Source organism: Amia ocellicauda, chromosome 14 (genome assembly GCF_036373705.1).
Source record: "Amia ocellicauda isolate fAmiCal2 chromosome 14, fAmiCal2.hap1, whole genome shotgun sequence".
NCBI classification, from domain to species: domain Eukaryota; kingdom Metazoa; phylum Chordata; class Actinopteri; order Amiiformes; family Amiidae; genus Amia; species Amia ocellicauda.
The window spans coordinates 13317924-13372830 of NC_089863.1; the positions used below are offsets into that span (position 1 = coordinate 13317924).

A 54907-nucleotide genomic window follows, 5' to 3' on the forward strand; every position below is an offset into this window, starting at 1 on the left:
ACAGTTTGTCAGGGTTGGGCATGTTTTTTGTTTATAGCAATCAGGTCAGACATTTGTGAAAAACATATAGGATCACAGAAATCTATAATGGTTAAAAATGTGTTTAATTACAATAAATACATAAACATGTTTTTATTCTTATTTAGAAAAATGTCTATTACTAAATGTCTATTTAATTCCATTATGAACAGCTCTGTAGGAAGCACTTTGCAGTTAATTGTCGTGTTGCTAGTTCCTTGCTGCTAATCTGAAAAAAGGGGATTGTTGGGAATGGATTTTTTATTTCCGAATTATAAACAATATTTATTGACCAGAAGAGGGAAGCAGAGTACTCTGCATTTTTACTGCCTTTCTTAAATGGCTTATCTGGGGCAAATTGAAAATCCCCAAACCTTATATGTATATTGTATTGAAAACAATATCAAACTAATGTTTGTCATGAATTACAAGGCATGTGTCAGTTGTGGTGTGTGGGTTTTTGTCAGATCTCAAGCTTCAATTGTCTCACTGTGTGTGTCTGGCACAGTAATACACAGCGCTGTCTTCATTCTTCAGTTTGTTCATTTGTAAATACAGTGTGCTTTTGACATTATCTCTGGAGATGGTGAATCTTCTCTAGGACAGCTGGTGCATAGTTTATAGTTGTTCCTGCCCAGTAGCTGATGCGAGCGACCCATTCCAGACCCTTTCCGGGAGCCTGACGAACCCAGCTCATGTAGTAGTCACCAAATGTAAAACCTGAGGCTTTGCAAGAAACTGTGCGAGATTCTCCTGGCTTCTTAACTGCTGGCTCAGACCCGGTCAATACGATGGCCGCCCTAACGCCTGTAAATAGAAAACACAAAGCCACTAATTTAAATGTTAAACACACAGCCAAACAATCTAATTGTGATCTCGTTAAATATTGCAACCAAGAAAGATAAACCATTCTACATTTTTTTAATACCACCTGAAATAAAAGACTCACCTGAAAAACAAGCTGTTGCTGTTATCAAAACCAAAATCAAAAACATGCTTTAAATGTCTTATTCATAACCAGAAATTATGATGATAATATTAATACAAATTAGTATTATTATCAATTACACATGAGAAACCGGACAATAAGAGCACCATTTCCAAATAGTTCAATGCCTCTTTTCTTGTGAATAAATGCCATCCTGTGCAGAAAATGGTCAGGATATTATTATTCTTCAGTTACCAGCGCCGTTTCAGTACTATTAATGCGAATAGGACAAGTTTCATAGAATAAACTTTTTATATATATATATATATATATATATATATATATATATTTTGTTTTGTTACATTGAACCAACATGAAAACAAAACACAGATCAGATCCTGGACCAAATCATTTTTAGACTGAGAGAAAGGGGGGTGATTGTTAAATTGAATGAACATCAATTTCTTTCAATATGAATACATTTGTGTCTACTACTAACATGTGATAGGTCTGGTCTTGAGAAAGGTCTCTGCCATGGTTCCCTAGCCCTGACCCTCGATCCCCACTAGAGGCCGCCATTGTTCCCCTGCCTTTCCTTTCTCTTCTCACTGCTTTCATCTGTCACTTAACATTCCTAGACACCCATGTGCACGCTTGTTCTTTCCCTCTGCTCCCATTGGCCCTGCACCTCCCATCCTGGTTTCTGATCCCCTTCTTAAACCCCTCACTGCCCTCACTCGGGGTGAAGTGTTGTCAGTCCCTCCTGACTCTCTAAGCCTTGTTCGCCCGCGAGCACTGCACCTGGGTCCCCTAGTTCCCATGCCCTGCAGTCCTTGTGAGACCGTGACAGTCTCATTGTATACAGTAAGAGACACCGCATCACACGACCTCTGATTGAATAATATATGGAAAAATGAAAATTAAGAAACCAACATAAAAACAATAATGTGTAGTTCATTATTTGAAAAGCAGGGGGTCTCCAGCCTTTGTCCCAACCCTAACCCTATCTCTGGAACACCAGGTTAACTCATTTTAATTTCAATTTACCTCTCGATTACTGTCACTGAACCAGTTATTGGCTTAAAGCAATACTGTGCCACTGATTACAAAACACTGACAACACCTGAAAGACAGAGGCTCCCAAAAGAGGATAAGAGACAGGGTATCACAATGTTTCTGGACGCTGACCACGTAAAGGGTAAATAGATCATTTATGTACTTCCTAATGGATACATCACATATCTAGAGCTGCAACCTACGCATTTTAAACACCTCTAACATACATTTGAAAGGGATACATCTCAAATGTATACAATACACACATAACCCACCCCCTGCAAATCAGGTGAGACTGTGCTTTTCAATTTTAAAATAATACATTCTCACATAAAACAAAAGACCTGAGGTTTCTGCGCTGCACTAGAACTAATGTGTTAAATTTAACACATTCTGAGTTTGTTTAAGGACAACACAACTTTCTGTTAAAATTGACCAAATTACAACACAATAATGTGTATTTTTAACACATTTATGTGTGGGAAAAACACGTTAATGTGTTAAGAATTCCCAGTATTATGTTACAAAATATATTTTATGTGATCTGAGTATGAAGACATATTTGTCCATAAGAGTTGAAACTTTTCAAGACAACATCTAACGAACGGAATACATATTGTCTGCTTTTGTGAGGGACAGACCAGAAAACTGCAACACCTTTCCCACTCCCCAGCGATGTGGTTGAAGCAACAATTTGGGAACATTCAGAATAGACTGGATAGGATCCTTGGATGACTCAGTTATTAATGGACACCAAACGAGCATGATGGGTTGAATGGCCTCCTCTCGTTTGTAAACTGTCTTATGTTCTAATACATAAACCTCCTTCTTATTTCAACTCACCGATGCACATCAACTAATTACAGCACGGATGTCCGGATATCCATTGACATTTAGTCACTGGTTGAATGGTTTCAGACTAGATTGACCACCTCATTATTTTCATTGTCATGATTTATACAATCTCCTTTGCTGCTTGCATTTTGAAGATTTGGATGGGCATGCCAATAGAAAGGATGTTTGCTAGTCCCCACTGTAAATCCTTATTAGAACCAGCTGTATTATTTAACATGGTTTGTTTCAGAAATTGCGTATGCACCTCTGGGCCGTATGATTTAAAACAGTGAATGTACACTTACATAATTTAGAGGAACTGCTTCCAGACTTTAACTTCTAATGGATTGTCATTCTTGTAGTGAAGTAACATGTGACAGAAGCGTTAACACATTCAAATGGTTTTGTGTACTGCTACAAATCACTGTGATCCCGCTAGCACGGTGATGGAGTGTTATACAAAAACTAAATTCAACGGATAAGACCACCAATGCACGTTGACTACATATGAATTTCATAAATAGTTATATCAGTATTATTCTTTTTAATGCCAAAATACCAATCATGTATTAGTGACACATAATATAAAGTGTTTCCAAATTAAGATTAGTGATCATATAAGAGCTAGAGGATAGAGTTAGGGTTAGGATTAGCTGTCCCAGTGAAGTTAGACCTCCATTGAGGTTAAAGCTCAGTTTCGTCTGCATTAACTAACTAAATTTTCGGGGCCAGATTGGGCACAATGTCTAATTGTACAATTGGCTTGGCTTTTGGTTCTGGTTGTTGGGACAAATAATGGGATTGATATCTTATTGGTGTAGCACAATTTCTGTCCCTTTGTTACTGCAAAATTAATATTTACCAAAATATAATGTACACTTAATTGACATGATGTGTTAAGGCTAGAGAATGGCTGTTGCTTTGCATGACATCTTGTATCCTACAGCAGCTTATAGGGACTTGAGATGATTTGTTTGTTAGTTTACATTCATGTAATCTGGAGCTTTTTCATTGTAATTCAGACTGCACTTCAGCCCCAATAGCACGTTTCCAGTGTTAAGACCAGATGCATCCTGTCATGTGAGAGACGGGCTCAGAGTTGAGAAGAGGTTTTTGTAAGGCTGTAAGGTTCAGGCTGTGAGGTGATGCTGGACTGCACTGGAACAACTGTGGAATGAAGATAATAGACAAACACTCAGAACGGTACCTTAGCTATGAAATGAGCGTTTCAGTTGTGTTACAGTGGACTGAGGGCATTTTACCTGCAAGTCCCAGCAGAAGAAGAAGCACAACATCAAGATGATTCATGTTGTCACACTTCATGTTGCGAGGCCTCAGCTTTACTGATGGAGAGTGAAGTCGCTCTCAGTTATATACAGGAAGCATTTCATTCCTATTTACATACAATGCAAACTAAGACACATTTAATATGAACCCTAACTGATGGTTACAGCTGGTCAGAGTATAGCAGAGGGTTGCCAACTCTATAGGATAGTTGATGAGTCTCCAGGAACAGAGCTCTTGATGTCGGCTGTCCTGTTATGAACTTCTAATTTTATTACAAAGAAAGCCTACTATTAAATGCTTCAAATAAGGTTTTAAGTTGAAGATCCATGTTTGTATAATTTGCTTCAAGACATCAAATAGGCCCTTCTATCTGCAGCAATAGCTTGAATTTGTAAACCTGTATATCTTGAACAAGATGTATATTGGAAAGACACAGCCATTTAAAAAAACATATATATATATATATATATATATATATATATATATATATATATATATATATATATATATATACATACACACACACACACACACAAACATTTAGACCACTTAAATTATTGATTGCTATCAGGATGTGAAGAGACTTTCAACCAGTTTAACAAAAAATGTTTTTGGAAAAGATTGCATACCCTTTCATAAAATTAGCAGGTTCCACATCCTTCTCAAGGCTCGTCCTGCGTCACACATGAATATACAGTGTGTCGGTGGTTCAGCGCAAATCATAGCCCTGATGAAAACACAGTAGTGTCAAATGGCGTTGTTATATAATACAATTAAACTTTTGTAATACAAGAGGCCTTTTTCGTTATATATATTTGACTTATTTCTCCCAGCACCTCAATGGAGTGAAGACGCTGCAGTGCATGGATGCTTTCAAGTTGTATTAAGATACAGGGCCGTATCGAGCCGCTACCCCTTTACATCCCCCTTTGTCCCGATCGCCCTCCCCGATCCACGCCACGATCCGCAGCTGGGAAGTTGGGCTGCACTTCGCCAGCAACCCCCCGGGCCAAATGTATTAATAATGCTCTGGTGTACACTGGTGAAATTGACACCAGAGCTAACAAAATCTATAATTAAAATAAGAACCAGTGTACAAATTGTCAGTTGAAAGGTTTTATTAAATGCTATGAAATAACAACTTATTGAATGCTCCGTTTGGAAGCAGAACAACAAACTCAATCCTTAGTACCGGACTAAAGCTGGGGATCAGCTAGTCTCCAGCTCTGCTCCGCCGTTTTTATCATTGCAATGGGTACTAACTTCAGTCTGCAGCTGGGGATGATCCCGAGATAGTACCGTACTAGTACTCAACGTAGTACAGAGCTCTGCACTAAATGTAGACATTTGCACACACTGAGCTATAGACTGCTGCACCAACTGTCCACTAGAGAACATTGTGAGAGCGTGTAAGTGCTTATGCCATGGAGAAACTATTCACATGTAGGCTTTCCCCACTTCACTTACCAAGTCTGTGACTAATTCTATAGATGTATGAATCGATACGCCAGAGCATTTATAGTTTCTACAGTACCACATTAATGTTATGATTATAATATTTAATTATATGTAATACTTTCTGCATTCCAAGCTATTTCCAATTACACTTTAGGTCATCATTAGATAGGAATGCATTATACAGACTATATAAATAAATACAGACATTTAAAGAAAAAGGGACCTTGAACAATGGTGATGAGAAATAGAAGCAGAACAGCAGAACCAGACTTATTTATAGTTCCCAGCTTGAAACACCGATCAGCCATAACATTATGACCACTGACAGGTGAAGTAAATAAATCTGATAATCTCATTATCATGGCACCTATCAGCAGAGGTTTAAAAAGTATTCAGAAGTAATACTTGAGTAAAAGTAAAAATATCCTCTCAAACTTACTCCGGTAAAGCACCGGTGTGCTCTCTGGAGTCTATGACGTGACGATTCATCATCTCGGAGATGACTCCGACAGCAGCAGTGCACTGAACCTACAAACGTACAGCCTGCAGACTGAAGACGCAGCTGTCACGGTTTCTGCCCGCACTACCCCAGTTCGCCACCTGAGGTCATCATCCCCCACAATCTAACCCTGACTCTCACATTCCTCGGCAGCATGTGCACTTCCTCAATTGACATTCCTTCACATCATGTGCACTTGCTTCTTCCACCCTCTCCTCCCATTGGTCCAGCACCCCAAACACTTTGCGAAACATTGTATTCTCTCTGAGCTGCATGTCCAAGCATCGTTTACTTACCGCTGAGTCCTGCATTACTGACTCATGCATTCCTTTTGACCTGTCTCCCAGACTTCCTGCATTGCTACTTTCGTCTGTGTACCGACCTTCCTGCTTGTTAACCCACCACGTCTCCTGGATTTCCCTCTGGACTCTGTTTGCTGTTGTCGACCCTTTACCTGGCTCCGACTCTGCCTTTTGCCTCTCTGTACTTGGGTCCGAACCACCTGTGCACTGCCCAGCAATCTGTTGCGATCTGATTATGTATCTTTCTGTTCACAGGCTGATCCCTGATGCCTTTGGTGCAATAAACTTATTTTTCAAAGGAAAATATCCCCCTGACAACACTCGATTCCCACAACAGCACTCATCAAAGTACTTATAAAGACATGTTTCTCTGGTAAATAGCTAGAGTTTTAAACTCCATTCAGAGAACGGCAAGTCCCGGGTTTATGCAAGTTATCCTGACTCTTAGCCGGCTAACCTACTCATCCACGTACGAAGAACGGACCCCTGGATGTATACTGCATGCTTTGGAGAATGTAGCAAGCCATCTTGGTACTTACAGGGGTTGCCAATCCGGTCCTGGAGGCCCCCCTGCCTGCTGGTTTTTGTTCCAACCCAGTACATAATTATATAATTGAGTTTTATATTGCATTGTTAGTTCAATTAAGGAATCAATTATATTGGTTGGAACAAAAACCAACAGGACTGGGGGTCATCCAGGGAAGGTTTGGGAACCCCTGTTCTCCCATATTACAAATTAATATACTACGTCCAATATGCATACTGCATACTACTGAAATGTTGCTATAGTAGTATGAGGTTTCCAATACAGTCGATGAGTTCTTGTTGATGATGGTGCTGGTGTGCATTGAAATGAACAGTACATGCATGACCATACTTTTTTATTTATTGATTTATAACATGATTTATGAAACAGCAAAATAAACCTGTTATTGGTTGTATATTTTTCAACGCATCTTCTTAACAGTAGATGGCAAGCTCTGGACAGAAATCGTTTAATTTGACAATAAATGCAACACAGCGTCACTCGAGCCAACAGGTGGCAGCATGTTCACTCATTATGGAAAACTGGACTTATTTCCATTAAAGCAGGTTACTGTGCAATACATGCACGTGTCTGGTGCTTTATTATTTTCTCATTTCAGGCTGGTTGAATCAAACATATTGGTTGCAAAAAACTAATATGGATTACATAATCATAACATTACATTTAAATGTTTGTCCCGTATTACACGTGATTTGACGTACAAGACGTCTTATTCTACACAGTGTATAGAGTCATCTGTTAAAGACGGAATCGAGGCAATCATTTGATTTAATATGCATCTACAGAGAACTCTACAGTCACCACTTCATTAAGACACAAGAGAAAAGAGAAAAGAAGCACTTGAAGTGAAGTGAAAGTCAACTGGAGATTCAGAAACAAACCAAAACCAAACAATATACCATGGAAAATGTATCATATCAATGACTTCATTTTGTAAGAATTATAACATATTTCATGATTTGTTTAATATAATTGTCATTCTTTCTCGGGAAATTATCACATTTGACATCTTCGGGGTTTTGTTTATATTATAGTGATCCTACCTGGGACCTGCAGAGATAAATAGTGTGTGTGTACCAGTAGGGCAGTCTAAGGGATGGGGGGGTTGTACAAGTGTGTATGGAGGGTGGGGACCCTGTCTGTCTGTATGAGTGTGTGTATGTGGGGTGTTTGTTGTGTTGGGATAGGGAGGGATGGTTGTGTGTTTTGAGGTTATGTGGCTCCCCCATGTCTCCGGGGTGGTTCAGCCGGGGAGCGGTGATTGGGGGGTGGGGGTCACAGGACCGGGGGTATATTATGGCGAGGTGACGCGAGTGGGAGTTTTCTGACGAACAGAGCTGGAACAGAAGAACAAGAAAGTTTCGAAACGAGAGGAAGCCATTCGACCCGTCGTGCTGAGTGTTTTTGCAGGCAAGAATGTACCTCGCAGAACTGTGTTATTTTCACAATTACCCTGAACCCTGGGGTCCTTACATTATGTTTGTAATAGGAGTATATTATATGTGCCAGGGGATACATCATACACGGTCTCTTGACATTTTTTTTTTGTATCCACTGATGGATTGTTATAAATGTATTCATTATATTATGATTTAGGTCACGGCAGTTTTTGTGGTCTTTTCTCTGTGTAAAAGTACTGTCTTTTGATTCGTTTTGATTCTACAGAAGAGTAAATTTGATCCCGATGCTTTTTTGCTTGGTCATTAGTTACTAACAACATATTAACTCATATTAAATCTACTTACTCCATCACAGTAGATTATTTCACTATGATTGGTTGAAGCAGTAAAAGCAAAATACATTGAAACTTTGTTCACATGTATATGTTCATGTTCATGAAAATAGCGTCTCGCATCATTTTATAGATATTTTGACAAATAAATAGTACGTGGAGTTTCTCTACTGATGGTAGCGAATAATTATTTACTCTGGGGTATATTATAACAATCATTGAGATGAACATTTATTTATGTTCAATCATCGATTATTTAAATAGTAGTGTTGCTTTAATTAATACAGCTTGTTGCTTTGTTAATTATTTCCAAAGCACTATTCATGAATGCAAAGTTCTTAATGTATTAAGAGTTCAATGTAACCGGGTATTCACACTTGTCCGCTGCCACACATTATTTGGCTATTATTTACATATTAATGACGTTATGATGACTTAATTAGTCATCCACGGTTTCCACGGTATGATTGGTTCAGTTGTAAAAGGACCCTCCTCCCCCCACGCCCCCCAACCACCCATACACACACAAACCAAATCTACAATAATATTAATAATAAAAACATATCAATATGCATTTAATAAGACACTCAATTCCTAGCACTTGTCTGCTGTATAAAGTGAGGCGTTAGACAATCTTCAAAATAATATTTAGAATTGTATAGGGATGCTACTGCAATTCTGTTTGTTGCATGAAAAATAAAACCCTTGTGTCCCTTAAGAACATATAGGCTAGTCGCCCAATACATACACAAATATACAAACTATAAAATCATAAGAGTTAGACGCCAATATTATCCATTCGAATGTAAAACACGTTACTGTTAAAGTATCTTGAATTATTAACTGTCACGTATTTTCTGTAATTGTGCATTTTCTTTGAATGGTACAATGTAATTTTCTGAGCGTTTGTTACGGTCAGGTTGTTAAAGACAAACAAAATAAGAAGCACATCTAGAAATCCAGAATATGATTGTTTGCGTGTACATAACCTGGTCGTACACTAGGTGCAATATCTTCCTTCTGTATTTTGAACTCATTTTGTACACATTGTGCACATTTTTAATGTGTATTATTATTATTATTATTAATTATATTTGTATTATTTGTTTGTTTATTTCTTAGCAGACGCCCTTGTCCAGAACAAATTACAAAATATAAGCGCAATACAAAGTTCAATAATACAGTGCACTTCAAGACATAATACATTGTACAAATTCAAAATGTTCTACACAATGTATAGAACTGTAGCCTACTGCGGGGGTTTTAATGTAAAGCAAAACAGACAAACAAACCGTCATGAAAGCAAGTTCGTTTTAATCATTTTGGGATTTTAAGTTTAACAGGCGAAGACCTTTTATGATCGCCGCTAATCTTGTTCCAGATCCTCCTTTATTTCATGTGTTAACTGTTAACTGGTTTTAATACGTGGCGTCTAACTCACAGCAGCCCGACCCTGGTTTAGAGGCAGCAGCGCAGTCTTGCCTTTCTTTCCAGGAAACCTTTTTTTAGATCCAAATGTTAAATGTTGTACCCCATAAAAGGGTACTTATATAGTACCTTGAAAGCAGTAACTAGCATTTCTACTTTCTTTGGTACAGATGTGTACTTATTTTTCTAACTGTGGTTTACAGAGGCAGCAGCGCAGTCTTGCCTTTCTTTCCAGGAAACCAGCCGCCCAGGGCAGCAGTCGGGTCTATTTCTGACAGCAGCCTCGCCCATGCAAGACCGACATCTGGCCAAACCCGCCTGAAAGGGCCGCTGCGGGCAGCCTGCGGTCTCTGTGCCCCGCAGACAACTGCAGATAAGCGGCATGCAAACCCCGGCCAGGAAGCAGCTGCGCACACGGCGCAGGAGGGACAGTGTGGTCTGACGAGCGGGACCGAAACAGCTCCTGAAACCGTAAACAAACCCTCTCTAGTCCGTTTTTTTTTTTTTTTCGGTTTCATTGAACTAGTCTTTCGTTGCCGTTTTATTCTCTAGAGATTCGTCCGAATTGTTCAACATTTCATCAATTCTTTTACTTGCTTATTTTTCATATAGCCTGCAATAAATTGTACTTTTCATCTTTGCATTGTATGATATTCTTACTGTTGCTTAACACAATCTCGTGTTGTGTGTAGCAATGTGTTTGTGAACTTCCAAATAGGAATAAATAAAATAATTTACACTGTATTGTATATAGTTCTATCTATATCCAACAGCATTGTTATATTGTTCTTTATAATTCTTTGGTTATTTTATTTTATTTGGTTAAATTTTATTTCTTTCTTTACACGCAGTGCATTTTATATAGGCTATCTAATCCATTACATAGTTACCTTCTATTTTTAAATATTGAAATGTACCATTTCGTTTTTATTATTGACTCCAAGAACTATGAACTTTGGAAAAAAATACATAAGTTCTCTCCTAGATCCTATTTCTGTATGATCTAATAGTATGGGCTCAAATTAGCAACATAAGTAACGAACTCAAAATAAAAAATATTGTAAAAAAAGTTGACAAGAAAATGATGTTGACATAAAAAAATAAAACAACCGAGAGCAAAAATTATAGAATTGAATTGTAAACAAATATAATTATATAAAATGCAACGAAACAAATAAAGGGAATAATGTTAAAGCAGAGCACTGCAGTCCCTGTGTTTGATTGCGATGCTTTGCTTTCGCCGCCAGTTTCTTTGATTTCGTTTTTTTTTTTTTTTTTCCGTAACGAGTTTTGTCGGGGTTTTGTCGTGGGGGCGGGGCTTAGAGGGAGGCGTAGGTCATGGCTCTCCATTGGTCCACTACGTTTGAGTGACTGTTTGTCCTAACCCAATCATTGAGCAGGGTGGGCTGGGCTGGGTGATGTCTGTGGGATGGGAGTCGTACGATCGTATGAAATGAAATATGAATTCTTCATATTTTTAATTTTTAATTGTTTACTTATGGCGCTAATTTGAGCATATACTATTACACCACACTGGAAATATTGTCAGAAAATTCCTTTGAAATGTTTGAAAACCTTGTTAGCGATGTGTTGAAGTTGACCCAGGACAAAAAAATCTGTTGAATACAAACCATATACCGAGGCAATGACTGAAGTTTTGGGTGACAGTAATTTAAAAAACATTTGAAGAAAGCAAGAAATTCTCGAAGATGTACATTTCCTGTTCACATTTTTCAAAGAGAATTATGATGCATTCATTGTGTATCATCTCCAACAGAGTGGTTTCAATATTTCCGAATGTCCTCAACTTGAACAGTTAGTTTGGACACCTAATTTATTTTCTGAGGCTGCAAATGTAATTCGTTCTCAGTACATGTTAAAAGAATACTGCAAATTATTACTAGGTATGACAGAACCTGTACAGTATGTTCTCCGAAATGAAAATGGTAGTAAAGTAGGAACATACTCATACATTCCCATTGCAGATGTGCTGAGAAAGTATTGTAGTCATGAGGACGTGTGGGATCATATTCAAGCCACACAGAAAGGAATGGAGAAAAGCTAACTGACTATTGTGATGGGTTTAATTTTAGGGAACATCCAGTCTTTTCAGCAGACCCAAATGTTTTACGTTTGCATTTCTATGAAGATTAATTTGAAGTAGTGAACCCTCTGGGGTCTAAAAAACCCAAACATAAATTGTGTGCCATGTACTAGACTGTAGGGAATATACACAGTAGGTACAGGTCACAATTGACACATTGTCATCTAGGACTATTACTTCCATACAAATTTGTGCAGCAGTGCCGTTTAAATAGCATTTTACAACCAATGCTTAAATGCTTTATGATCTACAAGAGCTGGCATTTAATGGCGTCACTGTAACTGTAAATGAAATTGACTAAAATTCATGCTGCAATAGCAACAATATCTGCAGACAACCTGTCAGCACACTAAATTGGTGGGTTTACTATGTCATTTAACACAGGTTGTGTCTGTAGGTACTGCATAGTGAGTTATAGAGACATACAATAAAGTTTTCGGCGGATCAGTTCCAATTAAGAACTTCAAAAGTTCATAAATACAGCTTGCAATCCATCAGAGAAAATCCAGAGATTTCAGCAGTTTATGGTATACAAACCTGTTGTCCTTTTGAAGAATTACATTATTTTGCTACTCCAACAGCTTTCCCCCTCGATTTGATGGATGACTTTTTAGATGGTATAGTGACATTAGTTCTTAAACTTGTATTAAAAATGCAGAGAGAGAGGCACATACCACTGCATGAAGTAAGTAAAGAACTTAAAAGAATAGCTACCGGTCAAAATGGCAAAGCAAACAAACCTGTATGTATATCTGAGAAACTTCTTCAGAATGGAGGGATTGTTGGATCTGCATCACAGAAATGGTGCTTATTAAGGCTCCTTCCCTTTATTGTTGGCCACTACATTCAGGGTCGGCCAGATGTACAGGCAAACTAGACAGTTGCCTAGGGCCCCAGAACATCAAGGGGCCCCTAAAATATGACATACATAATATATATAAAATAATAATAATAATTCAACCCAGCGTTTTTCCCAGCTACGAGTGGAGTGACTCTGATGTAGCCCGAGCTGCCATGTGAAGTAGTGTGCGAGGGGCAGGTGCTGATGTGAGGTGGAGAGAGGCATATTTTAAAAGAGAGTGCAGAAAAGAGGACGAGGACAAGAACGTGCAAGGTAGAGGCATTTCTCAGACGTTATTCATTATTTCACCTCACCTGTTGTGTTGAGTGTTGCTTGTGTGTGACCTCAATGCATTCAACAAGCTAGCGATTATTGAACTAGTTTTCAATCGGAATCAGTAGCTTTGAAATCAACACAACATACCATGTAATCAGATGTTAAGGAGCAATGACAACCTGAATGACCTTCTGAGTAGTTAAAAGAAAATATGTGACGCTCCACCACAAAAAAAGTCAGAAACACATCAATTTCCACATGTAAGCACACAGTTTATGTCCAAACGCTGCTGTCTGAAATAATATATCCTGAAATGGTCATATTTTAAAATGAATTGAGATATGTATTTAATTTGTTTAATGGGATACATTTTAGATCCAAATGTTAAATGTTGTACCCCATAAAAGGGTACTTATATAGTACCTTGAAAGCAGTAACTAGCATTTCTACTTTCTTTGGTACAGATGTGTACTTATTTTTCTAACTGTGGTTTACAGAGGCAGCAGAGCAGTGTTGCCTTTCTTTCCAGGAAACCCAGCTGCAGTGTGTGCTGCGGTCAGCCGCCCAGGGCAGCAGTCGGGTCTATTTCTGACTGCAGCCTCGCCCATGCAAGACCGACATCTGGCCAAACCCGCCTGAAAGGGCCGCTGCAGGCAGCCTGCGGTCTCTGTGCCCCGCAGACAACTGCAGATAAGCGGCATGCAAACCCCGGCCAGGAAGCAGCTCTCTAGTCCGTTCATTGTAGTTTTGTATTGCAGTTCATTAGTTTATTTTGTTTTCACCCCGTTGATTATGTGTAAAATCCTATCAATTATATAATATAATTCATTTAAATGAATGTAGAATAACTTTAATTTTTCTTTTCTTTTAATAATAATAATAATAATAATAATAATATTAATAATAATAATAACCACACTGTAACCTACAATTTTATATTAGCAATGCTAGATCAAGTTAATTATTGTATAATTAATTATGTTAACAGGGGGTAATATAAGGAGTTACATATAAGAAGTTATGTTCAATAAATGTTTTAAAAAGGTAATGCTTTACACTGTGTATTTTATTATGAATATCAAATTCAGATAGCAAGTAATATTTTAAAGTATATATTTATGTATTAAATATATAGTATTTATTTATATATTTAAGATGTGTACAGTTAACATTAACATCTTGGGATGGGGAAACAAGAATAAATGACTTTGGATATTATATGATTCCATTTAGTAACACATAAGCACAGACACATAATTTTCCATTTGAATTTATTTTCATCAAACACATATTAATATCATTATAGTATTCACATATTTGATTTGTCATTAGTTACTCGAATAATGCAGCAAATTAATAATTAAAACTGTAGAAAATGCATATATGTTCAGAAACAGAATTATATATATATATATATAAAAATTAGTACAAATCAACTTTTTAGTACAATTAAGCTTTTACTTAACAAGTACAGCAGTAATTTGGAATTTGTGATTTGGTGCTCATTGATTGATGATTGATTGATTGATTTCTAAACAATTCAAATAATGTTTATTTTAGCATTATAAAAACAATATATTTTCAAATCTCCTTGAAGGCGCTCCCCTTCCTTCCTCCTGAGTTTATCCTCGTAGTTGATTGCAGTTTCACTAAAGTCTACTTTACCTGCAAGGAGAAAGAGATGTGTGTTCAGAGAAGATGGTGCGTTCAATCTATTTAATGTATTAGTGAAGGAGGCTGGCAGTTGGGGATCATGGGCCAGATTAATTAAAACTTTGACCTAAGCACTAATAGAAAACGACAAAACTGTATACAGTTGCGGTTCATTTTTAATAAGATGCCACTTTCTTTTAATCGTAAATGTAACCACAACTACGTACATATGTGTAGTTTTCTATTAGCAGGTGGGTCAAAGTTATGATTTAATCTGGCCCCATAACCCAATTACAATTACAATTGTATTGACTGTAATTCAGGTAAATGATCAATCACTCGTCAGTTACACTCCAATTACACCATTGTCATGTTTAAGATTAACATTATTTGATACAACATATGAGCTAATTCTGCTTATCAACACTTGCACTATGTCTGTTTATACTGTTTTTTATTTTACCATGTGTGTATAGGTGTTTGTGATACGAAACGCAGTTTTCTAGTGCTGTAGTACCTTTACCACACTGACGAGGGCGCTGTACATCAGGGTGAATAAAAACAGGATGATGAAGCAGGAGGCTGTGGACCACAGGCTGGCCACATCTTCCTCGTCCTCAATCCCATTACAGCTAAAGTACTCTGACATCCCTGCAAATAATAACATACTGGATCAACAACAATGGCCATTGTGTTACCAAATGTCAGGACAGTATACATAATAGGTTTTGGGCAAAAATAAAAAGTAACTTTCCACTACATGTCGCCCAGTGGTTCAGTTTAACAAGGCTGTTAATACTAGAATGTTCACTGAAAATTTCAAATGATAAAGAAAAGTGAGAAATGTTTAACCTCAGAGCCATTATAGGATCATTTTTTTTTCCTTTATGGGTGCTTCTGTCCACAGAGAAGCCATCATCAAGCCAGTTCTAACTCTATGAGTAATTTTGAGATTTGGGTTTGAAAATCATCTGTTGCTAGAATGCACACAAGTATTTTGTGAAATATGTGGTATATTGATTTATATGGCATTTAGTCTTTTCATAGGCAACATTCATACCTATTATAATTGTTTTTATGAATAGTATTAGTAGTTTACACTTTATAGCTTCACTGTGTGAAACTTAGTAAGCATTATTTTTTCTTGCTCTGTTTATAGTTGAAATATCTTGGATGTAAATATCATAGGGATACATGTACAGCTTAAACAGCTGTTATATAATATATGGCAGGACCACATTTCTATTGTGGCAATACATGAATCTGGGTTGTCTTTCAAATCTGATCCCATATATCATTGGAGACGGACTAGGTTTGCTCATATTCTGTTTGCAATGTTATGAAAGTATTCCAGTACACAAGCTGTAATGGTCACCTGACCATTCAGATCAACTGTGAATTCTAGCACACTCCGAGATTTGCTAATTAAATAGTTAAACTTTGTTCCCTCTAACCAGACCCAATTCCCATGATCCAGTAATTTTAGAGAGATTGGGATCAGACTAAACTGAGTACCAGTACATTAAACAAAGTAGTAAAGTAATCTTAACTAGGTAAAGTAAAATGGGCTGTGCCTGTGAATAAATCCCAGGTGAATGTTTTATTGACATTGTTGTCGTTCAGCTGTGCAGTGTGATATCCTAGAGCTTAAAAAATATTTTTAGACTGAAGTATGATATGCTTGTCTTTATTTTTGCAAATGTTTTTGAAAAGTTCAATCAGCTGTGTCTTGTAATCTCCAAACTGTCAAACAGGGTGGTTGCACAGACATTTCACACAGAAACAGTGTTACAAAAAACAAAACCGTACAAGACAATACTTAACAAAATAATTACACAAATCACAGATTAACAAAACGTACACAGACTTTAAATGCAACATTGTTTTACACACTGAACAGAAAAGTATTCTAAAATGATAATTATATTGTGATAGACTTTGAATGTTTTTTGTTTCTCTATTCAAACATGTCTGTTTAAATCCTCTGTCCTAACTGAGGAAAAGCATTAACTGATATTAAGAGACCACAGGAATGGTATCAATTATGCTATCTCTGTAAATTAATTTCTTACTTGTTCATTATTACATTTTTTGATATACATACCACACAATTTGTTTCACTGCATTCCAATTGTCTGTGATTGTTTTTTATTCTCATTATAATAATAAGTTGTATTGCATTTTTAATTTAAGTTACTTTCCATAATTGTGCTTTGCTTATTCAAAGCTGGACAATACAAGCAGGGATTCAGAGCATAACAAAGCACACAATCAATGCAACACCACTGACAGCATGAGGAGACACAAGGACAGAGGTGCTCGTCAGACATTAGGTTATTCGGAACAGACACAAGTGTCATTACCATTTTTCTTAACGTGGCTGGTTAAAGGTATATGAATATTGTTTCCCATTGAGGAGTGTTTGACTGCACACAGGTATGAATTAGTTTCCCAGTCGGCCTTTGACACTGTCAGGTGACTGATGACAGAGTAGCTGTTTCCCTTCATGACGGGTTCTCCAGTGATGGCGGGGAGGTCACTTCCGTCTAATATGTGATGTTTCCAAAAGACATATATATCTCTGGGTTTGAATCCATAAACATAGCACATCATGGTGGCGGTTTTATTTATGTTAATCTCCTCTTCAGATGGAGGCAGAGTATATACAGTAGGCCTCTGTTGGACGACTGAAAACAAAAGAAGCAAACAAAGAAAAACTATTGTGAAAAGCCACACACACACACACACACACACACACACACACACATCACATCTTATATGTTACAAATATCAAATTAAGAGGGTAAGAAAATAGGCTTTAATCCATTTCTGGTTATATCTGTTTGTTGGTTTTCTAATTAAACACATAATGACATAACTCAAGATGAACACAATCTTAAACTATAAGCTCCTGATCGAAGCCAAAGACCTTCTCAAAGCTGACTATATTTGGCAGCTGTGATGGTGTCTTTCTAGTAAGAAATGTGAAGACCTTCTTCAGTATTACTCTGAAACAGGCCACAAAAATCTCTTACCATCCGAAACCCGAGTGGATTTTACAACTGAACCGGAGTTGTGTTGCACAGTGCACTCAAACCGTTTGTTGTTGAACCAGTCCACGTGAGAAGCATTCAGGGTGCTCTTCATGCTGACTTTGTTATTGGTAGTATGCGGGCCTGTCTTTTTGCTGTCTTTTGTCACGTTTATTCCATCTATGGTCCAGAATATCTTTACATCTGAGTTTGCAGCAACAACCTCGCAATCCAACATCGCTCTGTTATAAGTGAACAGCTCCCGAATTCCTGGCTCACGGAGGACCACCTCAAGACAGGGCATTTCTGGATCTTCCTCTGCAATTGAAGAATATGTGATATAAGTGATTAAACTGATAACTGAAAATGGCAATGTTTACAGAGTTACTATACCAGCAGGTTATATTCTGTCAAAAATTATTCTGGATTCTTATGTGTTATTTGTTTGTATAGTGATTTAACTTCCAAATCTGGTTAACATTTCTTAGTCTATGATCTGTTGCTTCTTAATGGAGAGTCAGAGTTCTTTAACAGAAATTATGTGCTCTAGTTAAAAAACATGATAAGAGCATTGAATTCAAAATTAAATTGATATTGACATATTATTTGCATTATTCCACTCTGCTTCCTTTGGATTAGAGAATAAGAAATGGGCAGGTCAAACTGTTACATCTTAATTTTCACAGCTTTATTTCTGGTCCTTTTCCTCTGCTATATTATTCAGCCAAATATTCTTTATGACTACCTTCTCAATTAATGCTTCAACACAGACTGAGACTAACCCTCACATTAATCTCAGTTACACACACACACACACACACACACAGATGTTTATGTTTTGTACATGTCCATTTCATTATGATAATGACCCTAAACACAGTGCCAAATTACATCAAATGTTTGAAATCATGAAGAACAGATTATTTTAAAACTGATACCCTGAAAGTCTGAAAACATGAAAAGGTCGGGTTCAACTGAAGTAAATGTATACATTTTAATATTTACCTTGGGCTTTACTGGTTTGCTTTCTGGTTGTGCTTGCTTTGTGTTCTACTATACAGCTGAACACATTGTTTTTATTCCAGGAATCAGTGGTGACTGAGAGATGGCTCATTGTCCAGAATAAACTGTTTGATGGATTTTGAACAGGAGCCATTGTGCTGAAACCTGTTGTCACAGAAGTGTCATCACGAGTCCATGATATATTCACTGTTTTGGGATAGTACTCAGAGACAACACAAACTAGGATTAAGGTATCTGTTTGTTGCTTTGACAGAGGGAGAATGGAAACTTGTGGAGGAATTCCTGGAAAACAAAAGAAATACTTTAGATATTGATCACTAACATACATGATACACCACATACAGAAATAAAAATAATTGTGTCTGTACAAATACTGTATACTTCATTATTTTAAAGCCCATTGAAGAATTGAGTACTTTCCCCAGTGGGTTATAAGCCAATTAAAATCTAACCAAAAACCCAGAGGATAATGCTTTTTTAAACAATACAATAAAAAATGCAATAATAATAATAATAATAATACATATACATAGTTATGAAATTGGACTCACAAGAATGTAAAATAACAAGATGGCACATAAATACAAAACCAAACAATCTGTAAGTGAACATTTAATGGCATTAATATGCAACTTACCTTTGGGGAATTTTTGAGGACTTGATGTTGCCATTGACTGTGCACTCGTGCTGGCCTTGCAGGTATAACTGGTGTCCTCTTGCCTTTCACTCTCTGACACAGTGATCGTGCTCACCTGGTTGTATCTTGAGTTTAGTTCCGCAGAGGGGTACATCACTATGTCAGCAGTGATTTCTGAGACATTTTTGTACCAAGTCATGGTGGCAAATGAAGGACTGAATTCTTTAGCAAGGCAACCAATGGTGACTTTACCAGCTGTCTCCAGATCTTCTTCACAAGGTAGCAGGACATAGACATGTGGTGCCACTTCTGGAGCTATACCACAAGAAATAAGCAACACAACATTGACATGTATTGTTATCTGTTTTCTTTAAAAAGCAAACAAAAAAAGACCAATTTAGTTGAAAAGAAAGCTTGGTTTCTAAAATGTTTAATACTCTGATCAAAAACCTTGTTGTTGTTTTGGAAGATAAAAAATAAATAAAAATTAACACATATTGTTTACCCTAAAATTATGCTTTTTATAAGAAAGGAAAGATTATTCCAAATAACTTCCAAACTGTTTTAAACTTACATGCAAGCAAGCACCCCGTAATTGCCCAAAACAGGTACTTTTACATAAAATTAAAAATAAAACAAAATGCAACTTTTGGTATTTTAGGTATTTTTTTGCTGTGCCGAAGAAAAATAAAATATTACACTGAGCTGTTATTCCGAGAATTGTATTTGAGTGTCATCTTTTTCTTTTCCAAACTTGCAAACATCGACATGTTACTCAAAAGTATTATATCTTCAGGTAATAAGTTTATCACAAATACATGTTATGTTATAAAATGTTCTGTAGATTAGTAATTTCTAACTAATGATTATGTAAAATATAATGCAAAAAAGGCATATATTTATTGGTAAAACTAATTTTTTCAGGTAATAACTAAATTGAAAATACTTTTTTGTTAAAGATGTTGTTTTAAAAAAAGTCCATAAAAGAAACATGTATAAAACCATCTATGAAGGAAAGCAACATAAATACATTAATTAATCAATCAATTCCTTAATTAAAATCAACATTAAAAATATATAACAGTCAACACATTTTGATGTGAGTGAATACACTAATCAGAATACTGCTCTCATAATTACTCTATGGTTCATGAACAAAAAAACTATAAACTTTGAAACATTTGCAAATTACAATTAAAAAAAATATTTGTGTTTAATAAACAATTTTTCCTACTACCTAATGCAAACCCACCATACTATGTTTTTAAATTGAGCGTACCCGAAGCATTGATTTGGTCTACACCTATAACTTCAAATACATTTTCCCCAGATATGTTTATTAAAGTATTACTTACATGTAAGTTTAGTTACATCTTTAGTTACATAACTAAATGGAAAATATCAAGGAGCTTACACTAATCATAACTTACAAGTATCATTGTATGTGTTTGATACATGTTATATGTAAGTCAATTACACTGATTACATTTAGAAAAGATCAAAGCCATTAATGTCATGCATTAGTTCGTACAATCTAAGTACATTAAAAAAAAAAGTATTTTTTAAACCAATTGTATCGATTCAACAGCAAATTATTTCTCCAATCGGAAGATTTTTCTTAATCACTTATCCTATATATATATATATAGTTATTATTAGACAAGTATTTATTCATCTGTAAAATAGTTTGTCACGGTTAAGGCACATTTCCTACATAAAAGAAATGTGAATTTCAAGCAAGCAAGAAAGAAGTATATGTAGTGATTGGCTATATGCAAGATTATATACAGAATTTAGCATTTTGATAAAAAGGCTGCAAACTGCTTTAGAAGATTGAACCATTTTAAATGGCAGATTTTAAACATTGCATTAATATCATTGTCAGCATGCATTTTGTATATAAAACATTTGAGTTAACATTAACCTTTAGACTTTTGCTAAAAGGTAATGATGTCACTTTACTGGTGACCATCAGAACTCTTCAGAAAAGAGTTAAAGTAAATTAAAAAGGGTAACAAAAGACAAATATCCCTTACCATGTGTGACTGTGACTTGTGTTCCTTTCCCCCAGTAGTCAAACCAACCACAGAGATACAACTGCTGTACTGGACTGTACAAAAACTACTCCACAGGACAGTACAACATGATTATAGTAAAGTCATGTGAAAAGAATATAACCTGTGCTGATGATTAATTTGTACAGTTCCTCTGAATCATAGTTCTTGTTCATTTTACTGTCAGTCTGATGACAGATGGAGGAAAGCCACAATCGCAGAAAAATACTAATGTGCTGATGGGAAGGTTTTTGTTCTGGCAGCAATCACTATGCTGAACCCCCCACAATGAAAAATCCTCATACAGATACTATGTTCCATTCTGTGAATGTATTTTTACATTATATTCTTACAAAACTGTAATTCATTCAATGTCACAACACATTTATGCTCATACAATGCACTTACTCAAAGTGGATTTAGGAACAGGTATGCTTGCAATTACAACTTCAGTTTACATGAACCAGTCAAAGCCCACTTTTCCAATTTAACCTTTTTTAAACAGTAGTGTTGTGAAGATAAAGCAGAAATAGAATTCTTACCAGTTGTCACAGTAACTTGGGTTCCTTTCCCCCAGTAGTCAAAAGCAGCATCACAATGACACAGTTACTGCATCCGCTGTACACAAACACACCTTAGAAAGCCACATGATAAATACAACAACTTTATAAAGGTGTTTGTCTCAGAGGCACATAACCCTGTTTCTTGCCTGGTTAAGTTTAATTTTGTTACTTTTTATGCCAGTAAAATCCAGACCGAATATTAACACAGCTGTGTGATGACAAAGGTTATTGTGTGCCCATAAATCATTGTGTCACCCCAGTTATAGCACTGTGGTTCACACTCAAACAAAAACTCTGCACTCCTATCAGCCCTGAACAGGCTCAGTGTGAATGTATGGCTGTTTGTGGCACCACAAAGTAGTTTATTCCAAAATAATTTACATTTTAACGATTATAATTCAAATAATAAACAAATAAGATGAACAACTAAAATGTATGTGAAGAACAATTTTAGCTCATTTCTGTTTTGTTGATATTTCTTGGGAATGTAAAGCCATACAGATATGAACTCACTTTTTACTTGTTTATATGTAAATATGTAACTAGTTAACAAACCCTCAGCTCAAATAGACCCAGAGATACATTTTTATATGCATATATTTTGTATATATTGGCTTCTAAAAAACAAAATAAATCATTTTCACTTTAATTTCTTCTCTGATCTATACCCTCAATTTGTATTAACAGGGTTTGCTGAAATGTAAGGCAAATTCATTAATGCTAATTATGAATAAATACGAAGAAAGAAGAAAGAAAGAAAGAAAGTACACATGATTTTTGTTCAAGTTCTTACCAGTTGTCACAGTCACTTGGGTTCTTTTCCCCCAGTTGTCAAAAGCATCATCACAGTGATACAGTTACTGCAACAACTGAACCAAAACCTCAAATAGTCATATAAAAGGACTTTAAAGCTTACTTTATATTGGCACATAGCACTGTTCCTTTACAATTGAATGGAAAGCAATTTTTAGTTGGCTACTTTATGGTCACAAAAGACATCCAGTGTAGGGATGTGGAGCTTGAAGGTAAACATGGATATATATTAGAGGAGGTTTTTGTACAATTATGTATCACTGTGCCACCCCAGCCCATATCACTATGAAATGCACTCACACAAAAACACTGCACATCTCATAACTGGAATATGAGTAGTCTTCATGTTAAGTGTCCCCTTTGCTTCTGTCAAAAAGGATTACGTCTAAAGCACAAGATTCAAAATGCGATAAAATTCCTTTAGGAGGCTTGAAAGTGAACAGTACTCTTCAGTGTCGACCACAGATATAAATTGTTTACAGTGTAGTTTCACTTCAAACTTTTATATTTTTAGTCCTGGAGATCAAAAGCCTAAGTTTTACAGATGGAGAATTGTTTTTCTTTTTAATAGATAAGGAACACTTTTTCACTCTTAAATTAAAGTTTATTTGAATAAAATCTACCATGAAAGTTTAGAAAGTAAATAAGTGTGTACTCGTACCATTTGTTACAGTGACTTGTGTTCCCTTTCCTCAGTACTCAAACCCACACTGTAATTTACAAGATTTACTATTTGCAATTGCAAGAACCTCTAACTTTTGCTTGTGTACATCTTTTGTCTCTCCAATTATAAACAGCTCATGTGAAAATAATCCTTTTTGAGTTGGAGTAATCATATTTAGATTCACTTTGTCCTTTTGAAATCCATCAAATAAAAAATAATCATAAAAAAGCCTTCCACACCGTTTATTATAATATCTGTATCATTCCCCAATACCTGTCCCAATGCAGAGTAAAACATTTTTTTTCTCCTGTATTACATATAACCCTTGGAGCAAGAAAAATCATGTATTACATCAGCAAACAAGTGAAACTGATATAGAAGACTCAGTGCCCTGCAGTGTATTAAAGCATGCCGTGATGTTTTTACTGGACCTCTTTTAGCTCCCTACTCAAATTTAATTACACACGTGAACAAAAAGTACAGTTTTAAATTAACAAAATGTATAACTTCATAGGTATAGTTGTGTGTTTGGGGTTATAAAACATGATCAGTTCTCACTCCAGCTATTAGTACATAATACATTATATTTTATTAATTGTAATTATGACACCTTCACTTTCTCACTCTGTTCAAGAAGTGATTATATAATCTCAGGGCACATCTCTCATAAACCAAAATGGCAAAATGGCAAAATGTCAACCGAGAGGGGGTGCTGGCAAATTGTACACTGATAATATTTTCAATTACATATCCAATGATTACAGTACTTAAACTAACCGGACAGCTTCCAGGAATCCTGGGCAAGGGGTCAAAGTACATACACTCTATGGCCAAAAGGTTGTGGACACCTGCTCGTCGAACATCTCATTCCAAAATGATTAACATTAAAGTGGAGTTGGTCCCCCCTTTGATGCAATAACAGCCTCCACTCTTTCCACTAGAAGTTGGATCAATGTTGAGGGGATTTGCTTCCATTCAACTACAAGATCATTATTGAGGTCGGGCACTGATGTTGGGCAATCAGGCCTGGCTCACAGTCGGCGTTCCAATTCATCCCAAAGGTGTTCGATGGGGTTGAGAGCTGGGCTCTGTGCAGGCCAGTGGAGTTCTTCCTCACCAATCTTGAAAAAACATTTTGGGAGGACCTCGCTTTTTGCAGAGGGGCATTGCAAAGGAACAGGAAAAGGTCTCCCCAAACTGCTGCCTAAAAGTTGGAAGTGCAATATCGTCTAGGATGTCATTATATGCTGTAGCATAAAGATTTCCCTTCAGTGGAACTAAGGGGCCCTGTCACAATCTCTCAGGGGTGGACTGCAGGGCAAGGGAGTTAGGACCCAGGTGCAGTCTTTGTAGAGTTGGCAGACCGGACACAAGGACTAATCAAGGACGTGGTCGGGGACACAGGCTATGGTCTAGATCATGGAGGTCGAAAGAGAGACAGGACTAGGACTGGGAGCGAGAGAGAGAGACAGAGACAGGACTGGGAACAAACGAGAGAGGACTGGGAGGGAGCGAGCGAGACTGGAGACAAAGAGCTAGGAAGAACAAAGGCGCAAGGCGCAGGTTGAACTGACAACACTTCACCCTGAGTGAGGGCAGTGAGGGGTTTATAAAGGGAAGCATAATCTAGAAAGGCAGGAGTAGGACCAATGAGAGCAGAGGAAAGGAACAGGAGTGCACAAGAGTGTGGAGGAATGTTAATTGAAAGAGTGACAAAGGAAAACAGTGAAGGGAGAAGGAAGGTTTTACACCACTCCAGCCAACACTTGCTATTGTGCATTGTGATCTTAGTCTTGTGCTGACGTTGCTTCCAGGCAGTTTGGCCAAATATTCACTGAAGGGGGTGATTACTTACGCATTCAATTATTGTCTGTTTTGTATTTGCAATTCATTTAGATAATTCTCAGATTATATTTTTCACTTTGATATTATGGACATTTTCTGTTTTGATCAGTGGCAAAAACTCCTGATTAAATCAATGCTGATTTCATGTTGTAACACAATGAAATGTGGAAAAGTCTAAGGGGGGTGAATACTTTTGAGAGCCACTGTATACAACTGTCAGCAATGGGTGTGGCTGAAATAGCCAAATCCACTAAGTAGAAGGGGTGTCCACATACTGTTGGTCATGTAGTATAAAATTACCGGACAGTCCACTAAAATAGTGGCCGGCTGGCAACCCTAATTGCCACAGACATCTTTACAATGTCCTACTTTTTCATGTTTGAATGGTTAAACAGATGTTTGTTACGCATGTTTTGGTTTTGTTAAACAGTAAGTTGCATAAAATAAGTAAAAAAGGAAACGATATAAAGAATGATCGCATCCTAGTGTAAGGCCGTGGGTTAGCTCTCGTTCTTTGTGTCAGTAGTCTGGGCGATAAAGCAGGCAGGAACACAGGGTTGTACAGACGCTTTGGCACTCAGGAATGAAATGCATTAGCGACAGCTGATATTATCACACAAAACTGAATAAGAAAATAAGAAAGATGTCGGACTCGCTCCGTCTAATGCCGGGGTCACACTACACGATTTTGAGCCTGACTCACCACGGATCGGCACTCAGAGCTGATGAAGAAGAGAAAAGAAACAGAAGAATAAACATGACAGGACAATACGATTTTCATACGTATTTATTAAAATACTTCAAATGCCAAGGGTTGTTTCGGCGCAGGTAATTTAAAATCCCGGTGCGGATCACTGTGTTTCTGCGAGATTTGGGATGTCAGATCAGTCAGTGCGTGTCTGTACTGTAGTGCCCAGTTGTGCGCGCTGCTTCACGACGCAAAACACATCAATTCAGTGCAAAATAGTGGTTAAGTGTGAGCTGCGCACTGTGCACACAATCGGCTCGGACTGTAGACATCGTGTAGCGAGACCCCGCATGTGAAGCAGCAACTTTAAGCAACAATAAGAGTTCTACTTCCGGTAAGCAAAACAGCTAGAAGGCTCTTGTTGTTTCAGAATAAAAGACCTGCCATTCCTGCCTATGGGGTATATACACTCACCTAAAGGATTATTAGGAACACCATACTAATACTGTGTTTGACCCCCTTTCGCCTTCAGAACTGCCTTAATTCTACGTGGCATTGATTCAACAAGGTGCTGAAAGCATTCTTTAGAAATGTTGGCCCATATTGATAGGATAGCATCTTGCAGTTGATGGAGATTTGTGGGATGCACATCCAGGGCACGAAGCTCCCGTTCCACCATATTCCAAAGATGCTCTATTGGGTTGAGATCTGGTGACTGTGGGGGCCAGTTTAGTACAGTGAACTGATTGTCATGTTCAAGAAACCAATTTGAAATGATTCGACCTTTGTGACATGGTGCATTATCCTGCTGGAAGTAGCCATGAGAGGATGGGTACATGGTGGTCATAAAGGGATGGACATGGTCAGAAACAATGCTCAGGTAGGCCGTGGCATTTAAACGATGCCCAATTGGCACTAAGGGGCCTAAAGTGTGCCAAGAAAACATCCCCCACACCATTACACCACCACCACCAGCCTGCACAGTGGTAACAAGGCATGATGGATCCATGTTCTCATTCTGTTTACGCCAAATTCTGACTCTACCATCTGAATGTCTCAACAGAAATCGAGACTCATCAGACCAGGCAACATTTTTCCAGTCTTCAACTGTCCAATTTTGGTGAGCTTGTGCAAATTGTAGCCTCTTTTTCCTATTTGTAGTGGAGATGAGTGGTACCCGGTGGGGTCTTCTGCTGCTGTAGCCCATCCGCCTCAAGGTTGTACGTGCTGTGGCTTCACAAATGCTTTGCTGCATACCTCGGTTGTAACGAGTGGTTATTTCAGTCAAAGTTGCTCTTCTATCAGCTTGAATCAGTCGGCCCATTCTCCTCTGACCTCTAGCATCAACAAGGCATTTTTGCCCACAGGACTGCTGCATCCTGGATGTTTTTCCCTTTTCACACCATTCTTTGTAAACCCTAGAAATGGTTGTGCGTGAAAATCCCAGTAACTGAGCAGATTGTGAAATACTCAGACCGGCCCGTCTGGCACCAACAACCATGCCACGCTCAAAATTGCTTAAATCACCTTTCTTTGCCATTCAGACATTCAGTTTGGAGTTCAGGAGATTGTCTTGACCAGGACCACACCCCTAAATGCATTGAAGCAACTGCCATGTGATTGGTTGATTAGATAATTGCATTCATGAGAAATTGAACAGGTGTTCCTAATAATCCTTTAGGTGAGTGTACATATGTCATTCCCAACCTCAACAATAATGTATAATGAAACACAAACCACTTCATATTTTTAATTGCTTTATAAGTTTTTTAAACTGCATAGCACAAGGGGGAGTCTTCAAACCAACTTTCACAAGAAGAGGACCAATTGTGAATTCTTTCCCAACCTTTGTTTTACAATTATTTGTGAAAATCTATATCATACAGACCACCTGATAAATGGGTAAGATGATTTTAAATGCACTTTGCAACCGAACGTCAGTTTATATAAACAAGGTTGGGTGTTTTCACTATCTTAATATTGTTAATGGTTTTAAACAACATGACTGACGGGAGTTTTGCACAACCTTCACACTTAATTATCTAACAATTTGCCTAAATATCTTGCATATTCTAAAATGCAGGCACGCGCGGAATATCGATAGGAATATAGATATTTACAATACATTTACACTCGTTATGTATCTATATCTGCACTTTTTTAAGTTCCGAAAGTTGCAGGCTATAACACGTTACATCAATACAAATATATGTCTTTATTTTACACATTCCACCGTTATTTTATCAACAGCAACATACAATTATCAATAATATTTATAATCATCATCATACATCATTGCCACAATCTTAACATGTCATATTTAAATATTTACCTGATAGAAAGTGCAATTACCCAATAGAAAAACAATGTTAATCTATATAAATAGAAAAAATAGAAAGTCAATGTAAACATATGTTAAATTATTATAATCGTAATAATAATCATCAACAAAAAGCTTCTAGAAGTCGCTTCTCTGCTCGAAGTCGTGTCTCTCCTGGTCTGAAAGGACTCTTTAAGAGTGTGAAGGAAAACTGTGCAGCTCTTCTATTACTGTAAAAGCAGATTGATGGTAAGATAACGGACTCACTTTTATTTTATAAAAATATTAACTTCACCGGAAGTTTATGTTACCACCGGAAGCCACTAATGTTGCTCGCTTCACACTCCTTCCTCCTTCTCTCTGCTCTACCCTCTTCCCAGCATTCCCTTCTCCTCTCTCACTACGGAGGCCATTCAGGTACTAAAATAATACAATTGTACTTCCATTGAAAAAGCAAACTTAAAATGATAAACTCACTATCATATTTGTTATTGCGTCTAACACTAGTTTGCACTGTTTTTTGTGGCTCTGGAGCTGGTTAAAGCAGCCAGAGCTGGAGCAGCAGTGTGGAGCCACACCGGAGCCGCTCTGGAGCTGGAGCTGGGGCTGGGGCTGAACCTCTGGAGCCACTCCGGAGCCAGAGCCAGAGCCAGAGCCAGCAAACACAGAGCTTTGCCAACCCTAGATCAAACGAGCATGATGGGGCGAATGGTTCCCTGTCTTTTGCAAACTAATATCTAAAATCTGCTATGCACAACACAAACTCCCTGTGCAGACTTCTGGGACAAAACATTTGCAAGCATATGTGTCACATGGTGTATGGCAGTGGTATGGGGGATGTGTGAACACTGATCCACAGATTGACAATGCCACCCCAGATTAGTTTACAATGCGGGGAACCTCAATATCACACCTTTCCTCCTGCAGGTTCGGCAAGATCTCAGATGATGCATCATGGACACTATATAGGCAAATGGGTTTATTTGATAAACAGGGAGCAAAAAGGTGTGCAGCAGGACCTGAAGTCTGCTGCGCACAACAGATTAATTGTAAATATTAAAATCACTTAATTAACCTACAGTTCTATAAAATACAAACACAGCAACAAGACAGAATATCAAAATTAGTAGCAAAAAACAAGAAAATGATAATTGAAAACACTTCATAGTCCTGAGTTCCTTCACTCAAAAATGAACAGTGTCCAAGTCCTATTCGTTAACTGTGATGTATTAACTAAACATACACATGAGACGCATGTCTGAACTTCAGTGTCACGTTTTTACTAAATCCACTTCCTGATTACATCCCGGCATGCAAAAAACACACTTCAACTATGGAATCTCTAATGTTCCAATAAACCTATAAGCACCAGCATTGTGATACATTACATTAACTATCAATCCTGGTCCCTCTTCACAGCTCTCTCCTCTTTCCTCCTTGGGCTCTTACCCATAGCACAGCCAATGACCACAACAGGAGACAAAAGAGAGCTCAGGACAAAATCTGCATGACGACAGATACACGGTACACGTCCTTTTTCTCACCCTCCTTTACAGCGTGCCTCTCTCCCCAGGCTGGACCAATCCAGACTCCAAGACATCGCTTCCAAAGAGGGACCTTGTCTCTGGAAAGGTAAGTAACAGCAAATGATCAATAGGAACCTTTTGGGTATCTGATTCTCTCTCTTTGGCATGTGCTTTTGACTGGAGAGTGAAGCGCAGCAGGGAATAGGGGGAAGCAATACAATACTTAGATTACGGTCTCCTATGTCTTTGGATGTGCTTTCAGACCAGTCGTTATAAATCAGGGAATATTGTAGTCATTGAGTGGAAACAGGTGGAAGGGCGCTGCGGTTGGAGGAAGGAAACCCTGTTAACAAATAATGTTGTCACAACGTTGTGTGTTGGCTGGGAAAGACACTGTTTAAATCAGGAGTGATTGAGAAATGATGAGAAACTCGTGAAAATGTAGTGAAAAGCACATGTGAAAATTCAAACAATTAGTGAAAAAAGCCAAACAAGATAATTAAACAAAGTAATAAAATAAGAAATCAAGTACAAAACCCACACATAATAATTAAAATAATAAATAGCGAAAACCAAACAATAATTGGGAATAATTGAGCTCATCAGACACCTCTCATGACAGGTGTGACCCAGTTCTGCCCTCTTTAATATAGCCAATTCAAGTTCTTGTGTTTCACCGGAGGAGCAGAATTTGAAGCTCTTGAATACATGCTGTGTGGTCAGTGGGATTTCTCTGTACTGTCTGTGCCTCTGGCAAGGGGTTTTTGTACAGGGGTTTATCACTGTGGAGATAATAACCACCACTAGTATCGTAATCACAGTGATAAACCGCCTGACAAAAACCTCCTGCATGGTGACCTATGGGAGCTGTTTAAAATGAGCATCCAGATGCTTTCATATCTGAAACACTGTAACCTCTGTAATCAGGACAAATATTTTTTTAATTCTGTACTGTATTGATCTCAATGTACACATGTGCATTGTAGTCTTGGGCTGGGATTATATCAAAGCTTTAACCCACCTGTTAATAGGGAATCACAAACCTGTCCTCAGTGGCAACTTTGCTTCTACTAAACTTGAAAATATATCCGCTATCATGTGCAGGTTTTCCAGCCCTTAGTGTATGAATGAATGGACATTTAAAGCACACAGTATTGACATAATAAACAGCATACTAGTACTAATACTACTATTCATATTAATGTGTATATTTAATCTGTAAGTCGCTCTTGGTAAGGTCATCTGCTGAGGAAAAATATATAATAATAATAATAATAATAATAATAATAATAATAATAATAATTTCAGTCCTAGTGGATCCAAATCAAATCTCAAAATCAGAATTATTAATTTTGTTTGTAAATGTAACAAGGGGTTCAAAATAAAAGGAAAGGATGTTTAAAGATGTCAGTACAAATAGCAGAAACACAAAACATATTTTACACTCTTAAAACGCAACAAAGAAAGGTAAATCAACGTGAGAAAAATAATTATATTTAAAGTTTCCTTATACACTACTGATGGATGTACATGTTGAAACACTAACAGATAATTAGATAACACAGGGGTCATTAACCTATTCATTTCGGTATTTCGTGAAAGTATTTTTTATATAATATTGTTTTATTGTTGTTGTGAGTTAACTAATTATATGTACAAATTGTGTATTTGAATACTGTTTCATAAAATGATATTAGAAGTAACACATTCAGGTCAAACTCAGGACTCCATAACGACATGTAAACGTATTGGTATTAATCCTATTACAGATTAAAAACTCAATGATATAGATACAATGTTTTGTGTAATATGTCTCGTATAAAATAAGCCTTAAGTTGAATTAACTTTGTCCTCTGCTCACACAAACTGCATCAGAGGACTTATCTTGTACTTTACAATAGGGAACACCCCAAATACAAAATATGAATTTAGGTAATTTCAATAAAGATATGTCAGTGCATATTGTGAAATCGTCTGGCAGTGTAACATTGTGCCATCTTGTTTCACAGATGTGCTTAAAAGTCAACAATGACAATTATCATGCATGCCACTTATTTAAAATGAATATTATTAACTCTGGAGTAACAGGTTTGTTCTTTGCTTTAGAGAAGACGAGGAAGGCTCTTCAGATTCTGCCAGATCTCTCTTCTGCAGGAGCATTTACTCCAACTGGCTTGAACAATAGTGTGATGCTGCTCCAGTTTGTACATTATCTAACGTGTATTTTGATAGATCAATAAATGAAATCTGCAATGTAATACAACATCCCATTGATGTTTTTGTGTGTTTGTTTTGCATCCTTAATTTTGTTCATTTGATTTGTCTTTTGCACTTAGTTAAGAAAGTATTTCTAAAATAACGTTTTAAGAAAGCACTGTTTTTCAGGAAGAAAAGTCATTTGAATTATTTCTGAACACAAGAAATGTATTGTTGCAAGAACGTTCTCTCTTGATAGAAGAAACCAATCTTTTGTTCAAGAAATCAGGTAACTGGTTTCATTGGAATAATTTTTAGGCACAATAAATAATTTCTTGTTGCAAGTAAATTCTGACTTGACGTAACCATGGGATGAGTGTCACAGTTCAAAACACATCCCCAGTTCTCAACTAGATGTCGCCATCACCCTTTTCCAGTCACCTTTCCCAGCTCCCGTTCATTCAGTCTACATTTCTGAAACCGGTATCTGACCCACGCCTGTCTGACCACCTCTACCACACACCGCAACTGGGTCCCCTGTTCCCGTGCCCCATGGTATGTTACAATGAGAATACATTTCTGGAGCCAAGAATTCACCAAGAAAAAAATTCTTGGCCCACGAATCTTCAGGGAAGAAATTGTTTCTTCAGAGAAGAAAAAATAATCCTGTAGTAAGAAATGACTTTTGGCAGTGTACTAATAGTAATAATGTTGAGGTGATGTGGTTTGTATAGAATGTACTGTAGTGTGAGAATAAAAAATGTTTTTTTGTAATGGGTTGTATCACTGTGAGCCATATTCAGCATAGTCACAGTGAAACCATACAGAAACCACAGCCCCATTCAGCACCACTTATTTGTTGTTCTTAAATGAACACACAAAAAGATGCATTTGAGGTCATGTTCAAGTGACATTTAAATAAAATGCAGTATATGTAGATTACTCTGCTGCTTTCAGAGCTGGATGTTGGTTTAGGGAACATTTTTAGGAAGATCTGATTCTGTTTGAGAGGGGGATTGTGCAGGATTCAGATTCTGGGAAGGGGTCAGATTCATCAGTGTTTTACTTATTATTTTGATTGCGTGCATGAGTTATTTGAATGTGTCATTTTTGGTTAAAATTATTTTTCCTGTTTTTGTGTTGCTATTGGTTTTTAGATTGTTAATTGATGTATTTGTGTAAGTAAATAACAGAATGAAGTAACAATAACTTGAAAATAAATTTTAAATGTAATGTTGTTGTGCTCTTTAAATCCTCAGTAGATTATTTATATGGAGTTATTAAATTACCCAAAACGTGCAATTCAAGTAGGGTCCAAAAACATGAAACCAATTGATATCATTACATACTGTAAATCAGCAATACACGATTCTTCCAGCAGGATAATGCACCATGTCACAAAGGTCGAATCATTTCAAATTGGTTTCTTGAACATGACAATGAGTTCACTGTACTAAACTGGCCCCCACAGTCGCCAGATCTCAACCCAATAGAGCATCTTTGGGATGTAGTGGAACGGGAGCTTCGTGCCCTGGATGTGCATCCCACGAATCTCCATCAACTGCAAGATGCTATCCTATCAATATGGGCCAACATTTCTAAAGAATGCTTTCAGCACCTTGTTGAATCAATGCCACGTAGAATTAAGGCAGTTCTGAAGGCGAAAGGGGGTCAAACACATTATTAGTATGGTGTTCCTAATAATCCTTTAGGTGAGTGTATATTGTAATGTAGCCACGTTCACATTACACAAAACATGCTTCAATCTGTTGTGCCAAATGATTAACTTAGTTAAAGTTGTCCTCTCTGTTTAAAACATCCTCATCAAATTTTAACATTTTACATACCTCTTCAATAAGGAAACGAATAGAGTTCTGACATCTGCTATTTCTAACATGCTGTAAGTTGTAACTTCATAGTTTGTGGAATAAAGGGGATTTGGCAAGATCTTCAAATGTAAAGCAATTAGTGATTTAAATTAAATAATTTACCTGCTTCCTGTACAGCACTCAATGTTAAAGAGTGTATTTTGTCCTGTCTGTGGTGACACTATTGACCCCCTAGGCCCCACAACAGCACTGTGATGATCAGGTGGATTTTGACTCAGACTTTCGACCACGTGTGTCACGGTGTCTCTCGCACAGTAATAGACTCCAGTGTCTTCAGCTCTCAGGTTGGTCATGTCCAAGTACAAACTGCTGCTGTCTTTGGAGGCCGTGAACCTTCCTTTGACAGACGAGGCGTAGCTATTGCTAGATGTGGAGTAGAAGTAACCTATCCACTCCAGTCCTTTACCAGGAGCCTGGTGGATCCAGTGCATGATAGTACCACTGACACTAAACCCAGAGACGGCACATGTTAATTTGGCAGACCCTCCTGGCTGCCTCAGCACCGATTCAGACTGTGTCAGCACAATCTGGGCCCCAACACCTAGAGAAAGAACAACAATATAAAGAAATAAGAACCACAGGAAATAGTAGCATTATTATTATTATTATTATTATTATTATACTTTAACATTGAACCGTCAGACTAGTTTGAACTCACGAGGTGCAGCCGTCAGCCACAGAAACAGAAGTACGGGCAGCATCGTTCCCACAGAGCTCAGTGTTGCCTGTTTCTGAGAGACTGGCTGGAGACCTGCTGATCCACAGAAGAGCTGCAGCTGCCGGTTAAGTAAGGAGGAGCGGCCGCTGGCTTTGCATACAGGAAACTCTGTAAATTAATGCATTACAGATAAAGTATAAAAGAGAATGAAATCGCAGAAAATTGCATTCTTTATGCTGAAATGAATGGAAAATTGTAATTGCAGACTCTGTAAAAGGTGTAAGAAAACTGATAAGAGGCCTGGTAAACTATTTACACAACAGTATGACATGGTACATACACACTTGTGCTGTAAACAGGAGAGGATTACAATATGCAGTAAAAAGCTCTTAATTTTATAATGTAAGATTTCATGATCATATCCTGGCTGTTACAATAAGTCTCCTGTCTCCTCTCACTCTCAGATTGGGAAAAGGAGAGTATAGTGGTCTCTCCAAGAGGGGATTAAATAACCAGAAATATAGAAAATGGGACCTGTGGAGAGGGGATTCTGTCGAGGTATTTAGCATGATCTGATTGAGGTTGGGTAGGTTTTTTGTTCATAGTACTCAGTTCAGACATCTGTGAAAAACATATAGGATCACAGAAATCCATAATGGTTAAAAATGTGTTTAATTACAATAAATACATAAACAACTTTTTTATTCTTATTTAGAAAAATGTTTGGGTGACATTATGAACAGCTCTGTAGGGAGCACTTTGCAATGAATTGTAGTGTTGCTAGTTCCTTGCTGCTAATCTGAAAAAAGGGGATTGTTGGGATCAACAGAGTTTATATTCCCAAATTATGAACAATATTTATTGACCAGAAGAGGGAGGCAGAGTACTCTGCATTTTTACTGTCTTTCTTAAATGGCTTATCTGGGGCACACTGTGCCCCCATTTTTCTCATGAATTACAAGGCATGTGTCAGTTGTGGTGTGTGGCTTTTTGTCAGGGCTCAGGCTTCACTTCTCTCACTGTGTGTGTCTGGCACAGTAATACACAGCGCTGTCTTCAGTCTTCAGGCTGTTCATTTGTAAATACAGTGTGCTTTGGGGATTATTTCTGGAGATGGTGAATCTTCCCTGGACAGCTGGTGCATAGTTTATAGTTGTTCCTGCCCAGTAGCTGATGCGAGCGACCCATTCCAGACCCTTTCCGGGAGCCTGACGAACCCAGCTCATGTAGTAGTCACCAAATGTAAAACCTGAGGCTTTACAAGAAACTGTGTGAGATTCTCCTGGCTTCTTAACTGCTGGTTCAGACCCGGTCAATACGATGGCCGCCCTAACGCCTGTAAATAGAAAACACAAAGCCACTAATTTAAATGTTAAACACACAGCCAAACAATCTAACTGATCTTGTTAAATATAGAAACCAAGAAAGATAAATCATTTTACAGTTTTTAATACCACCTGAAAAAAAAGACTCACATGTAAAACAAACTGTAGCTGTTATCAGTGCTTTTATGATCTGCATTGTGAATAGTTTGCTAGATGACTGTTCAGGGAAAGGAGAAGTCATAGGCTGTGTCTGTTCTGGAATGAGATAAATATACTTTTCAACTTCCACATTTGCATCAAAGTGTGACGAAGGCATGGTGTATTTTTCTGATATTTAGTGATGTGTTGTAAGAGATGTTTTCCCACTTGTGAAAGGTGTTACAAGCCTCTGGCAATGTTAAATGTGTCAGTTTACAATATGTTAACTTTTTAATTCTATACATGTTTTCACTGTTCTCTGTTTCAAACCATGCTTTTCCAATTATTTTTTGCAAATCAAAGAAACGTATATTTCTTTATTAATTCTTGTTATTTAAAGTGTTCTTCCTGGATTTAACGAATATTAGTTTTGAGTTTGGGTTGTATGCAAACTTTCTTACCTGACCATAATCAGAAAATATTCAAACTTCAACAAACATTAACCTGTTGAATGCAATGTGATTTCCGCCTAAAAATACATATACAAATTTAATTATTTTTCATGAGCGGGCCATAGAAAATAACCATAATGCTGCATACTACAAACATTTTAAAACCTCACCTTTCTGGTAAAAACAGTTATAAATTGCTCAAGTGTACTCACTTTTGAAGACAGAAGTTCAAGTAGGCCTACATAGTAAAAATATGATGAAAACATTATATCAACAAATGTTGAGGAATAGGGCTTGAAATGACTGATATGGCCAGCATGTGCATTAATCAACAAACTATCTGTCTGGTATCCTGTTGGTACAGTTAACCTAGTGTGCTAGTAGGGATGTTAAATTTAGTATAAAAAAAAACATATATAATAAGAGAAGGAAGATCATCTTGCTGTTGTTGCTAAACCCAGTTCTTGACAGAAACATATCAATATAGATTGTGCGGACATTGACTTAAAGCAATAGTGTGCCACTGAGTGCAAAACACCGACAACACCTGAAAGACCGAGGCTTCCAAAATAGGATAAGAGACAGGGTATCACAATGTTTCTGGATGCTGACTATATAATGGGTAAATAGATATTTTCTAATGGATACATCACATATCTACAGGTGCAACCTACGCGTTTTAAACACCTTCACCATACATTTGAAACGGATACATGTCAAATGTATACAATAACCCACGTCTTGCAAATCAGACGAGACTGAATTGCTTGTCAATTTAAGTAAATGTTTAAAATAATACATTCCCACACAAAACAAAAGACCGGTTCAAAATCCTCAGATCCTTCGTTATTATTATTTGAAACATGTACTTACATTTGAAAACACTCTATTATACACACACATATAGACACACACATACTCTCTTTCAAGCTCTTCTCAAGTGCTATAAAGATATTATTATCTTTCCTTTGAATTGGTTTGGGCTTCTTATTATAGACACTGGCATTCAACATTTGCCCCTTCACTCCATATAGTAACACAATGTGGATGTGATAAAGGCAATTCTTTCAAAAGTTCATTTCAGAGAAAAAACTTATTTGTATGATTATTTTGGACACCTTTATATCACACACATGTATCTCTGTTCAAACACAGGAAAATATTGTTATGGCAGGTTTGATACTTACATAAAAAGGGTGTGAATAATGACAGACTCTTAATAAAGTTTGTGTTTTTGCAGTCCTAACTAGTTGCTTGATATACTGATCAGCCATAACATTATGACCACTGGTTACAAATGACATTTACTTGTGAAATTTATTTGGTTGTTAAGCATTTTCACACAACCTTTCCAACAGCTCCCCCTTTTGACAGTTTTCTAAAACAATGTGTCCACTGAAATTAACCTCTTCAACTACACATTTTTGCACTGCTTGCTTGATACACCGATCAGCCATAACATTACGAGCACTGACCGGTGAAGTGAATAACACTGATCACGTTATCATGGCACCTGTCAGTGGGTGGGATATATTGGGCAGCAAGTGAACATTTTGTCCTCAAAGTTGAAGTGTTAGAAGCAGGAAAAATGGGCAAGCGTAAGGATCTGAGCGACTTTGACAAGGGCCAAATTGTGATGGCTAGACGACTGGGTCAGAGCATCTCCAAAACTGCAGCTCTTGTGGGGTGTTCCTGGTCTGCAGTGGTCAGTGGGCGGCCAAGGCTCATTGATGCACATGGGGAGCGAAATTCAGAAATGGTCTGAGGAACACAACAACGAGTTCAGGGTGTTGACTTGGCCTCCAAATTCCCCAGATCTCAATCCAATCGAGCATCTGTCGGATGTGCAGGACAATTAAATCCGATCCATGGAGGCCCCACCTCGCAACTTATAGGACTTAAAGGATCTGCTGCTAACGTCTTGGTGACAGATACCACAGCACACCTTCAGAGGTCTAGTGGAGTCCATGCCTCGACGGGTCAGGGCTGTTTTGGCGGCAAAAGGGGGACCTACACAATATTAGGCAGGTGGTCATAATGTTATGGCTGATCGGTGTATAGCACTATATAAACACGACTAATATTTTTAAAAGGCTCTTCTTGTAAACGAAATTGAAACAGAAAGCGCAGCCGGACCTCCTGTGCACAGACGGGACAGAATTGGATTAGTTATCAATAATAAATACACACACAAGACAGAGATTAGCAAAAATGGTGGTGAACAACACCATGAAGTGAGCCAGCCAGCCAAAATACGCAGTTTGAATGTTTATTACAAACACAGACACAGAGAGCTTACATTCTCGAGTCCAGCGAGAACGAACCTGTGCTGACGTCCCGTTTTATAGAACAGGAAGTGGAAGGGACAAGTTCTGAGTGACGAGCGCAGGGTCAATGACAGCTTTGACAGAGTGACGTTTTGATTGGGTTCCTACGAAAGTGCGCAGAAACCCCTCCCCCTTGGGCAGTGCTTCCGACTTGAAAGATAACAAAGCCCATCAGCCTCCAGATTGGCCTCCTGCACACTGAAGTACTTTCATTTTTTGTTATTGATTGTAGAGTATTAAATGACATCACAATAAATTATGGTTATCCACTATCTCTAGTGCCTGGTCATTATGAATATTTGGTGATTCCCTTTGGTTTGGTTAACGACCCATCGGTTTTCCAAGCTTTCGTTAACGAGGTGCTGAGAGATTTTTTAAATTGCTATGTAATAGTGTATATAGACGACATCTTGATTTACTCTCCAACCCTCTCTGACCATGTAACCCATGTTCATCAGGTTCTACGCTGTATTCTGCATAATGGGCTGTATGTGAAGACAGAGAAGTGTGAATTCCATCGTGAACAAATATACTTCCTGGGATATGTCATTATTGCAAATGGAATTCATATGGACCAGAATAAGGTGAAAGCTGTCACTGACTGGCCCCAGCCCCGCACTGTCAAAGACCGTTCTTCAATGTTTTCTTGGGTTTGCAAATTTTAATCTGTGCTTTATTCACAACTTTAGTTCTGTTGCTTCTCCTCTGACTTCTCTCCTCAGGGGTTCAGACCGCACTCTATCCTGGACAGACTCATTTGCTCATCTCAAGACCTTATTCACCACTGTTCCTATACATAAACATCCGGATCCCTTGCTGCCCTTCGTCGTGGAAGTTGACACCTCAGAGTCAGGGGTAGGAGTGGTCCTTTCTCAACAACATGGCCAGCCAGCCAATCTCTAACCCTGTGCCACCTTCTCCAAGAAGCTGTCTCCTGTTGAGTGCAACTATGACATCAGGAACCGTGAACTCCAGACCATCAAACTTGCCTTTGAGGAGTGGCGGCACTGTCTGGAGGGTTCCAAACACCCATTTCTGTTGATTACTGATCATCGTAATCTAGAATACATCCATTCTGCTAAGAGGCTCAATCCACGTCAGGCACGTTGGGGATTGTTTTTCACATGGTTCCACTTCAACATCACCTACCACCCTGGTTCCAAGAACCTCAAAGTAGACACCCTGTCTCATCAGTTCGACAAGTGCACCCCTCAGTATTCTACAGAACCCATCTTGCCTCCCTCTTGCATCGTAGCACCTATTAGATGGAATATTATGGATCAAATTCAACAGGCACTTGTCTCTGAGCCAACTCCTGATTGTCCAGCAACCCATACCTTTGTACCCTCCTCTGTATGCTCCCACTTACTACAATGGCTTAATTTCTTCCCTGCCTCCGAGCATCCCGGAGTCCATCGCACTTTGTTCCTGGTCCGGAAGAAATTCTGGTGGCCCACCTTGGCCCATGATGTCACCCGTTTCCTCGCTTCCTGTCCAACCTGTGCCGAGGTGAAATCCCCTTTTCAATTTCCTGCAGGACTCTTGAAGCCGCTTCCCGTGCCTCACCAACCATGGTCCCACATCACCATAGACTTTCTCACAGACCTCCCTGCTTCTCACGGCTACACCACAGTCCTTGTGGCTGTAGATTGTTTCTCCAAAGTTTGCCGGTTCATCCCCTTGAAGGGTCTTCCCACTACTCTGGAAACTGCTGAATTCCTCATCACCCATGTTTTTCATGTTTTTGGATTAACAGAGGACATTGTTAGTGACCAAGGTCCTCTATTCACCCCCCATGTCTGGTCTGCTTTTCTAAAAGCTCTCAACATAAATATCACCTTGATCCTAGTCTCTCCACCAGAGGTTAATGTCTCTCACCTTCTACCCTTTCTCAGCTTTCTGTTCTCCTGATCAGGGTTAGTTCAGGTCAAGTGTTCTCCATTAATTTATCAATTAGCACACCTGTTCTAAGTTACCTGTGCTCATTAGCTCAGCATTTAAACCCCCTTGTTTCTACAGCTCCTCGCAAAGTCTTGCAAAGCCTCCTGTCCTATACTTCTGAGCATTAGTATTCTTATTTCTGAGTTTTCCTGTTCCTGACCTTTACCAGCTCTTTGATTACCATCTCTTGGATCTCCCTCTGTTCTCTGTTTGCCTGATCATCCGACTTATAGCCTGTTTACACCGACCACAACACTAACTTAACCTCCATAGCCCAATTTGCCTGTTCTTGACCTCACGCATGTTTTGACCTATATCTTTAGTCGCACACTTGGGTCCACAACCCCTGGCAGTCCTGTTACAGCTGTAGGGTTGGGTTATATTTTAGTAATGGAATTGTGAATTGTACACATAATCATGTATTTGGATTCAGGGAACCTTACAATTAATGCTTACAGTGAGTTTTGTACAGACAGATCATTAACTCATTCAGTATTTTTTGAACATTTAAGATATTTAAAAAAGAAAAAACTAAATGTATGAGATTTAAAATGTATCCATCAACAGGAGGAAAAGTTTGACAGTATGTTTTCATTTACTCATTATTACTATTTTCAATAAACCTGCAATAAATTTGATCATTGTATTTGTACAATGTTAAGAAGTATATGTAGAAGAAGAAGCATAAAAAACTGTAACTTAGTGATGTGTTTTGACTTTTCAGGTGTCAGTAAGATAAATATGTATTATTATTAATCATTAACTGGAGACTGAACATTTTGGTGAAACTTTCATATTCATGTCTGGAAGATTAACAATCCGATTCAAACAAGGGGCACAAGGAGACTTAAAATGTGCCATTTATTTCTAATTAAACTATTGTTCTGCTTTATTGTGTCAGAGTATGTGACATTACACAGGATTATATTTTTCTGTACATGGTGAATTATCAGAGACAGAATCCTCTTGAGGTTGTGAGTGAGGCTTGTTGTGTTTCATATGCTTGTGGGTTTTTGTCAGGGCTCAGGCTTCACTTCTCTCACTGTGTCTCTCTGGCACAGTAATACACAGCGCTGTCTTCACTCTTCAGGCTGTTCATGTGTAAATACATCGTGCTTTTGGAGTTGTCTCTGGAGATGGTGAATCTGCCTTGAACTGACTGGGCATAATACTTGCTACTACCATCATATTTAATGTTTCCTAGCCATTCCAGCCCCTTCCCAGGAGCCTGTCTAACCCAGTGCATCCAGTTGCTGCTGAAAGTGAATCCTGAGGCTGTACAGGACAGTGTGTGGGATTCTCCAGGCTTTTTAACTGCTGCCTCAGACTCAGTCAGCACGATCTGGGACTGAACACCTGTGGGAAGAAAACAAGTTCAACACTCACAATCTCAAGCACAGTCCAATCTCTCACAGTGAATCAGTCACTGCTGACAATACTCACCTGTTAAACATGTGGCCGCTATAATAATTGCAGTTAGACTGGCCATTGTTTGAGGTTGAGATGGCAGTAATGAGACTTCAGTCTAGGCAGTCTGCACATTCACTGTGTCTCCTTCAGTGCAGTGAGATAAATGAAGCAGGAAGCCCTCTGAGTTTGCATGGACTCCTCCTCATGGGATGGGCAGTGTGGCTCAGCGCTTAAATACTGACTCACACACGGCTGGAGGAGGGGTGTTAGTGTTAAATATCTTTGTTTTCAGTCTCTGTACTCAATTGTAAAATTTCAAAATTATTGAAAATGATCCTTGCTCATGTAACAGGCGTTGTCTGGTCGGCTGAACTCCTGTACAGTTTAGGTTGCATTGTGTCTAAAAATCACGCCCACAAAGTGATTATGCTGTGATGGTTTATTGTGGATAAGCACAAAATATAAAGCAGAAAGAATTTCAGCTGTCTTTCATGCATCAGCATTCATCTGAAATAAAATCACAGCATTTCAGGGTATTTTTTAGAAAAGAAAAAGAAACCGCAATATAAAATACACATACACTGAGGCCCACAATTACAAATTAGATTCTGCGCGGGAAACATATACCCAATATAATAAAATAAAATAAAATACTGCAGAAGTTTGCCAGTTTTAATCCACATATTTATAAAATATTCGTCCCTTGCAATTAATTTAAAATCAACCAAAGCAGTGTCCTAGCAATGTTTATATAAAATTTCAGATTTAGTTAAAATAAAAATGCAAAATAATTGCATAATTGTATTAAAAACAAAATACACCCACTCGTACATTCAAAATATTACCCACAACGTTTTTTATTAACATTTGCAAGATATTTTAAAAGCACTAGTTAAAAATCATATACAGTGAGGGAAAAAAGTATTTGATCCCCTGCTGATTTTGTACGTTTGCCCACTGACAAAGAAATGATCAGTCTATAATTTTAATGGTAGGTGTATTTTAACAGTGAGAGACAGAATAACAACAACAAAATCCAGAAAAACGCATTTCAAAAAAGTTATAAATTGATTTGCATGTTAATGAGGGAAATAAGTATTTAATAATATAATACATATGTAACCAAAAGTAGCACAGTCCTTACCAGTTTAATCAGAAATGGGATGAGTTTATAGCTGCCGCAGCTTTTCCTTCAGATCCACGGACTGACCCATTTTTATGGAATCCTTAATTTATCACTGGCAGCCTACTGTATGACAATTTGTAAATGTGCGGAATGTAGATCTATTATAATTGGTATGTATCTACCAATTATTTACTTTTAACAAAACACACTGCTGATCTCAGTAGATCAGTAGCTGCAAGACAAGTCCTCAATAATGCACTCCATATAAGTCCCACCCCCTCATTTTTAAAAATCAATTTACACTCAGCCAGTGGCTTGAGATAGCTATTAATAACTCTGGCACTGTTATAGCCAGAAATATTTTATATCCCTGGAAACTGGAGACTTTGGGCTTTCAAATTATATGATGAGATATGCCTTGTACGTCTTTATTTTTGCACTTATGTTGTAAGTCGCCCTGGATAAGACCGTCTGCCAAGAAATAATAATAATAATAATGATGAGATTGACTTGCAGGGGGAGAAACTTGACTCAGGTTCAAGGATTTTTATTCTTAATAAGTTATCATTACTCCTTCAATTTGTATTCCAGTTTATCTTATAATGTGTATTTTGACTAGTACTTGTAAGAAATGTAAGACAAATACGTATATATTTAATTTGTTTTCATAACAACCATACCTTTCATAATTCATCATTATGGTATTATTTATCTTGGAAACAAAAGATGATAGTGGTGCAATATAATGTGTCTGATCATGATCAACACCGCAGAAATGTATTCTGTAGTTTGTATGCTTTCATTTGAGTGGTCCCACATGCTTGTGGCCCTTATAATGGAAGGGCCACACTTTTGCACGCATTTCATGGTCCACATTTTCTCAAACCTTTTCTGCATAGGCAAGGTGCTTTCAAATGCATATTAATTCTCACTTTCTTATGCTATTTTCAGTCAACAACTTCTACAAGTTTCAATTAAAGTGATATTTCAAAACAAAACAATTTCCTCTCAAAATTTCCCATAGACTTGAATGGAGGAAATGGTCAAAAATGTCTAAAATGGTCTAAAAACACATTTCTGCTTTTGAGAAACAAACTTAGTACTAGTGTCATATACTTTGATCAACTATGCAGAAAATTATAGTACACTTTGTCTATTTTCATTTGATAGGTGTCACCTATACCTGTACTCCTTATAATATCCATATTAAAAAGAAGTTCAAACCAGATGAAGTTTGGTTTGAGGAAGATGTATACATGTTAATAATAAACTAGTGACCTAGTGGGGCAGGGAGCACTGACAATGGGAGGTGTTCCTCTAAGGAAATAAAATAAAGGGAAACTGCTAGTAGTGTTTGTAACTCAATGCCAGGAGTATAAGGAACAAGATGTTAGACCTAGAAGCCACAGTGCTGGCGTGTGACTTTGATGTTGTAGGAGTGACAGAAACATGGCTTACAGAAAATGATGGGGATGAATACAACTCAGTTTAGGAGAGACAGGCAAAATTGAAGAGGTGGTGGGGTTGTATTATATGTCAGAAATGACATTGAGGCAGAAGAACTCAAATTAGATCCTGCTAATGAAAAATAATCTTTTGAATAAAAGATCTGGAGGATTTGTGGTAGGAGTGTGTTACAGACTACCCAACCCAACAGATATTCAGAAAGATGTCATGTCTTACTAATTTATTAACAAGTTTTTTTTAGCATGCAACTGCAGCTGTAGATCATGTGAAAGCATATGATATGATATACAGTCAACAGTTTATAGAGCTGATTTGTATTCTGTGATGTTTTATGCTTTCTGTGTAGGGACATGGAAATGGCCAGTGCTTGGGAATGGGAAAGCAGTCTGTCTTACGTATACATCACTTTTCATTCTTTAACACTGTTCAGACAATAGAAGAAAAGGAACAGTGTGTGCGATACACTTTAAGATGTGAGTTTACAGGTCAGGCTGTTCATACAATTCAAACATGTTCAATCTTCTCTTGGACAAATTCCTCTAGCATTACTCAGTGTGTAGAGGCAGCTGCAAGTAATTATAGACAACATTGGGAGAGTGATAGCAAAAATGGCCAAATCAACTATTTGGTACATTCTTATAAAGAAAGAATGCACTGGTGAGCTCAGGAACACCAAAAGGCCTGGAAGACCATGGAAAACAACTGTGGTGGATGACGGATGAATTCTTTCCCTGGAGAAGAAAAACCCCTTCACAACAGTTGGCCAGATCAAGAACACCCTCCAGGAGGTAGGCATATCTGTGTCAAATTCAACAATCAAGAGAAGACTTCACCAGAGTAAACATTGGTAAGCCTCAAAAACAGGAAGACCAGATTAGAGTTTGCCAAAAAACATCTGAAGAACCCTGTACCATTCTGGATCAACATCCTATGGACAGATGAGACAAAGATCAACTTCACCAGAATGATGTGAAGAGATGAATATGGAGAAGGAAAGGAACTGCTCATGATCCAAAGCACACCACCTCATCTGTGAAGCATGTTATGGCATGAGCATGTATTTGTATTTATTGATGATGTGACTGCTGACAAAAGCAGCAGGATGAATTCTGAAGTGTTCAGGGCTATATTATCTGCTCAGATTCAGCCAAATGCTTCAAAACTCATTGGATGGCACTTCACAGTGCAGATGGACAATGACCCAAAGCATACTGCGAAAGCAAGCCAAGACTTTTTAAGGAGAAGAAGTGGAATGTCCTGCAATGGCCAAGTCAATTACCTGACCTGAATCCAACTGTGCATGCATTTCACTTGCTGAAGGCAAAACTGAAGGCCAAAACGCCCCAAGAACAAGCAGGAACTAAAAACAGCTACAGTACAGGCCTGGCAGAGCATCACCAAGGAAGAAACCCAGCATCTGGTGATGTCTATGGGTTCCAGACTTCAGGCAGTCATTGACTGCAAAGGATTTGCAACCAAGTATTGAAACTCACAATTGAATTCATGATTGTTAGTTTGTCCAAATACTTTTGAGCCCCTAAAATTGAGGGGACTACATATAAAAATTGGTTTAATTCCTACACCGTTCACCCAATTTGGATGTAACTACTGTAACGAGGTGAGGGGCCGGGTCTTCAATCGCCGCTATGTGCCTGCCCTAATGCTCTTCTTTGCCATGGACAGGACCATGGACAGCAGAGCCAGACCCTCCATGGATCAGGACCATGGACAGCCGGTGGAAAAACACTGGCAAGGCAGCAAGCAAGCAAGCGAGCGAGCGAGCGAGTGAGCAAACTAACGGAATTGAAAACAGGATGACAACTTGGACTGGCTGAGGACCTTGAGCGGCGTTTGGATTGATCTGGAAGACTAAGACCCTGGTGACGACCCCTGGAACCCTTTTGACCACGAGACTGCCTAACCCCTCAAGACTTTTGTTTGTTTTGTCTGGTTTTGTTAACCCTGGGAAACCGCTTAGCTGTCCTAGGCTAGTTAGGGATTTTCTTTTGGGTAGCAGACCATCCCTGCTACAGATAGCGCTCCTTACAAAGAGCTAGGCTTTTGTTTTCTCTTTTTGGTTTCCCAATATCCAAGGTGGAACGAAAATAAACCAACAGCCTGGGGCTGTATTTACCCTCTTCCGTGGTTAGTGTTGCTGTATTTTGACCTTGTTCCTGCCTAACATTCATTGGCTGCTGTAGCCCCACCCCGCACCTCGTTACACTACCCTCAAATTAAAGATGAAAGTCTACACTTAAGTCTACATTGATTGTTTCCTTTCAAACCCATTGTGGTGGCATAGAGCCAAAATGATGGCAATTGTGTCACTGTCCAAATATTAATGGACCTAACTGTATATAGTTAATTTGTGCACCAGTGCTTTTCACATGCTGATTTATATCCCCTGGAGCCCTGTGAGTTTGCATGCCCCTCCTACAGGGGAGGAAACCCTAAAACAGCCCTTAAAGGGTAAAGGCACCATTGCAGGAGGGCCTGTCAGTACTGAGCATTCAAGCATGGTTGTTTTCAGATATTACTAAACCTATATGTATCTTCTTTCCTCTATTTTTTTTCCCTTTCAAAATGGATCAGTAATCTCTATGCATTTTGAGATTAATCTGGATGCTAGAAGACACAAGGACTATGTCCAATTTTTGTGGCAACTGAACAGCATTACATCATTGTGACCTCTGCTGTGCCCTATTATGGGTCACTCAATTGTAGTTCATCACTAGGCCTCTCTCAGCTACACCCCCGAGACTCCTACTGTAGATATCTGAGTACCCAAATGCAGTGCTCTGTCTATATCTCAGTGTGTATCTTATGTTTAGAAATGGAAATGTGTTAATTGCATCAAATCTGAACCTGAGGTGAGAGCAGACTAGAGGACACAGTGAAAGACAACACAGTATCCATGCTGGTTCATCATCAAAGATTTAAAACATGCACCACCACCAGGCAACTTGTATGATCACACACAGAGACTAGTTATATGATATATTGAAATATCATCATGTTTAAGAAGGGTTGGTGGACTGATGCAGTATTAGCTGTGACTTCAGACAACGTGCAAGTGAATACACTCACAGGTAATGTGATCAGAGACTCAGGACCATGGAGAGCTCCTCAGACTATCCCTTTTACTGCACTTGTCAGCAGGATCTGGGCCCGGACACCTGTGGAGAGAACAGAGGGACAATCGGAGGGACCATCGGTGTGACTGATGCCAACCCTCACTGTTTCATTTAAAGGGACTGGTGCCAATACTTACATGTCAAGGCAGCCTGCACGATGACAAGGGCAGATAAGAACCACATACCGAAGCGAGGCTGAGCTCAATCTCTGTAGGAACTGGATCAATGTGGATCTGTTCTCATCTCCTTAAAGGCCCTGAGATAAATGAGTCCGGATACTGGAACATTTTGCATAAGGGGAGGGGCTCTTCTCAGGTATAAAGATAAGGCACATAGTGGAATCTGTCAGCTTTCTTGCATTTTGACAACTGTGTGTGAGATTTAGTTTGGATTAATTTTGGTCTCACTAAGACCATGTGAGGATTTGTTTTACAAACGTATTGCCTTGAATACAATCAGTGTTGTTAGATTTGTATTATTATTATTATTATTATTAATATTATTATTATTATTATTATTAAAAACTGATTTCATTAAAATACTAGACAAACTGGGTGAAAATGTCATAATAATTAAAGGATTTATGATCATTTATTTCAAATTGACTTGGGTTTGAACATTTTTATATATTTTTCCCTACTTTGCACAGTCAATATCTCCTCACTGCAATTTTGGTCACGTTTGAAAGCCCCAAATCAAATAGCTATATCTCAACCCACCGGTTGGTTGAAAACAATTGGGCTCATTATAATGGGTTAATAATGTGGTGTCAGTTAGTACCTGGCAAATAGCTATATATTAATATTGTATTATTGAGTGTTATTGAAACATTTCTATATGTAATTTGTAGCCCCTGGTTTAAAGGTTTAACAAACATCCTCCACAATTTCAAAAGTAGAAAGTCCTCAATGATTTAAAAGTGTAGAAAATCTTTTACTGTCATCGATTTTTCATTACAAGAATGCTAACACTTTATAATTAGGTCCTGTAATTCCTCATGAATTCATATATGAATACCACAGGAGTAAAACATACCTCATGAACATCATCTGAGTTCTGATGTTGAGCACATGAACACTAACCCTAACCCTGTTATACATGTGATTAACATGAACTCAGATGAAGTGCATGCCATATTCATGTGTTTATACTGTGGTATTCATATATTAATTAATGAGGAATTACAGCACCTTATTAAAAAGTGTGGCCACACTTTTGGATCAAATGGATCCAACTGAAATCTACTGCACAGGATATACAAACGAAATTCCACTTCCCAGGTACAAAACTCCAACTGGGAACAACTGTGGCAGACAACCTAATCTCTTGCTAAAGAGGGAAACACCTTTCTACCGATAGAGAACAGCTACAGTGCCGGACAGTGGCTAATCCAGGGAAGCGATGTGAGTGCAGATTCAGAATATGACTGGATCAGGACAGGGAAGACAGACACATGTGGGACTGCAGCTATGTGAGCGTAGCTGGGCATTAGGGATTAGGCAAGATTATTATTATTATTATTATTATTTTTATTTCTTGGCAGACGCCCTTATCCAGGGCGACTTACAACATAAGTGCAAAAATACAGTAAGTACAAGGCATCAATTACAAATTCAATTTAACTAAAACATAGCAATTCAAAACACATTTTACAAATTCCAAATTACAATCTACACAAGTACAGTAAGTGACTTCCTACATCCAGGACAGTGAAAGCTAAGTGCTGTCAAGATGTAGGGTCACAGTCAGAGGTTATGGGAAAGGGAGCAAGGAGGAAAACAAATCAAGAATGCAAGAAGCATAATAAAACTGTGAAGTGCTATCTAGCAGGGATAAAAGGACTAATATTATAAGTAGAGTCTGAAAAGATGCGTCTTGAGTAAGCGCCGGATGGAGGTCAAGGACTCTGCAGTTTTGACTTCGGTGGGCAGGTCGTTCCACCATTTAGGGGCCAGGGATGAGAAGGAGCGGCTCTGGAGGAAGGAGAGTGGAGAGGAGGCAGAGTTAGTCTTCTGGCACTGGAGGAACACAGTGGTTTGGAGGGGATGTATGGAGAGACGAGTGACTGAAGGTAGCTTGGTGCAGTGTGGTCAAGACAGCGGTAGGTGAGGGTCAAAGTCTTGAACTGGATGCGTGCCGCTATCGGGAGCGAGTGGAGGGAGCGGAAGAAGAAGGAGAGAGTGTGGTGGATTCCAAGGGGATCGAGATGGGGAGGTCAGCAGAAGGTGAGGAAGAGTGGGGGAAAAAGAGGAGATCTGATTTGGAGAGGTTGAGCTTGAGGTGGTGAGAGTGCATCCAGGCGTTAATGGCAGACAAGCAGGAGGAGATGCGTGAGGGGATGAGAGGGTCAGAAGAGGGAAAAGACAGGAAGATCTGGGCATCATCAGCGTAGAAGTGGTAGGAAAAACCATGGGAAGGGATGAGGGGGCCCAGTGAGCGAGTGGAGAGAGAGAACAGGAGCGGGCCCAGGACGGAGCCTTGGGGAACGCCTGTGAGGAGAGGTTGGGGGGTGGATGAGGAGCCTCGCCATGTCACTTGGTAGGACCGGTCACTGAGTTAGGAGGAGAACCAGGTGAGAGCAAGGTCAGCGAGGCAAGAGAGGAGGATGGAGTGATCAACAGTGTCAAATGCTCCAGAGATCCGTCTGTGATCCAGTTACATCATCACAGAGGGACAGGTTAAGTGTGACAGAACTGGGGACAGGTGATGTGTAAAGAGATTCAATGGCAGGGGTTAGATGTGGTTAGATATTCTTAAAGGTTTTTTTAACTGGAAGAATCAAGTAGATCCTAATCCAACATCTCTGTCTGAACTGATCCCTGCTACATGTTTACACCGTTACAACAAAAGGGACTTGGTACAATCTTATTCAATCTGTGTGTAATAATAGCCAAAGGTAGAGAAAAAGTGTGTTCTCATAATAAATACACGAATAAGGACGAGAGTGCTGACTGGATCTAGTGAGGAGAACCTATGAGAGCCTATCACTGTGCATGGATGGTCCATTGGGTCTAAAGTCAGGGGTGAATTTCTTAAAAAAGGGACATGCAGGTGTGTGATTGAGCTCAGCTGTGCTTCTACAGCTCTATGACTGACTGCAGGTGCTGAGGTCACAGTCTGTGTCACTTAAGGTTTTTGCACAGCTCTGGCCTGGGCTCCTCTCACTAGGTGGCTCTTGTACAGTAATAGACAGCAGTGTCTTCAGCTCTCAAGGCATTCAGTAGAAAATGTGGTTGGAGAAGTCTTTGGAGGCTCTGAAATGGCCTGATTGAGTCGGCATGGTATTCTGTATCAGATGTATCACCAATTCTGGCCAGCTATTTCAAGCTTTTCCCTGGTGTAGTATGCTGAACCCAATGTATCCAGTAGCTGTTAACATCAAATCCAGTGGCTTTACATGACAGCTTCAGTGTCTTCACAGGCATATCATTCAGTTATGGCATAAATGAGACACTTTAAGGAAATATGAAACCTATGACTGACATTTGCTAAGGAGAAAGTAAAGACCGGAAAACAAAATTATATCAAAAGAAAAACAAAAATACTTGAAAGCAAATAATTTAAAATCTAGAGTAAAACTCAAATTGAGTGAGTCCATTTCAGTCATGCACTCCCCTGGAGTCATTGCCTGTGGTTGTGATGCTGTGATCTTTGCTTTCTTTGGATTCTCTATTTTTTGTTTATGAGATTTGGCACTGTTTTGCCGTTAGGGTGGGGTTTAGAGGGAGGCATAGATCATGATTCTCCATTGGTCCACTAGGTTTGAGTGGAAGTTCTTAGATAGATATACACTTTATTAATCCCCAAGGGGAAATGTCACACAGCAGGAACAATACACATAGTATACATAGTATAGAGTACCAACAGACATTGACAAAAGAATGAGGGCCTGACCAGCACAACGTCCCACAATGACAAAGCACCCTATCCATATCCAAAAACAATATACCGACATTAACCTATACATTAGAAGCACCACCAAGCAACAAACATCACCAACATCAGAATCTAACATGCAATACATCACCATCCTCAACGACATCACCTTCAACCTACCAAAGAGTTACTGCAGTACCATATCATGGCCAAAATAAAAGAGCACCTAAATTGCTCAGTGGAGCACCTAGGCAAGAGGAATCTCTGGCTAAAAGTGCTATGGTGCTGAGATATCACACCATGGAATGGGTGCAAGTCCAGGTACTGTATGGAGAGGGCTTTCTCCTTTCTCATCCTCTACACAATAACCTGTAGATGGTCAAGGCTCTGGCCCACCACACAGCCAGGCTTCCTGACCAGCTTTTACCCAGCCTGTTGGCATCCCTCTTATAGGTGACCCCAACCCCCGCCCCACAGCACACCATAGCATTTAAAAATGATGCTAGCCAGGACACTCTGAAAAAATATTTTTAGCAGCCTACTACATGCATTAAAATATCATAGCTTCCTCTGGAAGAACAACCAACTTGTAAAGAGCATCAGTGTTGGTGCCCCAGTCCAGTTTGTTTTCAATGTGAACCCCCTGGAACTTATATGACTGGACCACCTGCACATAAAACTCCTTTACATTACATTATTCGTCATTTAGCAGACACTCTTAACCAGGGCAATTTACATTTGTACCCATTTTACTGGAGCAATCTAAGTGAAGTACCTTGCTCAAGGGTACAACAGCACTGCCAGACCTAGGATTTGAAACTGCAACCTTCCAGTTATGAGTCTAGAGCACTAACTAGAGTGCCAACTTCATGGGCATGACTTTGATGTACCTTTGAAATTAAAAAGATGTATGGTAAATATAGTGACAAATAACACTGGTTGTGTTTACCTTTCTTCATGGTGGAGCATTGGTTTAAATGTGACTGCACACACATTCAACTTTTGGATTGAATGACAGAGTAAGTTGATAGTTTGTTACCTTGGTGGGTGATGAGTTGTGTGCCTCCTTTGCAGCCCCTTGCACTGGTGATCTTTCCACAAGCTCTGCTGTTTGTTGGTGCTGGATATGTGGCATTTTGAAGGAGTATGATGGAACAACAATGGAAATTTCATTTGACTAACTTCCATGTCAATTTCAATTACATGTATTAATTGAATTACCAATTAAAATGTCAAATTCATAGATACATAATTATGAGACTGGTATACTAAACTTAACAAGACTGACTGTTTTATAATACAGACCATTACCTCTTCTTCCTACTGACAACTTTCTCTCAATATTGTCAGTTTTCCTTTTCATTTCCAACATTAATTCCTGCATTTCCACCAATTGTTTAGACACACCGTCAGCTCTGTAAAAAGCCACAATTTTGTATTCTGTGACTTCAAAGATGTGCCATCTTCAGGGTCTCTGAACTGTTAAGCAGGCAGTTAAACAATTGCCAGTTGTCCTGATAGAGGGTGATTACAGATGCTGTACCCAGTTGTAGTAATGGTAAACATGCAGGAATAGAATAAAGAAGGGGCGATTTTTTAATACCAGAATTCACTGTTGAGTCTTCTACAGATTATATGTGATAAAATCAACAAACCAATGAAATTGGATGGTGCCCAAATGAAAATCCTAATGGCATATCTGCTTTCAACCCATTCATATCTTATTACATCTAAGCCAGTGCTCATTTTGGCCCATGGCATACTAGCAACAGGTCCAGTGCATTTGAAATAGTCAATGTTCAAAATTGGCTACAGGCCCATCTACAACAATTACCAATTCATATGTACCATTGTAATTATTTAATCCTACCTCATTCTCCTAATTTTCGGATTATGTTACAGGTGACAAATGTGCTTTTGGGAGCTTTACCTTATATCCACGTCCACACACAACATTTGTTGTAAACATGTGTTTACTGTACCCTTCAGAATACAAATACAGCCAGGATAAATGCAGCTTTTCTGAAGAAAATATGGCATTACTAGAGGGTCTGACAACAATAAATAAAAGACAAAATATCAACAAACAAGGGCTGTCAAAATGTAAAAATATTTTTGTCTTGAGAAAAACAAATCTATAGACTTTGAAGTTGAACCCAATGAAGAACTAGAGAAACTACTGAGACAAAGTCATGGCAGTTTGTACAAGCTGGGCAACCTCGTAAATATTAGTGGCATTAACAGTTATCTTCAGCAACATGTGATTTCTGTCAGGCAAACAAACACCTACATCTATAAGCAACGCATGCAGCTTAAAATGGTGTATAAAAAGGCTATTTCAAAAATATCTGAAGAAACTATATAAAACCTTGAGTAAAAAAAGGTATGATTTGAAATCCAGAGCCCTATTCCTCTCCTGCGCTTTGGCCCTGTGACATTCCAGCAGTCTCTGGCCCACCCATACACCTCCCAGCAACTCCAAACTATAACAGTTGGCTACTCCCTGTAGATTCAGGCCCATCCATCCCCCTTCTGAGGCATGGTGTGGACGCGAGTGAGGGATCCGTTGCAGTGTGTGGCACTTTGTGTCGAAATCCACCATTCCCCCTTTTCCCGGTGGTCCTGGAGAAGGTCAGGAGAGCGACAGTTCTGCTGATAGCCCCACAGTGGCCTCACAGATATAGGTTCCCAGACCTGATCGCCTCTCTCCACGGAGAGCCTTGGCAGCTCCCAGTGAAAGCGGACTTGTTGTCCCAGGTGCAGTGTACGCTCCCCAATCCGGGCCTCCTCCAGCTCTGGTCCTGGCCCCTGAGCAGGAGTGACTGATTGCCTGTGGTCTG

General features: G+C 38.5%; 1 protein-coding gene and 1 long non-coding RNA gene across 2 annotated transcripts; one reads left to right on the forward strand and one right to left on the reverse strand.

Annotated features, from left to right (window-relative positions):
- Positions 1 to 14660: 14660 nt before the first annotated feature.
- Positions 14661 to 42661, reverse strand: LOC136768771 (immunoglobulin gamma-1 heavy chain). The gene is made up of 9 exons (XM_066723134.1): positions 42498 to 42661; positions 42099 to 42410; positions 21692 to 21742; positions 19656 to 19970; positions 19001 to 19300; positions 17999 to 18313; positions 17327 to 17650; positions 15481 to 15614; positions 14661 to 14975 (listed from the first exon to the last, which is right to left on the reverse strand). Exons 1-9 carry the CDS (start codon positions 42541 to 42543, stop codon positions 14967 to 14969), a joined length of 1806 nt encoding a protein of 601 aa, XP_066579231.1. The 5' UTR covers positions 42544 to 42661; the 3' UTR covers positions 14661 to 14966.
- Positions 28949 to 32393, forward strand: LOC136768772 (uncharacterized). The gene is made up of 3 exons (XR_010822034.1): positions 28949 to 29019; positions 30176 to 30234; positions 32235 to 32393. It is a non-coding gene; the product is annotated as an uncharacterized LOC136768772 (long non-coding RNA).
- Positions 42662 to 54907: the final 12246 nt, after the last annotated feature.

Excerpts from the sequence above, each read along its gene's own strand:
- LOC136768771 (XM_066723134.1), bottom strand. The coding sequence starts at position 42,543 with ATGGCCAGTCTAACTGCAATTATTATAGCGGCCACATGTTTAACAG. Across the intron at positions 42,411-42,497 it reads AGCGGCCACATGTTTAACAG|GTGTTCAGTCCCAGATCGTG; the intron begins GTGAGTATTGTC and ends TTCTTCCCACAG. Across the intron at positions 19,971-21,691 it reads ACAAGTCACAGTCACACATG|CTCCAGAAGTGGCACCACAT; the intron begins GTAAGGGATATT and ends CTTGTGGTATAG.